The sequence below is a fragment of the Ziziphus jujuba genome, chromosome 2 (genome assembly GCF_031755915.1).
Source record: "Ziziphus jujuba cultivar Dongzao chromosome 2, ASM3175591v1".
Classification (NCBI taxonomy): domain Eukaryota; kingdom Viridiplantae; phylum Streptophyta; class Magnoliopsida; order Rosales; family Rhamnaceae; genus Ziziphus; species Ziziphus jujuba.
In genome coordinates this window covers 28,605,775-28,677,863 of record NC_083380.1, presented here as the reverse complement: position 1 = coordinate 28,677,863, position 72,089 = coordinate 28,605,775, and the positions used below count along the sequence as shown (strand labels likewise).

General features: G+C 34.4%; 2 protein-coding genes across 3 annotated transcripts; both read right to left on the bottom strand.

Annotated features, from left to right (window-relative positions):
- Positions 1-50,143: 50,143 nt before the first annotated feature.
- Positions 50,144-53,990, bottom strand: LOC132800508 (putative disease resistance RPP13-like protein 1). Of its 2 annotated transcripts, XM_060814400.1 has the most exons (2): positions 50,936-53,990; positions 50,657-50,846 (listed from the first exon to the last, which is right to left on the bottom strand). In XM_060814400.1, exons 1-2 carry the CDS (start codon positions 53,736-53,738, stop codon positions 50,797-50,799), a joined length of 2,853 nt encoding a protein of 950 aa, XP_060670383.1. In that variant the 5' UTR covers positions 53,739-53,990; the 3' UTR covers positions 50,657-50,796. The 2 variants fall into 2 exon arrangements, with proteins under 2 accessions (XP_060670382.1, XP_060670383.1); XM_060814399.1 differs by having other exon boundaries at positions 50,144-53,989.
- A 3,151-nt stretch (positions 53,991-57,141) lies between these two features.
- Positions 57,142-62,993, bottom strand: LOC132799061 (nuclear pore complex protein NUP98B-like). Its single transcript, XM_060815048.1, has 2 exons — positions 60,852-62,993; positions 57,142-57,260 (listed from the first exon to the last, which is right to left on the bottom strand). Exons 1-2 carry the CDS (start codon positions 62,929-62,931, stop codon positions 57,142-57,144), a joined length of 2,199 nt encoding a protein of 732 aa, XP_060671031.1. The 5' UTR covers positions 62,932-62,993.
- Positions 62,994-72,089: the final 9,096 nt, after the last annotated feature.

The following is a 72,089-nucleotide window of genomic DNA, read 5'->3' as shown; positions in this document are numbered from 1 at the left end:
TTTTTGGGGCATAAAATATTCGGTTTTTTGAAAATGTTTTAAAAGGGAAACTTTTCCAACGGAGTGAATGGTGAGGGTTTTGAGAGAAAATATTATTTTCAATTAATTATTTATTTATTCTTAATTAATAAAGTGTACTATAATTATTATTACTATTATAATTGTATATTGGATTGGGTTACTCACTGAGATGATTAGCATCTCATATTTCTTAAATTCCGTTCCCGTAGGTACAAGGATTGGGAGACGTTGATCATCCGGGGTGAGCCCAACGTCTCAGTTTATTGCAGAAAGTCCAAGCAGCATTTCCTCCCTTTTTCCTCTTCATCTTGTATTGCTTCTTTATCTGACATTGTATTAATTTCATATTTATTTGTTTAATGCTCTGTATACTATATTGGATACATTTTATTAAATACTACATTAATTCCCTGTTATTATTTTGGAGTGCTGTAAATTTGTAGAAACAAATTATAGTAAGATGGGAGGAATAAGGTGGTGTTTATAGAAGTGTATTTTCAGTGCAGGAAATTTGTGGTAAGTCCAACCCTTAGGGGAGGTTCTGCTGGACTTTACATTGGAAGGTCCGATAGGGTTTCCCTAGGATCAGGGCTTGTTTAGGGTTCCAGTGAGGGATCCTGGACGGATCCTGACAATAAGCCAGTCCCATTAATGGTATAAATAGGCCCAGTAAGTGAGTAATTGATTATACTAAGTCCACAATTATTAATTTATTTAACATGGTAGCAATTATGGCCGTTTGGGTGACAGCAATTGGTACTTTCTTGACATTGATCAACAGAACACATTTAGGGTCCTTCAAGCATTACAAATTGATAGATTAATTGGAAAACAATTTGATTTCTCACCAGGTTGGATGAATATCACATCCATGCTTACTCTTTCTGTATGGATCTACATCTATGAGCGTGTTTACATCCCTCAGATGAAAAAAATGACCGAAGAAGGTAAAAGATTGTCGACGAAAGTATGAATCCTAATTGGCGTTGTGATGTCAATCCTGTGCATGTTGGTAGCTGGAATTGTTGAAGAACATCGCCGGAACTTAGCTTTGAAACATGGATCATTCATTTCACTAGCAAGTTTCGTGTTGCTATCACCGCAGTTTTGCTTATCCAATTTGAATGAAGCTTTTGCTACAGTTGCCATAATGGAGTTATTTACTATGCAACTTCCAGATAGTATGAGGACTATGGCAGGGGTGATCTTCTTTCTTTCCTTATCAATTTCGAGCCACTTAGGCACATTCATTGTCAATATCATCCACAAAGTAACATCGAACAAGAGCAACCAATTGCCATGGTTGGGAGGTCATGATGTTAACAAGATTAGGCTTGATTATTACTAATACTTCATTGCTGCTCTGGGAGCTTTGAATTTTGCATATTTCAATTTCTATGCAAGCAGATATGTGCTAAGGAGCAATTTTTCAGGTAGTGAGGGAAAAGAGGTGGTATTAGAAAGCTCAGTTGCTTGCAATTCAAGTAATAACATGTCTGATGAATGCAATATTACAATAGATAAGGAAAAAGGATTGGAGAGTCATATTGGCAGTAATGTGTAATTAGCAGCTTATATAAACTCGGTGAATTCATGGAAATCAAAATTTGTCATTATTTCTAAATAAGGTGCTGATCAGTTTTCCTATTCCAATGTGAATATTTAACATTTGTTTATAATTGTAATTAGTTAAGCTTTGCTTAATTTCATAGATGAACATAAACTTCTATAGACCTCGGTGAGTTTGCAAGACAAACAAAATCTTGGCTTTTTCCAATTACTAGTTAATCAATTCTTGTTTGGGACTGAAACCCCATTAAATATTTGCCTCTGTATTTTGCCTTGAACAGTGAGGATCCTCAAATACTGCCCATTTCTTATTGTGTCTATCTACAAAATACACTATACCACATGAGTATCTTTGAATTCTTTTTGGTACAGGGAGATTAATAGATTTTAGGAATTGCTGGTGTTGAGATGCAACCAATAAAGCTTTCCAGTTCTCTTCTTTAACTAGCGCAACAATGTCCCTGTTACTATTACTTTTCTTATAAACATTGAAACTCCTAACAAATCCTAAAGCTTCATTTGGCACTTCAAAAGAAAGTTAGGGAAAGGAAAAAAAAAATTTTTTTTTTCATCTTTGGTTACATAAGAAAATGTACTCATTTATTGTCAGCATCAATCTTCAAAGTAGGTCCAAGTAGAGTAACCAATTGCCATGATTGAATAGTCATGATCTTGACAAGATCATACTTGAAAATAAGTACTTTTGATTGTGCAAATTGCTTTGTGACTTTGAATTAAATATTTTCTTTTTTGATATTTAGTAAAACCTTTTTATAATCATATTGTTGGAAGTAAATTAATTTTATAAATATGAAGAGGTTATAATTTAAAAGAGGTGAATAATATTCCATACAATCCTCAATCAATTAAGTTATACATTTTCTTTATTAAGAAAGAATCTGCGAATAGATTTAATTTACTATTTAAATATAGTTTTAGAAGCTGGAAATATTTTGGCTTCAACAACAAATTGCTCATGTTGACAAGTTATTATATATAAATTATTGTTCCAAACGACTCCATATAAATATTTTATGCTATAATGTAACATACCGTAGATAATTATTATATGCCAAGGCAAATTTTTTTAAGATGGAATTTTAAAAATAACTTATTATAATGTAAAACTTATTTTTATTTATAATTGATTTAAATTGAAACTATAATATTTTATCAGTAAATGGAGATTAATCCATTACATGGTATTATTATGAAGATATTTTATTATAGTAATAATAGATAGATGCAGGTCCACCATATGATGGACATATAAGCCTACTATGACAGATCGCATATAATATTTATAGCATATTGTCACGGGCCTAGCTTTTCCAACACTCCCGTGCGGCACTTAGCACCTCCCTTGCTAAGTAAGCCTTGCTCACAAGCTATGAAAATGCGGAAGCTAAGAGTGAGAGAGTAGGAAGTAGGAGAGTTTGAGAGAATATGAAGAATACTTGTATTGCTAGAATGCTTGATGTGCTTGGATATGTTACAAATGAGAGACCAACCCCTTTATATAGAGGGCTTGGCATGTAGGAAAGTTCTAGATATGTACACATGTCACCTATCTAGTTATGGTTCTAGATTATTCTAGGGTTATGTACAAGATATTTACATGGAGTATTCTAGAGAGATTCCAATCTACATAAGTCTAGGTTGCTCTTGAATCTTCTAGAATCTTCCGGGTTCCTCTTGTATCTTCATGGAGAGTGTAGAGTCTTCCGGTTAAACCTCAAGGGTTTTACTCCTTTTGCGCGGGACGTGACACTCTCCCCCACCTAAACTCGCGACGCCCTCGTCGCGCCTTCTTCCTTGCCCGCCGAATGTGATCTTTGAGTTGCCGTTGCGTATCTTCGTGCTCCCCACTTATTTCACCATTCAGCAGGTTCTTCTCCTTCACCAAGTATTTGGTGTAATTAGGCACGCCTCTACGATGAACGACTCGATCCGCAGGAGTGACCTCCACATTCTTGTCGGGTGCAGCCGTTGTCACCACGGGTGCCTTTCTTGACTTACCTTCATTTGGGGCTTCCTTGCCCCTTTTCCCTACAATGGGAAGCGACCTCCGATGGGGTTCTATCACCCCCTCATGCACCTTGTGCGGTTGAGACAGTGGTTTGACTAAGGTCCCTCCCTTAGCCTCCACACGTTTCCTCTCGTTGTCTCCACAACTTGAGGCCAATGCACGCAAGCTCCCTTGGTGCAACTCCTTTGGCACATCTTGTACCTTAGGAGGTGTCTTGGCATGGCTTGGGACATCCTCACTAGGCTTTTGTGCAGCAACCAAGTTGATTTGCTCCTCCCTCTCAACTTGCAATGCCGACAAAACCTTGGCCTCCCGCTTGCTAGCTTGTTCCGTAGGCACCATGCACGTCGTTCCCCCATCCATGATGCATAACTTGTTAGCAAATGGGAGTGGGAAAGCCTTTACTTGGTTGAAGAAGTCCATACCAAGGACAACCTTGTAGTCATCCATGGACACCACTGTTAGGTTCAATTGGCCCTCCCAATCGCCAATGGTGGTTTTTACACCCCGAGCAACTCCTTGGAGTGGCTTCGCATCGGGATTCACCGCCTTTACGGAGCCCCTTTCTTTGGTTGCCTCGATCCCAAGCCTTTGTGCCTCCTCCACCGATAGGAAGTTATGTGAGGCACCCGTGTCCACCAACGCCTTGGTGGGCACTCCATGGAGTTTTGCCTCCACGAACATTAGGCCACTCTTCTTGGTCTCCTTAGGAGCAGCCTTGATAGCATTTAACAGCTGTAAGGAACCTATACTAGTTCCTTCCTCTTGCTTCTCCTCGTATTGGGCAGTCATGGCATTCAAAGCCTTCCTCTTCGGACAATCCCTAACCCAATGCGGTCCGTCACATAAGAAACAAGAGTTTTTAGGTTTGGAAGCATCCTTACCTTCTCTAGGCGGCTTCCACCTTGAGCTTTTTGGCTTATGTGCACTTTCCTCCCTTTCATCTTCTTTGGGCCTACTAGGTTCTCCCCCACCTTTTCCATGGTTGTCTTTCCATTCCTTTGGCTTTGGAGAGTCTCTTTGGTTGGAGTAGTCGATGAAGCCTTCGGCATACGCAATGGCACTAGCCAAATCTTGTACTCCACGCCTCTTCAACTCCGTCTTGGCCCAAGGTTGTAGACCATCCATGAAGTAGAAAAGGGAGTCTTTATCCGATAGGTCCGGGATCTCCAACACCAAGTTGGTGAACTCCTTGATGTATTCCCGGATATGGCCTACTTGTTTGAGTCGTCGAAGGCGACTCCTTGCCTCATCTTCGGCATTCTCCGGATAGAATTGCCTTTTGATATCCTTTTTAAAGTCATCAAAAGTATGGAAAGTGCACGTACCTCGCTCGATGTCACTATGCCTCCTTCTCCACCATAACATTGCCGTGTCGCTAAGGTAGAGAGTGGCAGTCCTTATCTTTGAAGCATCGTCCACAATGCCCATTGCTTCAAAGTATTGCTCCAAGCCCCAAAGGAAATTCTCGAGCTCCCTCGCATTCCTTGCCCCGGAGTAGGACTTGGGCTTTGGTACATCGATTCGTGGCCCCTCGCGGATGGTGGTTGTCCCCGACGCCACCGCCCTCTTGCAAAGAGCCCAATCACCCCGCATATCCTCCATTTGAGTGCGGATGGTATCCAATTCTCTCTCCAACATGGCACGAAGGTCTGCTACCTCCCCCATGCATTGGTCGCGTGTCGCGCGGAGCTCCCTCCTTAAGGCATCATCCAGCCCATTGAGTAACCCCCTCACGGCTTGATTGATGGCAATGTCCTCCGACTCTAGCCCATCTAGGCGACCCTCCAGCGCCTCAAACCGTTCTTGTACTCGAGATGCATGCTCCTCCAAGCGTAACTCTACGCCCATCATCACATCCTTGGACTTGGACTTATGCCTCTGCTTCCCCGCATTGGGGTTGCGTTGCTCTTCACGACCTCGCACTTCGGTAGCTCCCTCCACATTGATGGTAACATCCGAGCTAGCCATCTTGCCTACTTCCACGTTACACCAACGATATGCTTGAGCAGCAATTGGCTCTGATACCAACTGTCACGGGCCTAGCTTTTCCAACACTCCCGTGCGGCACTTAGCACCTCCCTTGCTAAGTAAGCCTTGCTCACAAGCTATGAAAATGCGGAAGCTAAGAGTGAGAGAGTAGGAAGTAGGAGAGTTTGAGAGAATATGAAGAATACTTGTATTGCTAGAATACTTGATGTGCTTGGATATGTTACAAATGAGAGACCAACCCCTTTATATAGAGGGCTTGGCATGTAGGAAAGTTCTAGATATGTACACATGTCACCTATCTAGTTATGGTTCTAGATTATTCTAGGGTTATGTACAAGATATTTACATGGAGTATTCTAGAGAGATTCCAATCTACATAAGTCTAGGTTGCTCTTGAATCTTCTAGAATCTTCCGGGTTCCTCTTGTATCTTCATGGAGAGTGTAGAGTCTTCCGGTTAAACCTCAAGGGTTTTACTCCTTTTGCGCGGGACGTGACAATATGCCATAGTTCTGTGATTAACGTGATATTGTCAATTTTCCCCCCTTTTAAAGATTTGCCCTTTTTTTTTTTTTTTTTTTTTTTAAATCTCAAATAATTCCACTGTTTGAATTAATCAAGTTTTTCAAGGCCACACGGAAAAGGGTTGGACATGCAAATCAACTTCATTGTATATGCAGAGAATGGAATACGGATGGCATGGCAAAATAATATTATTAGCGTATATAAAATTGAAATACTTAAGTTTAAAAGAAATATGATACACATTCATGGGTCAATAAGAAATCTAGAAGGTGTGTTTTAATTCTCGTACAAAATAAAGCAATGCTGGTAATTTCTTTCTTTTTTTTTTTGGGTTTTTTTTTTTTTTTTTTGCTGTCCCCTATGCCCACCCCACCCCATGACTCGAACCCAGCACGTCTTGGCTTGGGTAGCAGCGTTCAACCAAGTGAGCTGGGCTACTTCGTCTCGGTGTTTTTTTTATTTGAAAAAAAAAAAAAAAAAAAAAAAAAAAAAACTAACAACAACAAATGGCGGTTTGACCAGGATTATGTTGTGGACAATTACAATATTTATTGACACCAAATAAATTAAATTTGAATTATTTCTAATTCACAATATTTGTTATTACTATTTGGACGTAATAAGTAACTAGCATCCACGTTTCGCACTGATAAGAACAACGGAACATCCCATCATCAAAGAAAAGTTTACTGGGAAGCAAGGAATATGAATTAAATAATATTATGAAATCGTTATTTATGTATCTATTTCAGTTTATGGGATACTTTGAACCTAACACTTCCTAAACTTACATAATTCTCACCTATTAAAGAGTATATTAATATATATGTTTTGATCAAAAATATCAAGAATATATTTAAAATATCAAATTATACTATGCAAAAATAAATTTCAATTTAGCAAGATATGTCCCTGCAGAACAACCTACTAATGAAATTGTCAAACTTCTTCATTTGATGTGATTTTAAATTTGAATTATCTAAATGATTAAAAAAAAAAAAAGCAAAATATAAACCAATATATATATATAGATATATGAAAGTTCATCCTAATGTTTCAACCTAGATTATATGTATTAAAGTTCATCCTAATATTTCAATCTAAATTAATTTAAAAAAAAAAAAGAAAGTTACATATCCAAATACAATTTATGTTTCTTCCAATTTAAAAAAAAAAAAAAAGGAAAAGAAGAATAAAATCAAAAAGTGTCGAATTTTCGTTTTTAATGCACCAATTGCCTTTTTTTTTTTTTTTTTTCCTGATTAGCTAGAAAAATCTATTTAAAAACCTTATCTAACACATGATAAGATAATTCTAAGTCAAAATATAGGTTAAGGAATTCGTATAGATCGATGTTTACTTGGGTCCAACTATGGAATAATTTCCATATAAATAAGAGATCCATTAATTTTTCAACACATATTTTTAATTGCTTGGCATAAATATGAGCTATTTTATTTCTTTGAGCTCTATTTTTAATTTGTAACATTGATTTAATTTCTTTCGTAAAAATAAAATACAACATGAAAAAAGGACTGCATGTTTCAGCGTTCAATGAGCTTTAGATAATTAAGAAGCAATTATATGAACATTTGACTTGCGGATCTAGGCTGCCCCCATCCTCAATTTTTTATTTACTCTACATATATATATATATATATATATTTATTTATTTATTTATTTATTTATTGTTTCAGCAATTATAATATATATAAAAAAAAAGGCCAAAAATCAAAAACAAAAAGGAAAATGCAATTTGATGATATGCGGTATTAACAAAGTACAAAACAAAAATTGAAATTAAATAATTACATATAAATATATATATATATATATTATGTGGAATATACTCAAAATAATACAAAAACAAATTTTGGAAGCAAAATTTTGCCTAAAGAACTAAACTAACCTAGGTGCAGGTTTGATGGCTTTAATGAATAATAATAATAATAATAATAATAATAAGTGACCTTTTCAAAATTTGAAAAAGTGTCTCTTTTTTTATTGGAAAGCTATATTAAAAAAAATAAAAATAAACAGCTGTTATTATTTTCTTCCTGACATCTATCTGCTCTTCCTAACCCTGTTTCACCAATAAAAAATGAATACCTCATTGAACACCTAATCACAAAACACCTTATTCACAAGCAAATATGCAGCAAAAAAGTATATAATAAGAATAATAACAATAATATAGTGACCCTTTCAAAAGTTGAGAAAGTGTCTCTCTTTTTTTTCTTTTTTTATATTCGAAAACTATATATTATATTCTACATATATTTGCAAAGAATTATTCTAAAATCTGTTATTATTATTCAAAAAAATAAAAATAGAAAAGCTATTATTATTTTCTTCCTAACATGGATTTTCTGTCCCCATGTCTATGTTCCTAACCCTTTTTCACCGATAAAAAATAAACAATAATCACTTCATTTAAAATTTTGACTCTTTTAATCCGTTTCTCTCTCTTTTTTAGTACAACTTATAAAAATGTAAGAATTTTACTTACCTTAAATTTTAATCCTTTTTATATTATAATTTAGAAACGTAGAAATTTAACTCATTAGACTAAAATATGAACCTTAGACATGAACGTGTATTTAACCACTATCCCCAAACTACAAATATTTTTTCACTCTCTTTTACTTACATCATTTTCCGTTTTTTAAAAAAGCAAAGGCTTGCCATCTCATTGCAAAACAACAGCTTCTTCTCAATTTTTTATGGGCCCCTAGAAAACCAGTCTGATTAAATGTGAGATTTAGTTCAATTTTTGATGAGCCCCCACCTTAATTAATGTTAGAGAAATTCAGTCAGATCAAATGTGAGATTTCACCTTAATTAAATGTTATTTAATTAGAGAAACCCAGTCAAATTAAATATGAGATTTTGTTCAATTTTTTTATGGGCCCCAACCTTAATTAAGTGTTAGAAAAACTTAGTCAGACCAAATGTAAGATTTTGTTCATTAGAAAATGAAATGATTTTTTTGTTTTTTTTTTGGTGAACACATTGCCCTTTTATTGCCAAAGAAAAGTATTAAGAATATGACATGAATTATTTTTTTAAAAAAATATATAATAATTTCTCCTAATACCAGTATTTTGAATTTGTGACTTCGTAAACATAAATATAAGCATAAATATAAGCAGTTTATCAATTGAGTCAACCTTATTGGACAAACTAATTATTTATTTAATAGAGTGAAGTGCATTATTTTATTGTTGCATGCATTATGTGATAAATTTATTGATGAGGTATTATTTACTTAGCTTGAAAAATATTAGACCATCTACAAAGAAAAAGCATTTATTTTATAATGATATGGACAAGCATTTTCTTATTGAAAAATTGAGAATGGTGAAAATGAAAGAGAGAGAGAAGAATAAAAGATAGCTAGAAAATTTAAATGAGATGTCTATTTTTTATTAGTGGGACAATGAAAAGAACTCCGAAGTTAAGCATGCTCATTGGTGTGATAATAATTATTCTCATAATATTGAGACATTTTCAGTGCGGTTGGATTTAGAGTTCGAAGGAACTCTGAAGTTAAGCATGCTCAATGTGCGAGCAATCTTAGGATGAGTGACTTTCTGAGAATCTCAAAATAAAAAAAATCCCATACTGAGTGCGGTAGCTAAACTAGGAATAATACTAGCAGAGAGTGATAAGTATGACAGTGGAGGCAGGATGTTATAATTTGTATCACAGCCTGTACCCAGCTGGAAATGTGTAGTGAGGATGCTAGGCCATAAAGGGGATGGATTGTGATGACTAGTGTGGGCGAGTGTGGGGCATTGGTAGGCCATCTGATGTCCAATTCCACATTATCCAAGTGTAAATTAGGGAATTATTCAAATGTAAATAGTCACTTTCATCATGCCGATGCTTTTTCAAAGCAGTTGGCTTCAGAGTTCAAAAGAAATTTGAAATTAAGCATACTCAGATAAGAGCAATTCTTGTATGAGTAACATCCTAGGAAGCTCTGAATAAAAGATTTTATATCGAGTGAGGTGACTAAATTGGGGATAATATCGACAGAGAATGACATATCTGCTAGTGGAAGCGCTGTGTTAAATTACTGAACAACTGGTTCACTACTCCAACATACAAAACAAGTGTTTAGTGGAAATATGTAAGTTTAATTCACTGTTTAAACTATATTTGTCAGGACCCATCGAAAATTCCTCACCAGAACCTTAGATAAGTTCTGATCCCAAGGAAATACCACCAAATCTCCCAACGGAAAATTCAATAGTATCTCCCCTAAGGGTAGAACTTACCACAATTTTCCTGCACTGAAAACACACTTCTATATGCACCACCTTATTCTTCCCACTTTACTACAAAATATTACCATAATTTTCAGCACTTCAAAAATTAACAGGGAACTAGTGCACAATTAAATAAATAATCATCCAAATAGTATACAGAGTGTTATCAACTACAATTGAATATGAAATTTAATGCAATATAAGATAAAAAGAATCATACAAGATGAAAAGGAAAGGAAAAGCCTCTTGGACTTTCGGCAACGAACCAAGATGTCGAGTTTGCCCCCGGACAATCAACGTCGACAAATCTGGGCCTAAGGGAACGGAATTTAAAAACGTGAGGTGCTAATCATCTCAGTGAATGATCCAATCTACTATACAATAATAATAATAATAAAAAGATAAATAACTTAGTTAATTGATTAATAAGAAATAAGTAAATAAATAATAGGTAGTTGAAAATAACATTTTCCCTTAAAACCCTCACAATTCACTCAGTTGGAAAAGTTCCCTTTTTAAAACATTTTTGCAAAACCCAACATTTTATGCCTCAAAAATCCAGAAACTATTTAATTAATAATTTGTAAATAAAAGACAATAAATTAATAATCCAAAAATTTTAGTGAGAAATAATTATAAAAAAATAAGACTAATGACAAATATTAAATTGGGAATAAAGTATTGTAAACAATTAATACGAAAACACAATAAAATTTACATTAAGAAAAATGATCCAAGAAATATTTAAATAAATAAAATAGAACCAAATAATTAATAACAGAACTCAATTTAGATTACCAAAACAATTTAATTTATAAAACACTATTAAAAACATTTCAATTTAAATAAAATTCTAAAATATTGTGTGATTAAAATCATGTCGTGAAAACCACTTGATGCACCCACTATATACCAGTGGCACCAACGGTATCCAGCGTCCTAAGCACCGCCAGACAGGAGGTTAAAGAGAGAAACCAGCATACGGACGCGTGGCATCCCACCACGCCACTGCAAACAGGCATCCCGGCCATGGAGGGGTGGCCTACCTTCATCCGATGGCAACCACAGGACAACCCCATAATCGCCTGTGCACTACTCACACCCACCTACGCACTCACCATATCCACCTACGCGCTAATCATATCCATGTATAAAGAACACTAGTATGTGTATGGTGCATATCAAAATCATAAAATCAATATATTTATTTTCAAATCTCAAAATCTCATAAATATTACCGGGTTTATTCCATCCAATTAAACCCGTAAATTTTCCACAATTCCTTTATAAATCATCGTCATAAATCCATCGCATAAATTCCATCAATTTCAAATCCATCAATGAAATCAAAAATTTTAAAATCATAAGTTCCTTAAAAATCAAATTTCCATAAAATCTAAATTTTCATAATTTGTCAAAAAATCATATACTTCAAACTATTCAAATATTGGCATCAAAATTTAATTCACATTTTATCACATAATCAACATAGAATAAAAACATTCAAATATTAGAATATCCCAAAATATAATTAATTTAACACTCGAAAATAATTTTGAAGGTGGGTCACTCACCTCGAGCACGCAATCCAACCAAGATATTCCATAGGATAAATTCTACGGCTCACACATGCTCCTAGAACAACAATATTACATAGGATCAAATAAATTAATATTTTATTTGGGTAAATAATACTCGATACCCGAGGGCTAACACAAATGGTATCCAAATTTCACAAATAAGGTATCAACGGAAAGCTAAGAGGACAAGGATCACATTACCGACCTCTGTTGGACTCAACTCGATCGGAGGTGGATGGAAAGTGGATGAAAGGTTTCGGCCGAATTTCCCCCTCTTCTATCCCACAAACGGCTCGGAATTTGGGCAAATGGAGATTATTTTCAGAACTAGGGAGTTGAAATCTAAGGGAAAGGACCGATCTCACGATCAGAAATGGCCAAAAAAAGGGTCAGCCGGAGGACCTCCGGTCGTAAGTTTTGGACGACCGATCCCGGTGCGTCCGCCAGCCAAATGGCCTGAAAATTAGCCGCCGACGTCGCCTGACCATGGGCTCTCAAGCCCACTGGCACGTGTTGCCTTCTAGCCATTGAAACCCGGCCAAAATGATTGATCAAAGAGAGAGGGGGAGAGAGTTAAAAGAGAGAGAGAGAGAGAGAGAGAGAGTGAGAGAGAGAGAGAGAAAGAGAGAGAAGTGTAATACCCCGTCCCAAATCACATCGGAATTCGTGCACGTTGACCGAGGTTGACCGTTGACCGAGTGGGTCAAAATTTGACTTTTTGTTTCAGTTGAAATTTCTAGTTGACCAGGGTACCGTGGCGAAGTGCATGATGCTCTGAGTTCGTAGACTGGTAGCACGTCGAAAACGGAGCTACGGTTTGGAAGTTATGGGCAAAACAAGTCGAGGTGCAAACTGTCCAAAAGGTGCCAGGAGTTGACTTTTTCTTGTTGTGTAATTTTGTTTTGACTCTTGTATGGTTGTAAAGTACTCGTCGATACGAGTTCATAGACTAGTAGCACGCTTAAATTGGACATCTGGTTAAAAAGTTATGGACGTTTGAAGTTCGCCGGATACCGTAATATTTTATTATATCTGGCTTAAGTGCACAGTAACGCCACGTGTCATCATCTGATTGGTCCACGTGGATAAACAGTGTCACCCACGGTGACTTTTATTTGGCAAAAAAGCCACGGAAGAGAGAGAAAGAGAGAGAGGAGAGAGAGAGAGAGAGAGAGAGAGAAAACCGACCGGCCGCCGGAATCGTCAAATTTTCCGGCCGACCCTTGCTACATGCGCCGGCCAGATGGGAGCGCCTTCCCATTTCTGGGCCAAACCCTGAAATTTCACGGCCGTTGGTCGCCGGACGCGCCCGGATCTAGACGGCGAAGCTCGGCAGTGATTTTTCCCTCCACCGCCGTTTGCCCAGTTTCTGGCCATTTTTAGGCCACATGCGCCAGCCACCCCTCACTACCTCCTCAATTCTGGCCTACCCACCAAATTTCACGGCCACCGGACCTCCGACGAGCCGGGATCGGAGCGTTTTCTGGCAAGGCGCCAAAAATCTTCAAACCCCGATCTCTCCGCCGTCCAACCTCCGTTTGCCTCACCGTGGGTCCCGTTGGAATCCTTTCCCCTCAATCTACAAAACTGCCAAAAATCTCAGCCAACGGCCATCGCACGCGTCGCCGCTGGCAACGGTTGCCGGTGACCGCGGCGGCTCGCCGGAAGTCACTGTTCCGGCGAGTACCTAGGTACACCGCCGGTCCCTGTCCACTAATTCCGACCTCCTGAATCCAAATCCGGCATCCTTTTCCGCCAATTCACGATGGTTTAGGAGAATTGAGGAGTCGAATTCCGAAAGCTTTCCGGCAAGATTCCGGCCACCTCGGGTCCGATCTCCGGAAAATAAGACCGAATCCGTGATCCTCATCACTCAAGCTTCAATTTGGTATATCACTCGTAATTTTTAGTTGTCGTTTGTGTTCGTTCCCCGGGTACCCATTTGGGAATTACCCGAGTAAAATATTAATATATTTGGTTGGTGTACTGTGGATGTTTTAGGTGTGCGTACGAGTAGTGGAGTTGATCCTACGGAGGATCTTAGCTGATTTACGCACTTAAGGTGAGTGACCCACCTTTAAAAATATTTTGGGCAATTAATTATATTTAATTGGTGTTTAATTGGTATTTGAATTATGCTCATGTGGTGCGATTTAATTATGAATTTTATTGTGATTTAATTTATTTATTATGCATGAGCAAAGTATATTTCAGTAATAATCGTACGTGGTTTTAAGTATTATTTTTCGGGCATAATTGGGTTAAATATTTTATGAAAATATTTATTTAAATTGGTGGTTTAATTTTATAAATTATGCCCACGGTATTTTATTTGTTGAATCTCGTATTACGAGAAAATTATTGTTTTATTGGTTATCGATGTTTTCGTATCGGGTTTGTTAAATGAAAATATGTGGGATGGTAAATGTGACAATTGGTATATTTCCCACGGTAATTTTGGAAAGAACGGTACGGTTGATTTAATAATTATTTTAGACGCATTCATATAGTATTGGTGTTCTGGTGTATGTGTATATGGTTAGCGCGCAAGTATTATCTCTCCCGTGGTTGCCATTGGACCGTGGGCAGGCAAGTTTGATATTGGCCACAGCCGCCCCCCTCCTTGGCCGGGATGACGGTTTCAGCAGCGGTACTGTCGGGACGTCGAAGTGCCGTTTGCAAGTTTTTCTCTTTAATCTCCCTGCCAGTCGGTGCTCAGGACGCTGGGTATCGTAGGGCATCACCGGTATATGGTGTGGTGCGTCAAGTGAAATTTTCAGATAAAGTTTCAAATGCCAAAAGTGTTCAAAAATAATTTATTATGATATATTACATTTTAATTATATTTGGGGTATTTATTTATTGTTTATTAAGTGGTTTGATCCCTTGGTTTTCGGGAAATACGAATATCGGGTTTTGTGAAAATGTTTTAAAAAGGAAACATTTCTAACGGAGTGACTAGTGAGAATTTTGAGGGAAAATTATTATTTCCAACTGTTATTGTTATTTACCTATCTATTGCCGGTATTACTTAATTTCCCTTATTTGTTATATTATTATTGTTAATATTAAAGGTGTTCAGTAGTTAGGGTTACTCACTGAGATGATTAGTATCTCACGTTTTTAAGTTCCATTCCCTTAGGTGCAAGAGGTGGTAGACGTTCTTCCGGGGCGAACAAATTCTCCGCTGCTATCGTGTTTTGAGAATTACTTTTGTATTCATTCATTTCAATTGTATTATTTCTTTCATCTCTGTTGTATTTTTCTATTGAATAGCACTTCATGAAGCTCTGTATACTATTTGGACACCTATGTTTTATTTGTGCACTGGGTTGCTATTATTGTTGTGAAGTACTGTAAATTTGTGGAATCAATTTGTAGTTTTGTGGGAGGTATAAGGGGATGAATATAGAAGTGTGTTTTCAGTGTAGGTAATTTTTTGGTAACTCCTACCCTTAGGGGAGGTGCTGCCGGATTTTCCGTTGGAAGGTTCGGTGGTATTTCCTTGGGATCAGGGCTTGTCTAGGGTTCCGGGGAGGAATTCTGAACGAGTCCTGACAGAAGTCACTGTGTGTGTTTTGCTGGTGTTTGTCGGGCTCAGGAAGAAGAAGGAGAAGGGAAAGAAAGGAAAAGAAAAGAAAAGAAAAATGTTTTTTCCCACGTGGGGGAAAGGGAAGGAAAGGAAGGAAAAAGACAAAAAAAAAAAAGAATAAATAATAAAATAATAATATATAAAATAAAGATAAAATAATATAATATAGTATTTTTTTATTGCTGACATGTGTCACTTCTAAAATATTACACATGGTGCATCCCAGTTGGTGACACGTGGCACAATTATTCATACTTTTAAAAATAATATTAAAATAATATTATATTTGAAAAACTTTGTAGGTCCATAACCTTTTAACGAAATGTCCAAACCAGGCATGCTACTAGTCAATGAACTCGTGACAATGCGTACTTTGGTCAACGTGAAATTGCACGGGGAGCAAAAAGTCAACATTTGATCCCTTCTCGGTCAACAATGGTCAAACCCGGTCAACCTCGATCAAATTTGAGAAATTTTTGGTGTATTTCGAGATGGGATGTTACAATATTTCCCATGAAAATATTGCAATACTCATATTACACATTCAATATAATGGTAAAAATTCTTCCAAATGATATTACAACATTAAGAAAGACAAAATGACCAATCAACATAAATATATAAAAAATATATATATACATATAATTAAAAGATAGTTTCCTTACCACCAAACTAAAATAGGAGACAGCTTATTCATATGTTGATAGTTTCCTTAACATCAAACTCAAATAAAAGATAGCTTACTTATGTGTCATAATCAGACGTTATAATAGATCTTGTATCTAAAAGAAGAAAAGAAAATAAAGTATTGCAAAACTTAAACTTTCATTTAAATATGTTAATAAATATAAATATTAAAATAAAATGTTGGATTAACAAGTTAAAAAATTACCTATATCAAGATGTTGACAAACATCAAATTCATCATAAGCACAATCATGGATATCTAATGTGAGTAGGATTGCACTAAGCCAATTTTGAGAGCAAATTAAAGCTTTTTCACGATTTTTGTAGTAAGTGAGCTTTGATATGGATTTAAAATGCATTCCTTAATGGTAAAAGCTGAGTCAGAATCTACTGTAGTTAATGGGGTAGCAAAGTTATCTTGAGCCATAGATGATAGAACCTTGAGTTTTATGAAATTTAATTTCCACTAATCTAACAAATCAAGCATTGTTGCAATCTTCTGTACATTCCATTAGATATCTATTAACCTTATTTTTTATTTTTGAAGTGCTGTCCACACTCCTTTTCTTGTACTTCTATAATAAATCATCTTCATCTCCATTATCTTTCTCATAAGCCTCAAAATTGGTTTCTTTGACATTCTTTGAAGATTAACTATATTGTTGTTGTTGATGTATCACTTGCAGCATAAACACCAAACATCTGACCTAAAGCTTCTTTCACTCTTTTTATCGTTGTTCCACATACATCACTTGTATAAAGTTTACCAAAGTTAAAAATAATGTAATCTAATTTGTGTCAGGGTCAAGAAGAGCAATAACAAACAATAAATTATTAATCTTATCAATTATTTCCTAATACTTATCACATTTCAGCTTTATATTTTCAATCATGATACTCAAAGTTCCATTTTTTTTTTTCCAAAATACACCTGTTCAATTGTTGTTGAATTTTACAAAATTCTATCAAAAATAAGTAAGATGTCACATGCAAAAAACCATTGAATTCCAAAGTAATATTGCAAAAAAAAAAAAAAAACTGTTCAAAAATTTTAGAAACAATTGAGCATCATTCCAATATTTTTATGCCGGTGGTTCATTATTAAAATAACTAAGATAGTACCCATCCTCTTCCTCTATGGTCTCAAAAGCTTTTTGAAACTTAATTGCCCTTTCTAATACTAAATATGTGGAATTCTACCTAGTTGGCACATCCGAAGATAGGAGTTTGCTAGACTCTATCTTTTGTTTCTCAACACATGCTTTAAACTTAGCTAACCTTAATGGTAAAAATCTAACATATCTCACAGCATAACGAATGAGATCAATTGAAGTAAAATGATCCTTCAATCCATCACTTACATTCAAGTTAGTGACGTGAGTACAACAACAAATGTGGACAAAACCATTCCAATTATTAATCCTTTTTTAATATACAATGGCAGCATCATTTACTGATGCATTATCCATGGTGAAAGTAAAGACCTTTATGATCTGCCACTCAATCAAACAACTTTTAACTAGTTTACCAATTGTCTCAGTTTTATGATTAGCTACTTGATAGAAATACAATATCTTCTTTTGTAATTTCCATCACTATTAATAAAGTGAGCTGTAACAACTATATAAATAATATTTATGATGAAAGTCCATGTATCTATGGTTAGGCTAACCATTGCTGAGATATTCATAAATAAACTTTTCAATTTTTTCTTCTCTTCCATATAAAGTTGCTGCACATCTCTAGTAATTGTAACTCGAGGTGATAGATCAAACTTTGGATATGCTACACTACAAAAATCTCTAAATCCCTTTCCCTCTGCAAATGTAAATGGCAACTCATCTCTAATAATTATCCTAGCACATGCAGCCTTACAATCCGTTTTATTAAATCCCACAGCAATAAAAATTACTAAACTACCACATTCAACTTCTTTTTTACTTCTAAAGTGAATATCTTCTAACTTATATCTTCTTTTCTATGTGGATTGTTCTTATATTAACTAAAATGGTTCCATAAAGTATTGGTCCCACATTTTTTAGTATTACATGCATAATCCTTATCACAATAACTACATTTACACCTATCACTTCCTTCAATTTTACGAAAAAGAGCCCAAATCTTTGAAACTTTTACCGGTTTCCTCTTGCTCAAAGTGAATGGTAAAGATACTTGAGAATAAAAAAGTGGTGGCATTTGTATATCACAAATCGCTAGTATATAATATGATTTAGTTGGTGTAGAAAATGTTGTTGTTATTGTTGGAGGAGTTTTAGAAACACTAAATTGAACTTCATCCATCTAAAAATTAAAAATTAAAATTACAATTATAAGATACATCAATCATATTAGGAAGAAAAATATATTATATATCAAATTCTAACATAAAAAAGATAAACAATAGAAAAATAAGTAAGCAAATATGTACAAATATTCCATTATTACTTTAATTAATCTCATAATAATATATATATTTGGAGATGAAAAGTTGCCCAACAAAGATATAAAAAGCTGCTTCAATCACCTCATGTTGTATCTATGGATCCATACATTAACATTTCTTTACCAATAAAAAGAATAGTTGGGAATGAGAATACATCGCTAAGAGTGGAGACTAGAGTTTGGAGGCTTAGAGAAGAATAGCAAAACCAATTTAGGGCAAAATGGAGTGAGACACGTTATTTTATTTTGTTTGGTACTAATGGATATATGGAAAATCATATACATATGCATATTTTAATTAGTAATAATATACATGGTTGGGTTGGGTTATACTGGATTTTTTAATATATAATCTGACACACAACTTGATGAACTCGGTTTGAAAAAAAGCCAACTCGCAACTATCCCAAATGACTTAGTTTCACCTATTAGTGGATTGGATCAGTTTGGGTTAGTCGAGTTTGGTAGGTTGGTGGGTTTAATGTACAGCTAAATAATTTTTGTCCCATGAGACACCTAAATAACTACGTCATACAATGATTGGAAGCTTGAATCTTTATCAAATGAGGCCAACCCTAAATTAATATATATATATATATGTAGTATTAATATTTTATCAGCATTTATTAATATGATACCTATATATATAATGAAAAGTTCTACTTGTATTATCAAACGAATTCTATATAGTCCCATTATAAATTTGTATTTTTACCCTATTTAAAATTACTATTAAAGATATTTACTAATTAAATATATTTGTATTTAGAAATATGTGATTGAACATCTTAAGTATATTTAGAATTATGTGATCGAATATTTTTAATGTGGTTATGACTGAATATCTTAAATGTATTTAAAAGTATGCGAATGAATATCTTCAGATTCGAACATCTCAAGTATGTTTAGAAGTATATCACTGAACATCTTAAATGTATTTATAAATATACGACTGAACATTTTTGGAGATGTTCATAATTTTGAGGCCAAACACTCCTACAAATACATTTTTCCATTGTCAAAAAAAATTTTAATTAAAAATAAAATTTTATGGAATTTTCATGATTAGCAGTATTGTCTAAACGTGGTAAAAACATTTTATAGAGTGATATTTGATTTGTAAGTGATTTGTTTGGGGGGGGGGGGGGGGGGGGGAGAGAATTGGCTAAGTTTAGACTCAATGAATTATGATTATTTTAGGTATTAAAAATATTGTATAAAGTTATTTGTATTTTCTACATATTTAAATTGTAGTTTATAATAAAGATATTGTAAGAGTTTTCTTAGAATTGTTAAAAGAATTTCTTATATATATAAATAAGTTGATTCTTGATCTTGCCAATTGCAAAGTTGTTTTCAATGATGAACATAATGCTGTTATTCTGTTAAATTCATTGCCTGAGACTTACAGAGAGGTTAGAAATGTCATTAAGTATGGTGGAGATTCTTTGTCATTAGATGTTGTAGTAAGTGCTTTGAAGTCCAGAGACTTGGAATTAAGATCTGAGTCTAAAGGGGAAGGACTTGCTGTGAGAGGAAGAAGTACTACCAGGAATTGGGTACAAAATGATCATAGGAGCAAGTCTAGAGAAACTTCAAGGTCTAAGTCTAGAATTAGAGGCAAGAAGTGTTTTTACTGTAAGAAAGAGGGACATTTTATCAAGTATTGCTTCAAGAAAAAGAAAGATGAGAAAGCAAAGAACCAGGAAAGTGGCGATTTGGCTATAGCCTCTACAGATTCAGACCCTGCTGAGGTGTTAGTTGTAACACCTGACCAAAATAACTCTGAGTGGGTTTTAGATTCAGGGTGTTCCTTTCATATGTGCCCAAACTTAGAGTATTTTCAGTCCTATACTAAATATGATGGTGGTCATGTTTTGTTGGGTAATAATGTCTCATGCCAAGTGGTAGGAATAGGTAATATTCAATTACAAATGTTTGATGGAACTGTGAAGATTTTATCTTCTGTTAGACATGTGCCTGATTTAAAACGAAATTTAATATCACTTGGTGTGCTTGATGAATCTGGTTACTCTTGTAAGACTGAAAATGGAAGTATGAAAATTTCTAGAGGTTCTTTTGTTGCAATGAAAGGTACTAAGAAAAATGGCTTGTATGTTTTGTGTGGTAAAGCTGTTTTGAATGCTAGCAATGCATCTGTAGCATCATCAATTGATAAAACTGATCTGTGGCATAAGAGATTAGGCCATATTAGTGAGAAAGGTTTGTTTTATTTGAATAAAATGAATGTTTTTGGTAAGGACATGGTCAGCAAGCTTGATTTTTGTGAAAATTGTGTTCTTGGAAAACAACATAGGTTGAGTTTCAACTTGAGTACAAGTAAAGCTAAATCTATGTTAGATTATGTGCACGCTGACTAATGGGGCCCTGCCAAAGTACAAACACAATCTGGAAATAAATATTTTCTTTCTATAATTGATGATTACTCTAGAAAAGTTTGGATTTATTTGTTAAAATCAAAAGATGAGGCTTTTACAAAGTTTAAAGAGTGGAAATTGCTAGTAGAAAACCAAACCAGCAAGCTTGTTAAAGCTTTGAGGACTGATAATGGTTTGGAATTTTGCAACAAAGAATTTGATGATTTCTGTAAAAATCATGGCATCTTGAGGCATAGGACTGTAAAGCACACACCACAACAAAATGGTGTAGCTGAAAGAATGAATAGGATACTTCTTAATAAAGTTAAATGCATGTTAGTGTCTTCTGGTTTGCCTAAAATGTTCTGGGGTGAAGCTGTTATGACAGCCATGAATTTAGTGAATTTATCACCCTCAACAGCACTTGATTTTAAGACACCAGAACAGGTTTGGACAGGTAAGCAACCAGATTATTCAAATCTGAGAATTTTTGGGTGTGCTGCCTATGCTCATCAATCTGAGGGAAAATTAGAACCTAGGAGTGTTAAATGTGTTTTCTTAGGCTATCCACAAGGTGTCAAGGGGTATAGGTTATGGGTTAGAGAAAGTCAAGGATTTAAGGTGATTATTAGTAGGGATGTGATATTTGATGAAAATACCATGCCTTGCAAAGCTACTAACCATGCAGGTATTGAAGCCAATGAACAATTAGAAACAAGGCAGCTTGATTTATTCTCTGAGGTGGAGACTGAAGGAGCTGTTAAAGGAGATGATGGCTCTCAAATGGAGACAATTATGGAACCTACTGAACCTGTTATGTCTGGACAGCAAGCATCTGATCAATTGGATGAAGAATCAGATGAAGAACAACCTGTCCAACCTTCACCAAGATCAAATCAAAGGAGATCTGCTTCACCAAGCTATTTGCTCACTCGAGATAGAGCAAGGAGGCAAATCAAGCCTACTAGGAGATATGGTTATGCAGATTATTTAGCTTATGCCCTCTTTTCAAGATTTAACCGAAAGTGAGCCTAAGACTTATGCTGAAGCAATTAAGTCAAAGCAAGCAGCTCAATGGAAGGAGGCAATGGTTGAGGAGATGGAATCATTGCACATGAATAAAACGTGGATTTTGGTCCCATCCCCAACAGATCAGCGAGTTGTAGATTGTAAATGGATTTACAAGGTCAAAGAGGGTTTAACTAGTTCTGAACCAATGAGATTCAAGGCAAGACTTGTGGCCAAGGGGTTCACACAAGTCGAAGGTATTGATTACAATGAGATCTTCTCACCTGTAGTTAAGTACACAACAATCAGAACTATGTTAGCTTTAGTGACACAATTTGATTGGGAGCTGGAGCAACTTGATGTAAAAACTGCTTTTTTACATGGAGAGTTGGAGGAAACTATATATATGAGACAGCCTGAGGGTTTCGAAGTCAAGAAGAAGGGTGGAGAGCTTGTGTGCTTATTGAAGAAGTCATTGTATGGGCTTAAACAGTCACCAAGACAATGGTATAAAAGATTCGACTCTTTTGTGGTGAAAATTGGTTTCACAAGGAGCAGTTTTGATAGTTGTTTCTACTTTAAGGATTCCATGAGTGATGAAGCAGTATATCTATTGCTTTATGTGGATGATATGCTGGTTACAGGTCCAAAGATGAAGATCATACAATCAGTGAAGGAGCTACTCAAGTCTGAATTTGATATGAAGGATCTTGGTCCAGCTAAGAAGATTTTGGGAATCACAATTCTAAGGAATAGGAAGAAGTCTGAAATGAAGTTGTTACAGTCATCATACATACAGAAGATTGTTTCAAAGTTTTCAATGGAGAATGCTAAAGTGGCAAATGTGCCACTTGGGGGACATTTTAAATTGTCTATTGATCAATGTCCAACCACAGATCAAGAAAGAGAAGAAATGTTAAGAATTCCTTATTCGAATGCTGTTGGTTCTGTGATGTACCTCATGATATGCACTAGACCAGATTTGGCTTTTGGAATTAGTGTATTGAGCAGGTATATGGCTAATCCGGGAAGAGGTCATTGGGAAGCGATGAAGTGGCTGTTGAGATATCTTAAGCAAACAGCAAATGAAGGACTAATTTTCAAAGGAAATCAAGATGAAATTGAGTTAAATGGTTACTTAGACTCGGACTATGCAGGAGATAGGGACAAGAGGAGGTCTATTTCTTCATATGTTTTTACCCTATGTGGTAATTGTGTGAGCTGGAAATCACATCTACAACCTGTTGTAGCTTTATCAACAACCGAGGCGGAATATATAGCTGCAACAGAGGCTGCTAAGGAGGCAATATGGCTTAAAGGTCTACTAATGGAGCTGAAAATACTTAATCAAGATGTGGTGTTGTTTTCGGACAGCCAAAGTGCAATACATTTGTGCAAAAATCCTGTTTTTCATGAGAGGTCTAAACATATCCAAGTAAAGTATCATTTTATTCGGGATATGGTTTCACAACAAGTGTTTAAGTTGGAGAAAATTCCAACTGAGTTCAACCCATCAGATATGGGAACAAAGGTCCTGCCTGTGAGCAAGTTTAATGCTTGCAAAAGCTTGCTCAGGATTGGGGCAGGTTAGACTTGAAGAGAGATGAGATTGCTGGGAAGGTGTTTGAGTTTCTGCACGTTTTGTGTTTTGAGGATTAGGTGGAGATATGTGAGAATTAATCCTCAAAACTTTTGTAAAATGTGTTTACTGGTTTGATGTTATGACAGAACAAAGAAGAGGAGAGAAGCTGCAGTTTTTTGGTTGCTGGTTTTCTGATAGAACGGCATCGTTTATGAAGCTGAAAATATATCTCTTATATTGCCACATCAGCAAAGCTATTGGGCTCACTTAAACAATGCTATGTCGTTTTGTTTCATATAAGTTATATCAGTTTTTGATGCCACATCACAGCAAAACGAGGTGTTTTAAGAGAGGCAGTTCACAAAGAAATACAGGGTCTTTTTCAAGCTTAAAAAGAAAAAGGAAGAAAACAGAGAGAGCAGCTGGTGTGTCTTCTTCGTGGTTCTAGAGAGAGAAAGTTCCAGATCAGGTTTTAGAGAGAGAAATTCCAAAGTTCTTTGTATGGGTTTTTCTACACCTTGTTTTTCTATGCGAAAGAGAGTGATTTCTTTGTGAAACACAAGAGTGAGGGTGTAATTGGGACTTTGGGATTGGTTTTGGGTTTCTTGTGTGAAATCACCATTGTTGATCTGGTTTTGAGCTTGTAAACACAGATTTTCTCATAGTGCAGAAGCTTCACACTGGAGCACGGGGACGTAGGTCAATTTTGACCGAACCTCGATAAAATTTCTGGGTTGATTTGTAGTTTAGATTCTTGGATTTTATTCTTAGAATACATAACACAATCAATTACCTAAAGTCTAAAATGGTCATGTATAGCTAGAACTTAATTTTGAAACAGAAAAAAGGCTTTTCATTATTGGATCAGCTATTGCAAATGGGAAAACTCTAACGAAAATATAACAGCAGTTGAGAGAGCTTAGAAATGATATCTTAAAACAAGTCAGATAAAATAGGGAAGAAACGAGATTGTAACATACCAGAAGCAGATGAATAAGAAATTCACGTCATTTTCTTTTTCTCTATCCAAGTTAACCAAGACTATATGGCAGAAAACAATGGATATATCAGATGAGATGGACTTGCATTTGAATGGGTATTGACATTACATCGAGTATAATTACATTTACATAAAGCAAAAGAGAAAATTTGAGCCACCTGCAGTAAGAATGAGAGCATGTATATACATATATAAGACCTTTTTTTTTTTTACTAAAGCAATACATTGTATGAAAAATAGGAAAACATGTAGCATGATGATGGTCATCATGGAACCAAAAAAAAAAGAGAGAGAAAAGAAAGAAAAAGAAAAAAAGAAGAAGCGTTATATGTAAAAGATTGTAGAAAAGAAATGCCTGGATTTTTTTTTCTAGAGAAGACGGACCTGATGATCAATCACATGCCTTCGCCATCTATGGTTGTGCAAGGGATATGTTCCTCTATCCCTCTGTTGCACCGTGGCTTTCTCCATGTACTACAATTGATGTTCAACTCCAAAAGAGACACCGACAAGCTTTCTTGTGGCAAGAACTGGAGCATGTGGCAATAAGAAATGGTCAATATATCAGGCCACATGTTGAATACCATATGGGAGGATTGCAAGACATGAAGTTTCATAGTTTCTTGGATAAGGATTCAAATCCCAGAAGCACTTTTCAAACAATGAAAGAATCTGTGCTATCAGGTATCAAGTCCCTGAAGTCTGAAATGGTCTAAAACAGCTACAACTTTATTTCAAAAACGGAAAGCTTCTGTTATTGACTAAGCTACTTCAAATGACATAAATGTGCATTCAAAAATATGACTGCAACCAAGAAAACTTTGCTATCTTCCTCAGGGGTTTTTCAATGAGAAAATTTGAGCCACCTTGACTATGAGAGCATATATATATAATACAGTAAGAGTTCCATAAGCAAGTCTCCAGTTGAAAATCATTTGAAAGGCAAAAAGCAAGTAGGAGACTTTTCTTACTAAAGAAATACTTTTTTTGACTGCCTTTGTTACGTGCAACACAAGTTTTGTCTTACATTCTTCTTTTTTTCATTCATTAGCAAACAAGGATATATTTGAATTTTTTACAAAATTCTTTACAAATTTTCTTTTTCTGCTTTTCATCATTTTTATGTTATTCGTCTTTCATATTTTCCTTATCCCTATCAACATCGAACGCGAGAGTTAAATTTCGAGGCAGAGACCAAGTTGGCTTCCCACCTAGGAGGTGGAATTTGAGGTGTGGGGTTCTATTAATTTACAGCAGCTACGGGGAATGGGGAATTGGTCTAAACTGGTTGAGAATTGACAAATAAATAAATAAATTCTTATTTTGCCCTTCAATTCCTTATATATACATATATATATATATATATATATATTGTTTTTTCTTTAAAAAAATAACAATACGCTTTTTATTTTAAAAAAAAGTACAGTAAATGCTGATATTACCTATGAAATATTAGAGAGAGAATGTATCTAGTTGTAGTTAATCCTACAACTTTTTTTGTTCGTTTACGTATTTTTAATTTAATTTTTACATATGATTATTTTGGATGAGTAATGAAATTATAAAAGACATGGAGTTATGGAATAACACCATTGTGTGTTTTCTTATATTTTGGATGAGTATCAGTAAACAGCTCAAAAGTTTCTACGTAAATTTGGGACCAAGGCCATGATAAACTAATAAATATCATAAACAAAAGTCTAATTATAATTCAGAAAAATATGTATTTCTTTCTCAGTTTTTTTTCATTTTTCACTTGTTGCATGAATGTATTCTGAGTGGATGATTGGATCTTATACAACTACTCTTTTCCTGCATAACTTTTGATTAGGCCGTGTAATCAGCTAAAAGGTCATCATATATTTAGAAAATATTACAATATTATATATATATATATATATATATATATGTGTGTGTGTGTGTTATGTAAAACTATCAAAACCTAATGGAATATTACCAGACGAGAGAAAAATTGAGTGAAAAAAGAAAACAAGAGAAAATGGAGATAAGTTTCTTTTGTGGCTAGCGATGGAGGTGATCGCATGAAGAATTGGTAAGCAGCCATGGTTAGTTTTGGTACTCATAAATGAGAAGCTTTATTTGATTTGCAAAAACAGAGAGATTAGTTATGTTATATGGAAATTCAAGGAGATGTGTTAAAAGGTTTGTGTTAGATTGTGTTAAAAGCTGTTTCAATGAGTAAAGTCATTTCTTCACACTCAAGTAAAATAATTTCTTTGCATCGAGAAGACCAAATAACCCCTTATATTCTTTTCTTCTTTTGAGTTTTGTTACAGAAACGAGAAGTTTTTACCCCAAAAAAAATGAAACCAAATTTACAAGTAAAAGAGCGAGACTTACCAACACTTGGAAAGATTTTATCAAGTAGGATCTTGGTGGATATATTTAGAGACTTACCAGACATAATGATGAAAAAAAGGGTTTGTCAAATTCTTGTTGGATCATACATGGTGGTCGTTAGACAACTGGCTAGCAATATAATTCAGAATTCCCAATAGCCAACAAACCAAAAGATGACCAAAAATTTAATAATAATAAGCAAAAAGAAAAGTATGAAAGAAGGAAAACAATAATTTTCATTCGACCGTTACTCCTTTCACTTTTTTGCATTCCTCTCTTTCATTGCTATCAATTAATGGGAAAAAATCAAAAGGAACAGCAATCAGTACAATTATTCAAAGATGCGCACACAGATTATGCATACACAATGGATTCTTTCAATTACAGACAAAAAAATTATGACATATTTATCTTAGATTGTAAATAACAATTCTAGAGATAGATTTAGAATGAGGATCAGGAGCAACAGCTGGATTTGATAAAAGGAATGAGGCACCAGACAAAGATGAAGTAAATAATTAATTCTATAAGGATATGCGAGTTGCAGCCAAATTGTAATATGAGAAAGGCAGACTGCAACAAACAGAGAGCACGATCTTACAAATAGGTTTAGCTATATAACAATTTGCAGTTCCTAGCTTGCTGTCATAGCTTCAAAGAACCTGTAAATTCCTGCATCAAAACCCACTGTCTTCGATTGGAGGTGCCATCAATATAAGGATTTTATTACTCGGATGGATTAAGAAAGTCCATTTAAGATTTGAACATCTCACACTGAATGTGTTATGTAGAGAATGCTGAAAGCAATATACCAGTGAAAAGCAGGGATGTGTTGAGACTGCTGATAAATATCAATGCCGACTCTAGCTCTTTTCTTTTTTTTATTTTTTATCATTATTTTTTATTTTTAAAGAATAATTACTCTCTAGAATAATCTAAAGCTATATTGAATAGTCTTTAGTTAAGTGGGGCAGCAAGAAGAATCTAGAAATTGGTGAAAACATCTGTTGTAAAAAATTAATAGTAATCCCTTTCTAGAACCATGTAAGTTAGTGAAGTAAACCAACTCCTATTTGGTATAAATAGGTGATAAGTGCTAGTCATTTGCATGTACAATCTAAGGGAGTGAATGATTATGTGGGCGTGCTGTCTCCTATTTAGTGAGAAGAGTGTTAGTGAGTGTGTGTCAGTGAATGAATCGTATCCTCGTGTGAGCCATTAAAAGTCAAGTGAGTATGTGTTAGTGTGAGTTGCTCACTTTGTGTGTGTGAGAGTGTACTAATTATCTATGAATTAATAGAAATCAGTTTTTTATTTACTCTTTAGTCCTCTGTCTCCAACAACCATGTAGTGTGATTGCAAGATATGAAGTTTGATTGTCTCTTGGAATAAGGATTCAAATCCCAAAACAACTTTTAAACAACCAAAGAGTCTACGGTAGTAGGGATTGGAAACCTGAAGATTGAAATGGTCAAGTACAGCTGGAACTTTGTTTCAAACCATGAAGGCTTGCTGAGATGAGATGGATTTTGTTGAATCTGCTATCGAGAATCTCGAAACTTTGCTTTTATCGATCGATGGGGAAGAAAAGAGATTGTCACATACCAAAAACAGAATAATAGAAATTCACTGCATTTTGTTTTTCTCTATCCTCCAGGACTATATGACAGAGAACAAAAGATTTATATAAATTAGCAGAATTAAACTCCATTTGAAATGAGTATATATAATTACTTTTACTTAAAGTAAAAGAGAAAGAGAATCTTACTAAAGGAATAGATTTTACACCTAAAATGTCAATCAAAGCATGTATATAAGACCAATCTTTGGATCAGAAAATTTGAGCCAACTATAATGACAATGACAATTACAGCATGTATATAATTAGACAATCAGTGGTTTTTGGATAAGGAAATTTGAGCCACCTACAATGACAATCAGAGCATGCATGTATATAAGACCAATTTTTACTAAAGCATTACATAGTATGCAATGCAGGGAAACATCTTGCTTGATGATCATCATCACGGAAATTAAATAAATAAATAAAACCATAATATGCAAAAAAGAAATACCTGATTTTATTTTATTATTTCTTTCTTCTTTTTTTTTTTTTTTTTTTTGAAGGGCGGACATGATCCATCAAATTTATTGGTAATCTACGATTATGCAAGGGATATGAAGGATGTAAGACCAATCTTCCCCTATCACTCGCTGGCACCGTGGCTTTAGCAAAGTACAACAATTTATGTTCAATATTGAAACTACGTTTGTTCATGAACGGCTTTTAAATGGTTATTAAGTCTTTTTGTTCATATCATGCTACAAATCGTATCATCAAATTCAAGAATTACGATTTGTTTTTGAAAGCTAGAAATAATTCTTCAGATCTAATATTTGATTGCAATTGCAATTATTAGTGCCCTTTAGTTTGGGAAAATTACACTTTAAGCTCTCAAGTTTGCATTTAGAACTTTAGGTTTCAGTTTGTTACATTTTGATGCTGTTTGATTTGTTTCTAACTTCACTAGTTATAAGCGAATTGGTCCAAGCCTCTAGTTTCATAAATTTGCATTTTGATATCCTCTAAATTTACAGTTTGCATTAATTGCCAATAGACAAAATTAATAATTAGATTGTAATCCAACAAATTGAAATTGAATGACATAAATTACAGCATTTTAAAAATAAGAGTCCAAAATGCAACTCCCAAAATATATTTTTTTTCTTCAAACAAAAAGATAAATATAGAGAAAAAAGAAAATTTCAATCACTGAACTGCCCAAATTTGTCCATCCTATCTTTTCCTATTCCATTATCCAGAGCAAGTTGACACCAAAGAAAATTTAACCAAATGCAAATTAACAAAAAAGGAAATAGTATCAGAATTCCAGAACGCAAAACTCAACGATTACCCAGTAATATACACTGCCAAAAAACTAAAACAAATCCCCTAAATTCTATACAAATAAAAAAAAATAAAGAAAACAAAATAAAAAAAAAAACAAATCCAGTTTGACAGATTTTACCCATCAGCATTAATTGTACTCGCTAAAAGTGGTTGACCCTGAACTTCCATTCTCCTTTGATGGGGTTATAGCAGACAAATTCAGCATCTTGTTCCTCAGCTTTCCTCTTCAGCATCTGCATGTATTTCTCAATTTTTGGTCCTTGTGTATGCTGATGCCCCGTTTTTTTATCAAAGCATTTAATATTAAGAAGTGTTACCTCAGCAGGCTTATTATGGCCTTGCCCAACAGGAGGTTTCTTGCGATCGTCCATGGATTTGTTGCAACTGGCGTTGGGTTTGGCTGTATAACAGCAGAGCTTTTAGTGGCAGACAATTGTTCAAAGTTATTCTCACCGAAAATTAGAGATTGTGCGGGTGAAGAAGCACTTAGTGATGGAGTGCCCGAGAACATCTTTACCAATCCAGTAGACGGATAGTCATTGTGGAATATTTTTTATGGGACAAGGGAAGACATTGTAGTTGGCCCAAAAGCAGAGGTAGTTTGTCCAATTGAAGTTGTAGAGGGATTGAAGATACTAGTTGTAGTTGGTCCAATTGATTGCACAATCAACGAGGGTGGGCTTGATGAAACAAATGTTGATGTTGAAACAGATGTTGATGGAGATGAACAGTATGGAAATTCTACTGAAGTTGTAAAACTACCATTTGTAAAACTACCATGTTGAGTTTTTGGAGCATATAGATTGAGAACAGAGCTGAAGATGTTTGACGAGCTAATGTTGGTGAAGAAGCCGAAAGGAAGTTTGACTGTGTAGTTGATGAAGACGACTGAGCAGCATTGAGTGGGAAGGAGCGTGGTCCAATTGAAGTTGTAGAGGAGGGGTTGAAGATGCTAGAATTAAATTTAAATGAAGGGATTGATCCTTGAACTGAAGTAGGAGTAGGAGTAATCACTGATTGCTCAAATGATGATGATGATGATGATGGAGATGCAGTGGAGGGAGGAAATTATAGTGAAGTTGTGGAACTACCTGGAGGCTGCTGCTTTGTAGCATTTAAATTGGGAAACAGAGATGGAGTTGATGTTTGACCCAATGTTAATGCTGTTGAAGGAAAGTTTATCCGAGAAGACGAAGTATCAGCACCTTTATCTCGTGACTGATAGTTATCCCATCTCAGCTCCTCATGGCTTTTATCTTTATGAAAAGGCATGGCTGAGATTGACTCCAACTTTTCTGCTGCTGGTACTGCTCCACCTTTATCTCCCAACTGATAGTCGTCCCATCTCAGCTCCTCATGGCTTTTATGTTTATGAACAGGCATGGCTGATATTGACACTAACATTCCTAGTGCTACTGCTCCAACATTATCTGGTTCAGGTGTTGTTGGTGCATAACATGTCATTCGGCTTCCCCCACCACGTTGCCGACCACCAGAACAACCAAATGTTGTTGTTGTTGGTGTTGTGGACTTATGGGCTCCAAAAGCTGGTGAAGAAGATGAAGATGAAGATGGGGCTACACCAAAAACACCAGTTGATGAATTACCACCGAATATGGTGGAACTGCCCGTTTGACCACCAAAACCATTATTGGCTGTAGCATTGCTAGAGTGGGACCCAAATGGACTACTAGATGATCTTTTGAGAGAATGAGAGTAGTAGAAGAAGGAAGAGGAGTCGCTTCCTTTTATACAGTCTGGGGCTGTGTCACACCCGCGTTGCGTTTAACTTAAGCCCCTCGCAGCGCCATACATACATGTCTTCTGTTGCAAGTAATTTTAAAAAGGAAAAAAATAAATAAAAAAAACTTTCAAACTAATATAGAAATCACAGTTCAACAATAAAATATCCAATACTATTTTATTTTTATTATGTCAAACAATAATATAATATTTCTCAAAAAATTATAATATAAAATACCCATTCATTATAGTAAATATTTTACATTTTAAAAGTCCATAGTTTATTCTTGCAAACAACCAAAAAAAAAAAAAAAAAGGAAAAATCCAAAATTTACTGGGTTGAGATATTATTGTATGAGAGCCGCGTTGCGTTAAGGTTAAGCCCCGCAGTAATGAATCGTCTTCTTGAACATGGTGTTATTGGATTTGTTTATTTATTTATTTTTTATTTCTGTATAATTTTTTAATATTTAATTTTTATATTAAATATTTTATTCGAACATGGCTATATATATATTATTATTATTATTACAAATTTGGAGCCCAAATCGAGATTTAAACCGTAGACCATGAGGTATACTAATTTCAATTGTACCACTGAACGAAGCCTACCAATACATATATATTACTTGCACAAATTATATGATTTTGAAAGAGGAAATTTCACGTTACCCATTTTGTGGAAAAAAATAAAAAATGCAAAACATAAGAGGGCTAAAAGAAAAATCAATAGTTATTAGAAAAATATAATTTCAAGTATTTTTTAGAGAATCCCCGTTTACAATTCTATATCTTAGAATCTATATATCCATTCCACCTTGTCTATTTTACTTTATCTACCAGATACAAAATCTTAAAAGAAGATTAAAATAAAACATATGTATTTTAATAATATACTAAAATCACTATGAAAAATAAAATATCAACCATAACAAAAATAGTGATTAAAAATTAACATTTTGCGGCTAAATGATTTTAGCCATAATAAAAGCTGTTATTAAGGTTCTGCCTAATAATTCCATGGCTAAGAATTTTTAATCACAATTTGTTGTGGTAAAAGGTTTTTACCATACTTTAAGCAGAGGAAATCTTTATAGTTAAAATTAGTTACTGTGTTTAAAAACTATTTATTATTGCCAAAAGTTCTTACAACACAATGATACCCTTTTGATTTTTTTTATTTTATTGAAGTTGAAAGAGTGGAATGGTGGGCTAAGAGAGTTGACAGGGTAAGGATTCTAGGAAAGAGAGGTTGGGGGTAAATTCAGAATTTTGATTTGGAGTTCATTTATTTCCTCGAACTATCTAGAAGCGTTAGACCTTCTTTTTTTATTTTTTTATTTTTTTATTTTTTTTTTACCACGAACTCTCTCCCGAAACAAATAGAGTCAGTGGATGGATATAACACGTTTCTTAGTGGCCATAATTTAAGAAAATAAAAATAGATATTCTTTAACTTATGTGGGTTGAATTTCATTTTCAAACCCTCAACTATGGTACATTTTACACTTTTCCCTCTCCAACTTTGGAAAAATATCTCATATGAATAGTTTAGAGATTATTTAAAAAGCAAAAAATAGTAAAGTGTTTTTATTTATTTATTTATTTATTATTATTATTATTATTATTCAAATTTGGAAATCAAAATACAAAATACTTTTAAATTCAATGAGCTAAAATTAAGTTGCCTCTTAAAAAGAATGTTCCATGGATTTTAAAATTTAATAAGTTATTTTGGCAAATTATTTTAGTGCATATGAAATATTACTACAACAATCATATATAAACAAACAACTGACTATTGCTTCTTTTTTCTTTTTTTTTTTTTTTAATCATTGACTATTGTTTATGTTAATTCATAGGGGAAAAAAATGAAAGCAAATAATTAATACTGCGTGACTATATATATACACACACTACAATTCAAGTAGCTAGGCTAAGAATTATGGAAGCAACCAGAAACTGTCAATCAATATATAAATAAATAAAAATTATTAAAAAAAAAAAGAAAAAAACAAATCTATACACACACAAACATTGTAATTCAAGTAGCTAGGCTAAGAATTATACAAGCAACTATAAACTGTCAATCAATATAAAAAACAATCATTAAAGAAAGGTTATAAAACTAAAAAAGAGATGTTTAGATTTTACTGAACTCAACCTTAACCCCATCTACTGGTTTTTGATGTGAAAGGTAAATTGTAACACCCCGTCCCGAAATACACCAGAAATTTTTCAAATTTTATCAAGGTTGACCGGGTTTGACTGTCGTTGACCGAGAAGGGGTCAAATATTGACTTTTTGTTTATGTTGGAATTTTACATTGAGCGAAATACCGTTACGAAGTACACGTTGTCACAAGTTTATAGACTAGTAGCACGTCGAAAACGGAGCTACGGTTTGAAAGTTATGAGCAAAAAAAGTTGAGGTCCAAATTGTTCAAGGGGTGCCGGAGTTGACTTTTTGTTCATGCAAAGTTGAGCTTCGACTCATGCATGGTTGTGAAGTCCTCGTCGATAAGAGTTCATAGACTAGCGGCACGCTTAAATTGGACATCTGATTAAAAAGTTATGGACATGTGAAGTTTTTCAAATACCGTAATATTTAAATATATTTGGCTTGGGTGAACAGTATGTGCCACGTGTCGCAATTTCAGCCAATTCCATAAGTGAACAGTGTCACCCATGGGTGGTTTTTATTTTGGCAAAACACGGGAGTCGGAGAGAGGAGAGAGAAAGAAGGGAAGAGAGAGAGAGAAAGAGAGAGCTAGAGAGAGAAACCAACCGGCCACCACTGTTCACCCATTTTCGGCCATTGGAACAGTACACATGTCACCCCACCTTGAAGACCACCTGAAAATCAGCTGGCCAGCCAAAAACCACGGCCAACCGACGGCCGACGTGCCCAGATCGAGGCTTTTTTCGGCGGTCATGCTGATTCCTTCAAACCCCGATTTCTCCCTATTCCGGCCACTGTTTGCCTCACCACCAGTCCCATTGAGTTACCCATCACCAGATCTACCTTCCCACCAAAAATCACGACCAGTGGCCACCGGGTGAGCCGTTGGCGGTGACGGGTTCCGGTGACCACGGTAGGTCGCTTGGAAAATTGACTTTTCGGCGAGTTTCCAGCTGCACCACCCTCCTTTCCCACTAATTCCGACCCTTTGAACCCAAATCCAGTGTCCACTTTCCTCAATTTTCGACGGATTGAGAGAATCGAGGAGTTGAATTCTGAAAGCTTTCCGGCGAGATTCCAGCCACCTGGGGTCCGATCTACAGGAAGTAAGACCGGATTCGTAATCCTTGTTCCACAAGCTTCGATTCGGTATATTACTCGTCAATTTTGATTAACGTTTGTGTTAGTCCCCCCGAGTACCGGGTATTATTTATCCGAATAAAATATTAATTTATTTAAGATGTGTAATATTGTTGTTCCAGGAGCACGTGTACATCGTGGAATTGATCCCATGGACAATCTTAGATTAATTGCGTGCTCGAGGTGAGTGACCCACCTTTAAAACTATTTTGGGGTGATTAATTATATTTATTTTGTGTTAATTTGATATCTACAATTATGCTCATGTGGTGGAATTTAAATATAATTGTGGAAAAAATATTATTTTATATATATATATACCCATTGATGATAAATGAAAGTTTGGGTTATTAAGAAATTCTCGATTATTATTATTGTGATTTAATTGTATTTATTACGCATGATCAAGATGTTTTCATTAATTAATTGTATTTGGATTTTAATATTATTTTTGGGCATGATTTGATTTTAAATATTTCAAGGAAAATATTGATTTAAATTGATGGTTTCAAATTTTATAATTATGCCTGTGGAACATTATTTGATTGATTTTATGATTTGGGAAGAAAATTATTTGTATATTATTATCGGTGGATTCATGCTGAAAATGTTAAAGAAAAATGTGGGAGGAAAATTGTGTATTTTAATAATAATATGGTTATTTATTTTAGATGCACTCATACAGTACTGGTGTTCTGTACTGTATATGTGGATGAGCACGCAAGTTATAATATCTCCCGTGAGTTGCCATTGGACCGAGGGCAGACAAATTTTATATAGTGCACATAAGCCGTCCCCCCTCCATGGCCGAGATGACGGTTTAAGTAGTTTTTCTGTCGAGACACCAAAGCAACCGTATGCAAGTTTTTCTCTTTAACCTCCCGCCAGACGGTGCTCGGGACGCTGGGTATGGGAGGGCATTACTGTTATATAGTGTGGTGCGTCAAGTATAAATTTGCAGATAGAAATTTCAAACCCTAAAGGTTTTAAAATCGTATTTAAATTAAATGCATTTAATTTGTTTTATCATCTATTTATAATTATTTAAATTATATTTTTTGATGCTGTTTATCTTAATTTATTTAATCAAATTATATGAATTATATATATTGAATTCTTCTTTTATGTTATATTTCTTTCATGCAAGTATTCTAAATTTATTTTATTATATTTCATTATATTTTATTGGTATTTGGATTGTTTAATTATTTATTAATTAATGATTCCTTGATTTTTGAGGCATAAAATATTGGATTTTGCGAAAATGTTTTAAAAGGGGAACTTTTCCAACGGAGTGAATAGTGAGAGTTTTGAGAGAAATATTATTTTCAATTAATTATTATTTAATTACTTATTTATTCCTAATTAATCAAATGTGCCATAATTATTGTTGCTTTGTACTTGTACAGTAGATAGGGTCACTCACTGAGATGATTAGCATCTCATATTTTTAAATTTCGTTTCCCTAGGTACAAGGATCGGTAGTCGTTCTTCCAGAGCGAACCTAATCTCCGTCGTTGTTGTAATTCGAGAAGTTATCTTTGTCTTCATTTATTTCAATTGTAATATTTCTTTCATCCTTGTTGTATAATTTCTATACTTAATAGTACTTCATGAAACTCTGTATACTGTCTTGGACATTTATGTATTAATTATGCACTGATTCTTATTATTCATTTGGAGTGCTGCAAATATGTAGAATTAAATTGTAGTAATGTGGGAGGAATAAGGTGTTGTTTATAGAAGTGTGTTTTCAGTGCAAGAAATTTGTGTTAAGTCCAACCTTTAGGGAAGGTTCTGCCGGATTTTCCATTGGAAGATCCGATAGGATTTTCCTGGGATCAGTGCTTGTCTAGGGTCCCGGTGAGGAATTTTGGACGGATCCTGACATAAATCATCCTTGCATCTGGGTTAAGCACTTTCCACCTGAAATTTCCATTTCAATATTAGGTCATATCTTTTAAAAATGCAAATTCAAAAGTACATGATGAAGCAAGTTTTTATTTTAACACTATCATTTAATTGCTAACTGAAATTCACTGTATATACAATATATTTTTACCAAATATATATATATATATATATATATATATATATATTTGTATATACGTATATTTTGTGTATATACTATTTTATATATGTTAATAACATAATACGAAAGTTTTCTTACGCGTATTCTATAGACAAATGATGCAAAAATAGTATTAGTTGAAGTCTAGCAAGCATGTTGCCTGCACACATTCTTGATCCACTACCAAACACTTGGTAAGTTCCAGATTTAGCAGGTTCCTATGGAAGTCAAACCACCTTCATCACTACAACACACACACACACACACCCCTAATTACCTGGCCAATGTAAATATATATAGTATTGCTGTGTAAAATGTGTGCATCCATATGGTATCAAATGGATACACATAGGATTACATGCAAAATGTAGTGAATTACATATAATCACGCATTCAAGCATTTGATATATATGTGTACATGTATTTTATAGCAAAATTTTAGGATTAGCTGCATTTTGCCTTAATTTTCAGAATTTTGCTATTAAAGTTTTCTACTTTCAAAAATCAACGATTTAGGTCTTTAATTTTCAATTTGTTAAAGATTAATTCAATCTCCAATTGGCTAAACAAATTGATAGTAATTCCATCCACAAAGTTGCTTTCTTTTATCTGATTAACGTCGTAATCTTTTTTCCTTATAAACTTTGCTTCAAGTTTTTGGACAAAATTATAATCAATTTGTTTGTCTTAAAAAAAATGGATAAATCTGCAACGAATTGAAAAATTAAAGACCTAAATTTTTACTTTTGAAAGTTAAGAGTTCAAATCATAAAATTTTATAAGTTAATAGTACCAAAGTGCAATTAACCTAAAATTATATATATATATATATATATACAATCATTATTCTATCGTGACTTTTAACATTAGTCCTTAAATTGCTCTTAAAGCTAAAATTTAAAAGTGTTTTTTTGAGTTTATATAAGTATAATAAAATGCTAAAACTTTAAAAGGAAAAAATGAAACTTGATGTAAATATCAGCTTTGAAGTAATATAAAAATTGATAATGAAGGTCTTAATGATTTTCTATGTTCTACATGAGAAGTCCTATATATGTTTGATATTGCAAAGAACATAAGTCCCACTTTATATTAGATATATTAGATATATTTCATATCAATATGACAGGTTGTCATTTACTCTATTAATATTTTGATTTTGAATCATTAATTAAGATTACATCCTTAATTAATACTCGACTTGTCAATATTTTTCCATTTTATGTTGAAAATATGTTTTCCTATATCCCATAACACTTCAAAAAAAAACATCGATATAAAATAATTGGACTCACATTCCATCTATCTGGGTTAAAGCACATAGAATCCTTGAAATTTTCAGGGTTTATATAGAGGTATCGAACCCATAGAATCACACTTCAATTTTTTGATATTTTATAACCTGTAGAAATTTCAAAGTCAATTTCTGCACTTAACAAATTAATTTAATCAGATTAATTAACTAATCTGAATAGTCTTAAAATATTATTAACAAATAATTAGATTAATAACCTTTATACTCAACATCTTTTATAGCAAAACGGAAAATAATTGATGCAATATTATTGGCCATCCTTATAGTTCCCTCCACCACCTGCATGGTGCACATATATATATATATATATATATATATTTATATATAATCATAATATATACACAGGAGTGTTAGTGTGGTGAAATCGTCCACCATTTGGTGGGTAATAGCCCATTTATCACTACCAGATTAACATGGTCACGCACATTGAATGGCGATCAATGGGTTATTGCTAGTATTCTAAAAGGCGTAAAGCATTGCAAGGCAGCAAGGTCAAGCTTTAAGCTTTAGGAGCCTAGGCTTCACTTAGGTTTGAAAAAGTATTTCACAATTATATTATTATTTTAATTATGATAAGGCTTTTAAATAAACAAAATAATTTATATTTTAAATGTCAATATATATATATATATATATATATTATCTTTATATGTGCAATAAATATGAATTAGCATATAATTAATCATAATAGATTTATAGAAATTCATGTTTTCCAAGTCTCTAACAACGGATTAGTTTCAAAACATATATATTACAAACCTACAAGTACCTAATAATTCCTAGATTAATATATATTTTAGCTATTACCATAATCTAACTCTTGTTTAATTCTTTATCGGACTTCAATTCAATATCTACATTTTCATCAAACTCATCTTCCGTGCCATCTGATATAAAATCATTTTTTCTGGGCTTCTTAATTTCAGTTTGAGCATTTCTTTGTTTTATTTCATTTTTTCCTTTTTTTTAGGTTAAATTTTCTCTCTAATTCCTTAATCCTATTACATTATGTTTTAATTTTTTTTTTGTTTAAGAAAAAAAACTTAATCTTAAAAAAGTTTCCATTTTTTAACGATATTTTTTATTTTTTTATTTTAATTTTTTAATTTCTTATGAATTGTTTTTTAACATTGTTTAAAAAATAATCTTAGGGGAAAAAAAATTTGAACAAAAGGACTCGTGTCTTTTAGCGTCTAAGCGTGCATTAGGCGATCAACACAGCGTTGACTGCTTTTTTATAAGCCTTGCTATTATGCAAGACGTTATCTAAAAGCATCATGTCTAGGTACGCCTAAACGGCACATTTTCCCACCTTTTAAAACACTGGTTGTTGCCACTAAGTGGTTGACAACTTCATCTATAATAGCAATTTCATATATATATATATATATATATATATTTATATATATATATATTTATAGACACATGGATTTAATCTTCTTTAAACTATATTTTAGCTTAGATATATAAGAGATATGGTGATATGATAAGTGTTTAGGGGTTATCGCTTTTTCAACTAGATTTTTAGTTTAAATCACTTATTGAAGTGTACAATTGTCATGCTTTGTCAATGTGGCTCTGTCTCATTATTATTAAGCTAAGAGATAAGTGTGAAGGGGATTATAGAGCAAGATATCAATGCAATTATGCAATATTACCATAAAAAAAGACCAGTCCATACCATAACATTATTTCCATGCTAGTTTCCATATCAAACACTTTACATGTAAACTTTAAAACTATATATATGTATGTATGTATATGTATAGAGAGAGAAAGATGATCATAGGTTATGGCGGAAGTAAATTTGTGGTTTGATTGTTCTTATGAGGCTTGGTGAGCAAGTAGACAAGACCATGCATCCACAGACACAACCACGGATGGATCTACATTAAGACTAGGGAATGGCCCCCAAACCTTTTAATTTGTTTTTTGGATAAAACTAATAATTTCTATATATATATATATATATATACAAATCAAATAATATTAAGCATAACATTCAAATCAAATAAATAAATAAATAAAATTAAAGCTAATAGTTTTTATCCAAAAAATAATAGTAATAATTATAACACTGACTATCAATGAAATTTGTTTACCTTAAGACTTTATAAATCAATTTATTTTGCCTTAGTAGGGTTTATAAATTCTTTAATATCTAATACAAGTTATAACTAGTTATTAATTTATAAGTTTTGCCTTATGAGTTATAAATTCCTATACATCACTTTTTTTTTTCTTTTTGTATAAATTGGAGAAGGGTATTTCATCTCTGATGTGTTAAACCTAAAAATGAGAGTTATCATCAATGATAATTGCCAACTGAACTATTCCAAAAGGGACCACACCTTATTTATTTCATCTAACCTAATCAATCTAAACTTTGCAAATTGCCAACTCAGATATCCCAATTAATCTAACCTAATCAATCTGTCCATGCAAAAATTGGAACCTCTTTTCCCTCTATAACGCTACTCTACAAGGTCAATAACAAGAAACATAAACAAATTGAAGTTTTTTAGTTATTTATATATAAGGAGACCAAGTAAGTTTTATTTTGCTTTTATTAATTTATGATTCATAAGCCTAATTATAATATGTTTAGTTTATATTTTAAAGTTTGTAGAATTTGATATAGAGATCAATGTAATTATTTACATAATGACAAATATCAAAAAAATGTCTTTAGATGTGGGTATATAATACAACAAATTTAGTGTTGATTCAATTATAGTGCTTTTTGTGATTTGGAAAAATGTAGAATTATATTTTGATTTATGAACAGTTTTTTAATAATTGAATTGGAACATTATGAGAGGTATTAATATAACTTTTTGTTATAAAAATATGTTATTGTTAATAATTATTTAATTCTAAATATATATGATTTTTTATATGAAAAGTTTAGGCAAATTTTGGCCCCCACCTATACAATATTAATACCGTCCCTCATGACATCCATCTGGATAAAACACACAAAAATTAGTGTAGAGAACCATTGATGGTGGGTGAAAAATGCCAAATTTGGCCTGAAAATTAGTTAAGTATATTACTGTTAGAGATATTTTATTTATTTTACTAATTTTGGATGACTCCAATTCCATCATGTTTTTTCGAATGTCAGGTACTCTTAATTAGGTTGAAACAAGTCGTTGGAAAAATTTCTTAACAAACAATAATGGATGATCAAATTGTATATATGACTGTGGACGATTAACTTATATATAAATGATGTAATATCATATTTTACTCATAATTGAATATATAACATTTCTTATGTCCGACTTGCATACTTTATTTTATTATCATATCATGTTGTGAATGATTATAAATTGATGAGGTTATATTGTATGTGATAATTACAAGGATATGGATAACATGGTACCACTGCTTACATTAATTGGACATTTTTCATTTGTTAATTAAAGACTTAAATGTTGACAACACACCCGAAAAAAAACAAAGATTTAACTCTTGATAGTACTTGGGATGCCTCTAGTATTACTAGACAATACAAAACACACCCCAAAAAAAAAAAATAATAAAAAATAAAAAAAAGATTTAAATCTTGTTTGTACTTGGGATGCCTCTAGTATTACTCCACAATAAAATAATGGGATACCTCTGTTTTCACATTAAATTTTTATTTATTTATTTCTTATCTACAAATAGATTTAAATTTAAAATTATTGTCTAAAAGAGATGATGATTTTTTTACAATAAATTTCATTTAAATCCTTTCAGTTTTACCATAATTTTGTTTATCAATTTTTATCAATTAATTTTAATAGTTAAATACTATATTTGTATTTGGACAATATTATTAAATTATATAAAATACTAATTTTTAAGTTTCATTTGCCTTTCTAACTGGAAAAAAAAAATAATAATAATAAAAACTTATATATGAAATTACACAATTGGTTCAATAGAAGATCATGAAGTAAACCAATCTGCCGGTGAAAACGAAATTTATTAATATAATAAGTCAAGTTGTATCATTTATTTTCTATGTTAGATAATAATTTAACAACAAAAACTAATATTTAATGTTAAAAAACAACACACCTTGGGCCTCCCCTAGGCCCTAGTTAAGGTAAAAAACATTGACGGGTATAAAATAAAGCACTTCAGTGAAATGGCTCAATAAGCAATGCATGAATTACGAGGCATTTGCTTTTAATTCTCTGCTTTATTCTAAAAAAACAACTTCGTCTGCTTGAAAAGAAAAAGAAAAAGAAAAGCTTGGCGTAAGTTTTTACTCATGGTCACCAGAGCATGATGTATCTTTATTATTTTTATTTTGAGAAAGCGTGTGTCAAAGATTTGTGCTAGTAATCTCGAATTTCATAAACAATCAAGAAAGTGCTACACGAATGAGGAAAAGCCATATTGAGAAGCTTGTCATTGTTGATATCAACTATACTGAAATCTGGTAGACGACACACCGCTTGAATCCAAGCAAACACCTACAATTCCCCTGCATCTAGCTACTCAACTACTCTGCAACTTAAATATGACGAAAGTAAGATAATCCTTTGAAATGCAGCTTAGTTTGATTTCTTCATCCCAACACACTTCTCTGATTCTCAGTGCGGACACAATAATCATCCAGCAAGCCATCAGAGATGAACTCAAAGTGGAGATTTGGGAAGTTTTCTGCTGGGAAGGTTTGCCAAGCGCTTGCAAGTGTTTTGAGTGTCATGCCAAAGGTGATGTAGAACTATCTAGGCTGGAAGAAACAACCTTCATTGAGCTTTCAAGACCGTGGCAATGAAAAAGGGAGAAAGAGGGGATGGAAAGAAAGGTCAATTTGCATTTATATTTTTAACTTTATTCATTTAATCCCATTAAGTAAAATGTCTAATTTGTAAGCGTTAATAACGAGAAAAAGAATAATCTAGTGATAAATAAAAAAACAAAGTAACTCATGGTTACTGTTAATTTTTCTCTTATACAGATATATCAGCACAAAGTGGTGCCTGAATTCCAATTTTCTTTTGTCTTGAAGATACTAAATAACCCTTTAGAAGTTTTTACCCAGAAAAAAAAGATAATACTTGTTGATAATTATAGAATAAAGCAGACTTTACTTCTAAAATGGATACTCAAAAAATTTAAAAAAATTAAAAAATCTGAAACTGTATTACAGGAAAAAAGCAGTGAATATGTGTATACATCCATTGTCTGTCCATAAAAAAGAAGAAAAACAAATAAAGAAAAAAAAGAATACAAGTTTTGCAGTTTAAGTTCTATGTTGGTATGCTGCAGATACTCCAATAGTCAAATTTAATAAACAATCAAGAAAGTACTAGACTTGATGAGAAACTGCCATTGGTTGGAAATTTGTAATTGTTGAGATCAGCAATAGCGGAATGAGGTAAATGACACCATTCAATCCAGACAAAGTGTGAAGCACAAACAATAACCCTGTCACGAATTTCATTAAGTAATTAGAAAAAAACTAAGATATATTAATGTTTAGATTGCAAATAAAAAATCTAGAAGTAGATTTATAAAGGGATCAGTAAGCAACAGCGAGATTTGATAAAAGGAAAGAGGCACCAGATAAACAGGACTATCATATGGCAGATTAAAACTTCATCAAAGGGTGAGTAAATAATTAATTTTTTGAGGAAATGATAATTGCAATCAAAGTGTAATAAGAGAAACAAAGGGTGCAAGATACTGAGAAACATATCTTACAAATAGCTGCAGTAATATTACAAGTTGCAGTACCTTTACCACAAAGGCTTGCTGTCATATGCTTTACATATCCCTTAAATTCCTAAAGAAAAATCCAGTCTTAGATTGGAGGAGCTGTATATGTACTGCTATAAACCCTCCAGACTACTAAACATGAAAAACACGTACACATTATAAACCAGAAAATGTGGCCAAAAACAGAGCAATAACTATAAAAAATAGAGAGAGATAGAAGGGTGGAAAAAAAATAGTGGTTCAGGCAGATTGTAGCCTACATCCACTGTCCAAGAAGAATGCTGGTTCCATTGACCAGGAAACACCTCTACAAACTCACGCTTACAGCTCATACACTCAAACTCAAGATATATTAACACTCAGAAGTGTTTCCCAAGAAAATCCCATGATTTTATCTTTGACTCCCTCTGTTTACTTCAGATTTTCTCACTGAAACTGAAAAGGATTACATCTCTTATACTTGCTAAGTTGACGATACAGCCAGAAAGCAAAACCATATCTAATATATAAAGGAACTAACTTCACACCCATCAAAAGACAGCACCAACTCATTTATAGTATAAACCCAATAGCCAATATTTTAATAGCTACAACATTAGCTGTCTCCAAACCAGTAAGTGATATAAGTCCCACTTGCTAGAAAGGCTGAGTTCTGTAAACCCAATAATAAAACACAAGCTAACAATTTTCCACCTTCTTTTGCTAATTTCCAACATTGATCAACTTCAAAGAAGAAGAAAAAAAAAAAGGAAAAAGAAAGAAAAAAACAGAATTCTCACACTAATTTTCAGGCTTTATTTATCTTTAGCAAATTTAAGCAGTGCTTGAACTAATTAACTGGGAGTGACTGGGTAGCACGCCAGGTGCAGTCCTCCAATAAAAACTCCTCAAGCACAACTGTTCCTTTATCAACTTCACCACTAGAAAAGTGCAAACCTTAGGTCTATATATTTCGTCCTCTCATGGTGAGCTTGGTTTTTTGTGAGGATTAAGAAAGCCCTTTCAAAATTTAAACATGCCATACAAAATGGGTTATGTAGAGGATGCTGAAAGCAATATATCATAGCCACATGTTGAATATCAGTGAAAAGCAGGGATCCGATGAGACTGCAACAACCATGTGGTGGGAATGCAAGGAATGAAGTTTGTTAGACAACTTCTCAAACAATCAGAGAGTCTGTGGTAGTAGGGATGAAATACCTGAAGTGAAATGGTCAAGTGCAGCTGGAACTTTGTTTCAAAACCAAGAAGGCTTGCCGATATGAAATGGATCTTGTTGAATCAGCTACTGGGAATCACGAAACTATGCTTTTATCAGTGGAGACAAGTTGGAAATGAAAGCTTATGACAGGTGAGTTAAAATAGGGAAGAAAAGGGATTGTAACATACCAAAAACAGAGTTACTGCAATTTCTTTTTCTCTACTGTCCAGGACTGTATGACAGAGAACAAAAGATACATAAATTAGAGGAAATGGACCTCCATTTTAATGGGTATTGAACATTATGTCTGAGTATATATAATTACATTTACTTAAAGCAAATGAGAACAAGAATCCTACTTCTTGTGTTTTTTGGATTAGAAAATTTGAGCCACCTACAATGACAAACAAAGCATGCATATAAGACCAATCTTTAGTAAAGGAACACAACGTAAGGAAAACAGGGAAACATCTTGCTTGATGATTATCATCATAGAGAAAATAAATAAATAAATAAAACCATAACATGTAAAAGATCGTAGAAAACAAATAATAACCCTATCCCTCTCTGGCACCGCTGCTTAAGCAGATGACATTCATTGATGCTCAATTTTTTATGGGAGGCTAGATGTCAAAATGTGTCTCCGTTTATGGATTTCAGGTTTGGAAGAGACCATAGACGAAGAGAAGTGAGAGTGGTGGGCAGCCCTCTTGTTGTGGCAAGCACTGGATCTGATTGCATCCTATAACAAACAAAGATTGAAGGGAGGTGAGGTATTGAAGGGCACTGCCATTCAGGGATTTCAGGTTTTTAAGACAAGATCACACGTCTAAGACTCATTTTTCCGTCTCATTGTTGGAAGGACCTTAAACTGAGGGGGAGTCTTACTTGTATTTAAGTATCTTTTGTACCAGCTTCATGTACATGGTTGGGTCCACTTCCCATTAGCTTAAATTATTGGCATTGATATAGTACCACGTCAATCTTTAGTACTGCATGGAATTAAACGTGAAAACTGCAAAAGGGAAAAATATATCAAAATATATTTGATCAAAAAATTACCTTAACAACGGTGAGAAGAAAGCCAGAAAGAAGACTGGAGCCTTCTTCATTAACAGCTATGTAGTTCTTAGAAGAATTAATGAATAAGGTCTCATTGCTTTCCCCTGCAGCAATAAGTAGAATAATCTAATTAGAAATTCAATGTTTACCACCATACCAGATTTGAAAGCAATAACAATATTCCCTGCCAATTATCCTATCACTTACCTTGGTAGTCTGCAACTAAAGCCAAAGCCATTTCAGCAGCATTGCCAGAGCCATCAGAGTGATTACAAGGGTTCTCATTATTGGATGCATCAGATGAATTTTAAAGCAAATAAAGAGCTTGAAATCAAGACCATAAATTATCAAACTGCAACCAGATTTTGAATAAAAACATGAATCATTAGGCATTAGCTGCCTGAGAGGATCTTTATGGCATTTAAGTTTCTTGAAGATACAATGCTTGTTTCCTTTCATTCCAAGCAAATGACTCTGTTACAACTGTTTCCCTTGCATTTAAGTTTGCGTTCAAGGCCAGAAAGCAAAAATATGTTTTACACATTAACATGATAGAGGAAGAAGCCAAAATAATCTTATCAACATCGGAAAGACAGAAAGGAGCGAACCCATGTCGAAATTCAATATACCTAACTATCTTTACTTAAGAAATTGGCATTTTCCATGATGTTCAAGCATTTCAAAGGCAGAGTCAAGCGCCGCATATCCTTGTCAACTTTTGTATCCCTGGTAAGAGGCAAGCTACTTTCCATGGACCATGCAACCCTGTAAATAGGTGCATTAAAAGAGACATCTTCATTAAACAACAACCAAGTACTTCAAATCAAAAATATAATTCGAAACCAGATGGAGGACATATAGCAAATGCTTTCAGAGGGAAAAAAGAATACGTGTGATATCACTTTAAAGTGTGTTAATTTACCATAAATCCCAAATAATTTAAATATATGACTGCATTTCTGAATAAATAATAATTAAGTAAACAACTGACAAATATATGGCCGAGGTGAAATTTTAATCCAAGGGACCGTTAAATTGCTTAGCCCAGTAGCACTGAAAAACCACTGCTGCATGCACAATTATTAATAACAAACTAATATCCATAGGTGTTGTTCTGTGTGTTTGCCATAATGTAAAAGAAAACAACAGCACCGTATGATGAATGCAAGTAGAGCACCATGTTATCATCATTGTTAACTTCCCACTATATGGGTTAAACCACAGATATTTATATTTTATACAATGAACAAGTGAAATGTAAATGATAAACTTTCACAAGTAGTTAATTAGTATTGATTGCTCAATATCCTTCCATTTATGTGCCTTCTTTTTAATATTAATGAAATGTACAATGAGATAAAAACAAATCTACAGGCTCACACTTCCATATCTGAATGACTGCTTATAGCAAACCTCAAAAACAGCATCAAGACCTCCAAGCTCTTGTAACTTTTCCCTAAAATTGCCCCCAATTTTCCTCACTGTACCAGTTGTTTCTGAAATGACACGATCCAGAAAGAAAGCCAAAGGGGAATCAGCATGGAAGAACGGAAAATAACATAAATATTTTGACTGCAAATATGGAAAAAAAGTATAGATATTCATGCCAACCCAAAATAAAAGAAAGTCGCTTGAAAATTCGTCATCAAAAAGATGAAAGATAAAAGAATTAAGGAACTTGCAACTTATGTCCATAACTTACAACATCAGAAACTATTTTCTCTAAAATGTATCAGACTGAGCAAGATGATTTAGAAAACTGAAAAGCAGTACAGGGAATTCTATAATGACATGCAATATGCAAAATCTTTAAGTTTGACAAGCACTTAATGAACAACAGTACCATGTTGAAATCATATGGACAATAATACTGATTATGAATCTCCACGCTATTACACCTACATAATGAGTATTCCACATGTGATGAATTATTCATTCGCATAAATATGATAAATGTTTGTAGTCCATGGTGAATGGAAGAATATGGTGATATGCAATAGAACAAGAAAATAATCAGCTGCAATACTGCACAAACCTTCAAGAGAAATAGTGGTTAAGCAAGCTTTCTCCACAGTCAGCAGAGCAATCCATTTTAGGCATAAATCTGGCTTTACTGCTCTACTTTCATCCCCACAGCTTGGTTTTATTTCCTTGCAATGTACAATAATCTCATGAACCTTAGAAGGTGTGAGCAACCATGTGCAGCGATAGACCTAGAAGATATTTTGGTACTTTGTCTGCAATGGCGGTAGAGATGATTGGTTTCAACAACCTAATTAGAAACTGAATGCAATTGGGCGATTCCAAAAGGTGATCATCTTGGCCCTGAAAGAAAGCAGACTTTTATGCTTATCTTCTATATAGACAAGTACCCATTTACACAAATACATACATATATAGTGAAATTAATTGCAAACGAAAAATTCATATACTCATGAAACAGGCATGATGTGTATCAGAGCCCCTGCATTTTAAAAGTCTAAACAGACCATTGAAACTCGCTTTACAGGAAAGAATTGCATCTTATTATGTTTCCACAAGCTGAAATTACTCATCATTTTGTTGAAGATTCATTAAACATATGAGCTTTGCAACTTACATCATTTGTCAAGACATAGAAAAGAGCAGCAGCAGCCAAACTGCTGGTGAATCATCAAGGCTAAGTCTCAAAGTAGCATCAATAATTGTCTTTGCCATCCTGAAAAGAAGGTAATTTATAAATCAACACAAGCACAACCTCACCTAACTATTTGATTCACAGGAAGCACACAACAACTTAATATAGAAGGACAAAAATAAAGGATTCAGTTAGTCAGGCCAAGACTGTGCATGAGCGCTATTCAAGCCTTTATACAAGGCATTGCCTCAGACAGATAGAAAGAAGAGGCTATCAAAAAGGTTATGAATCAACAAATTAATTTAATGAATATGATCAATGAAGGTTGTACAAAAGGGGAAAAAAAAATGGTGATAACCCTGTCAAAGAAAGAGGCACCAAGAAGGACTATATATCATATGGCAGATTAAAACTCTAATAAAGATGGAGTAAACAATTAATTCAATGAGGAGATGCTAGTTGCTACAAAAGTTTAATATGGGAAAGGAAGAGTGCAACAGACAGAGAAACAGAGCTGTGGATATATTCGAATTCCTAGTGCACAGGTTCTTGTGATATGATTTAAAACTCCTTTAAATGATCCGAAATGGGTTATGCAGGGGGTGCTAAAAGCAATATATATCATGGCCACATGTTGAATATCAGTGAAAAGCATGGATCTGATGAGACTGCAACAACCATATGGGTGAAACTGCAAGAAATGAAGTGTGATGCTTTGTTGGAATAAGGATTCAAATCCCAAAATCACTTTTCAAGCATAAAAAAGTCTCCGGTAGTAGGGATCAAATAGCTGAAGACTGAAATGCTCAAGTAAAGGTAGACAAAATAAACTCCATATTAAATGAGTAGATATAATATAAAGCAAAAGAGAAAGAGAATCTTACTCAGTTGTGGTTTTTAGATGAGAAAATTTGAGCCACCTACAATGACAATGAGACCAATCTTTACTAAAGGAAGACATCGTATATATATAACACCAATCGTAACTAGAACTTAAAACAGAGCATGTATATAAGACCAATACATCGTATGAAAAGCAGGGAAACATCTTGCTTGATGATCATCATCATGAAAAAATAAATTAAATAGATAAATAAAACCATAATATGAACCTGATTGTAAAAAAGAAATACCTGCTATTTCCTTTTTTTTTTTTTTTTTTTTCTTTGAAAGAGCGGACATTATTAATCAAATGTCGTTCCCATCTATGACTATGCGAGTGATGTGACGGATGTAAGGCCAATCTTCCCCTATCCCCCTCTCGCACCGTGGCTTTAGCAATGGACATTCGCGAATCCGCAACTCCGAAAGAGACTCGGGCAGCCTTTCTTGTGGCAAGCACTGAAGCTGTCCGCAACATTCAATGGTCAATTTTTGAGGGGAGGTGAGATGTCGAAATGTGTCTCCGTTTAGGGATTTCAGGTTTGGAAGATGAGATAGGTGAAGAGAAGTGAGAGTGGTGGGCAGCCCTTGTTGTGGCAAGCACTGGATCTCATCGCAACCATTAATGGACAAATATTGAAGGGAGGTCAGGTGGTGAAGGGCGCTGCCATTCAGGGATTTCAGTTTTTCGAGACCATCAAGCGAAAGATAAGTAAGAGTGGTGGGAAGTTGCCCTTCCTCCTTTGGATATGCATCCATTTCTTCATTTATGGACTTGATAGTTAAGGCTGTAAGGGAGGTGAGCATTCCAAGATTCCACTGCATGCTGTGCCGACAATCCCTAATTTCAAGTGATTTTAAATTTGATGGCCATCCCTCTTCTGAAAGTGACACCAGTTCAGGGCATTCCCTAATTATAATCTTTTGTATAGTGGATGGCAACGTACCTCCTGGAAATGTCTTCATTTTGCGACAACGTTCAATTGTCAATAAACTAAGCGATGGATATCGACAGTTTGAGAGTGAAGCCACCAGGTGGTCACTTGTACCTGCTATTCGAAGAGTTTCCAAGGATGGAAGATAATCAGGCAAGCATGATGCCCCTTTTAGCTTCGGACGTTCTTCCAACCGAAGCACCTTCAAGTTTGTGAAAACTCCGCCATCCTCCGCTTCTACGAATGCCCACTCCTTCCACTCTTCCATTCCTGAAAAGTATAAAAATTTCAAAGACTTGAATGGCTTAGTGATAACAGAGCCGTCACTATAAAATTCATCCCCTATCCTCACCACCTTATCCAATCCCCAAATATCAAGCCTTTCCAGAGAAGGTAGCTGTCCCAGTGGAGGCAACATGAAACAGTTTTTACAATCGATAAGACGCACCCGTTTCATACAGCAAAATGAAGGACTTCCAACCCAATGCGAGAACGTTGTACCTCCATAATTGTGAATATGTAGTTTCTCAAGATCTAAATGAGGTTGGAGTCCATCAAGAACCTCCCGGGCTTCAACTGAACCGCCAATATCACCATTCCATTCTAATTCCAATGCTGTAATATGCCTTTTATCTATCAAATTTGCCTCCCAAGCATCTTCAACATTTACAACATTCTCAAGTCCTTCAATACCAAAATCACCATGTAGATCATTAAGCTTGCCCAACTCTTTAATATTGGATCCGCTATCTTTGCCTACAACAAACTTTGGTAACTTTTGCAGATTTTCCAATTTGGACATTTGACGTGGCAGCTCTCGTACACCTGTCCCACGAATGTCGAGACAACGCAGATTGATAAGATCAGTTGCATTGTTGATTGATAACTGAGTAAGTTTCCAACATCTGTTCAATATCAGCGTATGCAACTCGTGCAATTGGCATATTGTGTCAGGTAACTTTTCAATTGAACTATAACTTAAGTCCAAATACCTTAGATGCTTCAAATTGCCAATTGAATCCGGCAACGAAGTAAGCTGATAACAAAACCTCAACAATAATGTCTGCAAATTATATAGAGTACCAATTTTATCAGGTATTTCTTCAAGGTAAGAATAAGATAAATCCAAATATCTCAAGAGCTTCAAATTGCAGATTGAATTTAATAACTCCATCGAATTTAATGACTTCACTGAAAGCACTCTTAAAAATTGCATCGATTGCAAATGTTCAACATTATACATCTTCAAATTCAGTAGAGTGCGCAATACTTTGTGTTCACATAAATCCTTTATTTTCTTGTCATCATCGGTACGGAATTTCAAGGATGAGACATGACGAGCGTTCCTTATAGAATCATCCGAGTATTTTTCTTCTAACCTGAAACAACATCCTGATACAAACAATGCCAAATCATTCATAAGATCATGCATGATAATATCATTGTTATTCCGGTCGAGATATTGAAAAAATGATCTTGATACAAGATCATTAATATATTCTTCTCCAACCTCTTCTGGTATTTTTGTTTTGTGGGGTTGCAAAAGATCCTGTGCCATCCACAATAAAATCAACTCTTTTTTTTCAATTTTATAATCTTTGGGGAAAATGGAGCAGTAAGCAAAGCATCGCTTCAAATGAGAAGGCAAATAATAATAGCTCAACCATAGAGCTGGAAGAATATCTTCGCACTTAGGCAAATCCCATATATCATCGTCTAGTACATTTTCCCAATATTTGATCTCTTGTTTAGAGTGCAGAAGACAACTAAGTGATTTGATCGCTAAAGGAAGACCCTTGCATTTTCGAACAATTTTTCTAGCGATTGCTTCCAAATCTGGAGAAACATCTTGCTCTACATCATTGAAAGCACGCTTTTTAACTAATTGCCAACCATCTTCCTCTGATAGTATTTGCAGATCACGGCTGGGGACAGTACCTAGATCGGATGCAACATCAGCACTGCGTGTTGTCACAATGATCTTACTTCCGTGAGCAGTAGATTCAAATGGACTCCTCAACTCACACCACCGCTTATAATCCACGTTCCACACATCGTCCAGAACCAAGAGGAATTTTTTGCCTCTTAAAAAGTCCCTCAATTTTTGTTGAAGTTTAAATGTTTCCTTGATGGTGGACTCTGATGATTTAGTGACCTCCTTGTAAATTGCTTCTGTTAACGCGAATACATCAGATTCTACGGACACCGTAATCCATGCTTTGATTTCAAAAGGTTTCTGCATGACCTTATCACCAATTTCGTTGAAAACAAGCTGGGCAAGGGTGGTCTTGCCAATCCCAGCCATGCCTACAATGGGAAGTACAGATAAATGATGGCCATCATCAGATAACAAAAAGTCAAGGATGGCTTGCTTATCAGCATCCCTCCCAAAGGTATCAGATTCTCCCACCCAAGCAGTTGCACACGATCTTCGAAAAGATGTAATAGGTTGAACACCAACTTCACTCAAACCAAGATGTTGCTTTTGGTCCACAATATATTTCAGTGTGTTAAGGATGTCGTTTATCCTCTGTTCTACATCCTTAACATTTAGTCTAGACGAGATGAAGTTGCGTACCTGCTGAAACAACCATGCACCGGTTCTAGAAGACTGAGACTGACCACCTTCAATCTCGCATCGCAAAGCTTCAGTGTTAATCCCATCCACCAAGTCTTCGGCGTTGTGGACTGCATCGTTAAGCTTTCGAATCCACTCTCTGACTTTTGAGTCACTGACTTGCTTCTTCTCGGCATCATTCAGGACTCCTTTAGCAGAGAGTAACGTGGTGTCCAACTTTTCGAGCAGCCCAGCATCAACTTTGTTCCGACGAACAAAGTCCATGATCGAACCGATCCTAAAAGAAAGCACTTCCAGCGAAACCGTGAGAAAAGCTCCACCAACAACTTCACCAGCCATGGTTGATTAGTTTTTGGTAGTCAGGAATAAGGAAACAAGCTGTATATTTGAATTGCAAAAGCAAAGAAGTTGTGAGAGTAACAGCTTTATGATCTGTTAACCCCTAATAAAATGATAGCAAATTTAAAATCTGAAAATGAGAGATCTGGAATTGATATACAGTGGATGTGTAAACTCAGCCCCGAAACTCTGATCAAGCTTGGAAATATGTCTTACCAAATGGTAGGGAGAGAGGGCAATAATTGGACATGAAGAAAGATGTGGTTTTGTTAAATTACTATATTAGGTCTGAGTATCATATTCTTAGTGGGTCACCCATGATAATGGCCAAACAACCGGGCTTGAAAGATGGAAAACAAAGGTTCACTGGATTTGGACCGTTAGATTTCACTTTTTTTTTTTTTTTTTTACTTTTCTCTCTTAGTGGGGAAAAAAGTCAAAAAGTAATGAATAGCACTCGTACCTGTGGAGACAGCTTTTTTGGTGAATTACCCGAGGAGACAGCGTATGACTAAAGCGTAATAATGCACTGGCAGTCAATACAATTATTGCACATTAGGATTCCTTTCTATCACATCTTATTTTGCTTTTTATGGGAAAAAAATCTTATTGGCTAATACATTAAAAGAAAAAAATAAATAAATAAATGATGATGAAAGAAATACTGCAATCAGCAGTCAATACAATTATCGCATTGGATTCTTTCACATTTCCCTCACTGGGCATGTTGTTTTATTAATTTTTTATTATATATAAAATAAACGATATGGTATATTTAATAAAAATTTATTAGGTTAATTTATATTGTCGATCTAAATTTATATATCAATTTTAAAAATAATTTATTTAAAACAAAAAATAATATATGGAATTAAAATAACTATGTATAAGTCTATGTACGTATTTATATTATTAGTACTTTTGGTTGATAAATTTTAAATACTTAGAATAGGATAGAACAATTTTGATCCTTTTTTTTTTAAAGATTAACGAGACACTTGATATTTGATTGACTCGAACGTTTGTTTGGCCTCTATTCCCTCTGTTTATAAAATATCATTGCTTGGAATCGCACAGCATCCTGCCAAAAAACTATATTTGTCATTAATATTAGAAAGTTGATTATTTGATAAAAAATGACGTAGACAAATAAGCTGTAAATAAGTAGACAATGACTTATTTATGTATAGAAAATTGTTATTTTACATTACAATTGAATAATGAATCACTTCTCGTCCTATTAGGCTTCTGATACGCGTAGTTGAGCATAAAGGAGTGAATATTAAAAAATTTCCTAATTATTTTTGGAGGAAAATGATTTTCTCTTAAAAAATGAATTACTTTTGTTGTGTATTTTCTTTTTTCTTTTTTTTTCTTTATACTTTTTTTTTGCATCTCAATTGAATCTAACATCCAAAAATAGAGAACCATTTATTCTTAAATTTCAAAATCCAATTTTTTATTTTATTTTTCTTTAAAAGAAAAAACTTATTCTAACTTTTAGAACAAAGAAAATACTATATATTATCTAAAATTAGTTGAAATTTTCTATGTCAGTCACAACTTTGCCAATTTCTATAACCAGCAAAGCGAAAAAGCAAAAAAGGATTAGGAGGTTGTAGAGAGATGAACAAAATTAAAAGAAAAAAGCATTGCACTAAAAAGGAAAAAAAAAAATCTACATATCTACAACCCGAGTGAAGTGAATTAAATCTCATATCCATATCCATACTAATACAAGTCATATCTATAACCATGTCTAAAGACATTAAATTTTCAAAAATCATGCCAAAATAGTGACGTTGAAAGAAAGTAAAAATGTATTAGGGAAACTTAGTAAAAATGTAAGACTTCCATAAAATTTGAAATTGCAACGGGAAGGCAGAGGTAGGAAGGGTAGGGCAAATACCCATTATATATGTAAAGGTAGTGTAAAAAAAAAAATATATATATATATATATATATTGTTTTTGAAAACAGTAAAACACTTATAGGTTAGGAAATATGTAATTTCACTAAAATTATTGTAATCTCCAGCTTGGTCATTTATACAGCTTGCAATTTACTGTTAAAACAATGTGACTTTTTTTTTTTTTTTTTAGGGTAAATGTTAAAACAATGCGACTTGAGTAGTGAGAAAAAATGGATATTTATACTTTCAGGGGTCCAAAAATTGAAATATTATTGGACGCGTTTATATATAGCTATAGTGGATTAGGTGGTAGGAAGTCAACGGATCTATCATATTTGCTTGTAGGTGTTACGGATTCGATTTCTAACAAGCTCCATTTAAGCTTTGATGTAGATTTTACATGTTAAATATTGTGAAAATGGACGATAAGAACAGTTGGATGGTAGTAGACTGGGCAATCTGTAGACTTCTACACGATTGTAAAGATATAACTACTAATGACTTATAGTTTCTCAAAACCTAACCGAAGATACTCACCAAGAAATTCTTTTTTTTCAAGCAAAAAAAAAATAGACAAATTATTTTTTTCTTAAAAAAAAATATTATTGGCTAAGTACTTTTAATATGATGGCTAAGTACCTTTAGTATGTGATTCAAAGGAAAAAAAAATGGTAAATAAATGAGCAAATTATACAATTCCGGTCCATAAGACAGCTAAAGAACTGTCTTTTTGGTAAATAGAGCTAAGTAACTATGTCATACAATAGTCTCCACCAAAACAGTCCAAGTAAAAGCTATTATATCAAATCTGAATTCAAATCGCCATCTTCAATATTAAATTATAATGAAAAAATATGACATATATGGCATACAATAATTACAAGTTCGAATTTTTATATCGCATAAAATATTAAATATGTATCCAATTTCATTCCAAAATTTATTTTATATATCTCATTTATGAAAGTACTGTAGAAACAATGTTAAGATGTAATAAAGAAAATATGATCAGAATAATCAAACATCACCCATATTTGACAAATATTAAATTATTTACAAAATAATGAGTACATTTGTCCGGGGGATAGTCTTCCATGTGAAAGGTTTTAGGATGAAATCAATATTCGATGATAAAATAAAATAAACTAAAAAGATTTGGGGCCAGAGTGAGTAGAGAGGACCGAGAGGTTTGCTAAGCAAGTATGATCCATGATGAAAAAGGTGATGTAAAGGCCAGCTTTGCTCATCTATAGGAAATTTTATGAAGAAAATTGAAGTAGGCCATGTTTCAATAATCCACGGTTATTGAGCTTTCAAAAATGGTGGAAAATGGATTAGGGAGGAAGAGAAAGAAAGGATTGCACTTTCTATCTTTATTCAACCAATTCAATTGAAGTAAAATATTAATCTGCAAGCATTACAAAAGAGAAAAGAATATATATTAATTTAGAAATATTTTTTAAAAAGAATCTTTTATTCCCGCTTTTATCTTCAATCCCAAGCAAGAAAGATAATCACCACACGGTCTCTTATAGCAAAAATAATTTTCAACAAAACTTGTGCTAACAGAAGTCCATATGGTATTTGGGGATTGAAAAGCCCACTACGCCCTGTAAATATAGGAGCATGTCATGTATATTGTCTTTGTTACTTGCAACACAAGTTTTGTCCTATAACATTGTTCTTTTGTTTATATTCATAGCAAACAACAAGGACATGTCATGCAATTTCATCATTTTTATCATATTCATCTTCTCTAATCTATATTGTCTTTATTTTCCTATTAAACATGGAAAGAGAGGCAGACCAAGCTCTATTCTTACTTTAATGATTTGACTTGCATGTGGTTATGTAAATTTACAGCAGCTATGGGGAATAAGGAATTCATCTAAACGAGTTAAGAATTGAAAATTGTAAAAAATAATAAATAATAGTAATAATGATAGATAAATAAATAAATTCTCATTTTGCTCTTTATTCTTCCTTCTTCTACTTTTTTATTAAAAAAAAAAGAAAAAGGAAAAAAAATTAATACATTTTTCGTTTATTCTTTAATTAAAAAATATACATGCATGTATGTGTTGATATTATCCTTAAAAATACCCAAAAAAGAAATGTATCTAGTTGTAATTAACCTTAATAATCAAGGGTTTTTTCTTTAATTTTTTTTTTTAGTATGACTTTGGAAAATTAATGAAATTATGAAAAGATATGGAGTTAAGGAATAAAACAAATGTTGTTTTCTTTTTCTTTTTTTTTTTTTATAAGAATTTTTGTCAAAAAATATGTATATATATATATATATATATTAGATGAGAATGCCATGGACAGCTCAAAAGTTTCTACATAAATTTAGGATCAAGGCCATGAAAAACTAGTAAATATCACAACCAAAGCTCTAACCATAATTCAAAAAAATATGCATTTCTTTCTCTGTCTTTTCGTTTTTCACATGTTGCATGAAAGTATTCTGAGTGTATAAGTGGACCTTATACAACTTCTCTCCTACATAAGTTTTGCTTAGTCCGGGTAACCAGCTAAAAGATCATCATATATTTAGAAAATTTCTACAATATATATATATGTGTGTGTGTGTGTGTGTGTGTGTGTGTGTGTGTGTGTGTGTGTGTGTGTGTGTGTGTGTGTGTCCGCGTGTGTGTAATGTATATAAGTATGTATAAACTATCTAAACCAGATTAATGGAATATTGCAACTCAAGAGAGAAAAAGTGAGGAAAAAAGAGAGAGCAATAGAAAATGGGGAATGTAAACCATTCTTCTTCTTCTTCTTCAGCAGATGATCATGATCATCATCAAAACCCTCCAATTCTATGAGGAGATGTTTTAACGAAATTTATGAGGAGATGCTTGTTGCAACAAAAGTGTAATATGAGAAAGGAAGAGTGCAACATGTAGAGAAACAAAGCTGCTGATATATTTCAACTCTATGTAGCTAATTATCATATGCTTTAAACATCCAGTAAATTGTTGGATCCAGTGTCTTAGATTGGAGTTCTATATATGTGTGTATATATATATAATTTCATTAACGTGAAAAATATGGTTTTATTACACAGATGAATTAACAAAGTCCATTATTCAAAATTTAAAGATTTGACATGATTAAATCCGTTATGAATGGGATGGAATGAATGCAATATATCAGAGCCACATGTTGAATAGCAGAGCAGCAACATTGGGGTAAAATTGAAATAAGAAAGCAGCTTTGTTAATTCATCCGTCTAATAAAAAACGAAGACTGATCGAATGAACAAGTTGGCTAGAACTTTATTTCAAAAACAAAAAAGTTTCAAAAAATATAGTTGTGATCTGAGAAAACTTGGGAATGAAAGCTTATCACAAGTCACAACTCTAGATGCAATGTATAATCATCTGGTGAGCCGTAGAAGATGAACTCTAAGTGGGAAGGGGGCGGAGAGGGCGGGGTGGTTTGCTAAGCGCTCACAAGTGTGGTGAATAATGACAAAGGTGATGTAAAGGACAGATACGCTGGTTTGTATAAATTTTGGAAGGAAAAATAGCTCATGGTTAGTTTAAAATAATTTATTAGCAATTAAGAAAAACAAAGTAACTCGTGGTTAGTGTTAAAATGCATTTTGCTCTTCTATAAGATATCACCTCAAAATGGATAACCAAAAAAATTTGAAACTCTGTTCATAAAATCTCTCAGTTTTGACAAAGAAGAAGAAGAAACAAAGAATGAAAAAGACAGAATTAGAAGTTTTGGGTATGGTGCAGATACTTCAATACTCAAATTTAATAAATAATCAAGAAAGCTCCATTTGAATGGGGATGTCGAATTTCCGTTTAATTAAAGCAAAAGAGAAAGAGAATCTTGCAGTTTTGTTTTTTTGGATCAAAAAATTTGAGCCACCTACAATGACAATAGGAGCATGCATATCAGAACAATCCTTACTAAAGGAAAATATATTGTATGAAAAACAGGGAAATATCCTGCTTGATGATAAATACATAAATTAATTAAACCATAATATGCAAAAAGATTGTAGAAAAGAAATACCTTATTTTTAACTTTTCTTATATTAATCCTTTCTTTTCTTTCTTTTTTTTTTTTTTTTTTTTTTTGTGGTTTGTGGGGGGGGTAGTGATTAGCTAAAAATGTGACTTGGAATTATTATGATTAACAAAGTAATAGAGGCCACTAATTGGACATGCAGAAATAATTAAGATGTTTAATTTCAATTTACACAAAGTATACACTTCGTCAAAAAAATAAAAAAAAATAAATAGCAATAATATAATAATAATAATATTCACAAAGTATACCATGCGATTAATTTCTTATCAATAGCTTACTATGTGTACTTACTTCGCAAAAGAATAATAATGTTAAGTATGTGATACATAGGAAAAAAAAATAATAAAAATTAAAAATAAAAATAAATTAATCTATTATGAACTTTGTTAAGTTAATCTCCTATCTGTGAAATTCTTTCAACTACTTTTAACAGAAAGGTTTGAAATTCCATTCTAAGATTTTCTTCTACGTATGTAAGTTCTAAAGAACTCAACTATTGAGTTATACAAAATATGGAATTATGATTTGTTTTTGATAGCTCGAAATGATTTCAGACCTCATATTACATTGTGTTAGATTGCAATTTTTAGTGCCCTTTAGTTTGAAAAAATTGCACTTTGATACAATTTGTTGCATTTTTTATACAGTTTTATTTGTTTCTCACTTCACCAATATTAAAGTGAATTGGTCCAATTTGTTGTATTTAAAGCCTCCAGTTTCATAAATTTGCATTTTAATATCCTTTAATTTAAAATTTTGCATTGGATCATAATCCAAAAAGACATAAATTACAACATTTTAAATTTAAGAATCTAAAAGCCAACTCGCCAAATTTGTTTTTGTTCAAATAAAAAGATGAATATAGACAAAAGAGACAATTTCAATCATTAAACTGCCCAAATTTGTCCATCCAATCTATTTCCTATTCCATTATCCAAAGCAAGTAGACACCCAACCAAGAGCAAATTAAGAAAAGCCAACCAAGACCAAACTAACGGAAAAGGAAATCTGATCAGAAATATTCTATAACCCAAAACTCATCAATTACTCAGTGATGTAAAGTGCCAAAACAAAAAAACAAAAAACAAAAAAAAAAAAAAAAAACAAAACAAAACAAAAAATCCCATAAATTCTATACAAACACAAAAACGAATCGTCCATGTAAACAATCACCTCCCGGTTGTTGAACCGAACTAGCGACTCCATATCAAGCCTTCTCACATCTGTCTCACCCAAGAATTTGATGCTACCATAACCATGTCGTCCGATCACAAAATCCTTGACGTGACAGCAGAATCCTCTGCCGCTGGTTTCCTTGGTTGCCAATTCTTGGATTCCTGGCTCTGTATAGTAGTCAGAGCCTGGTCGCAGCTTTGGCATTAATGCATCAATATCTGCAGCACCATGCTCATACACCACAATAGCAGAAGCAGCTTCAAAACTATTTCCATTCTCCTCCATTGGTGTACAAGTAGCATCCTTTATCGGGGATGCCTTGTCAAAAGTCGAATTCAACTGACAAGTGATAAATGCTCTTGGGTTATCCCTCGGACAAATGACAAGTTCTTTTGGTATGTAGTCTGTTTCTTCATCAACAATAACACTGAAAAATGGAAACTTTGGACGACCATCATTCTTAGGATGATATTTGGTTGCAGGCATCCACCTGGTCCGCCTTTGTGATAAGTGTAGTTGAGAAGTTAATGATGATGATATTCTAGCAGGAGCTGCAACAGCAGGTTTGTCTAATACAGGCATGCTAGATATTCCATATTGAACTCCATGATCATTAATTGACATTTGAGGCATTGCTGGTAGTGTGCCAAATGGATTTGTTGCAACTGGTGTTGGGTTTGGCTGTATAACAGCAGAGCTTTTAGTGGCAGACAATTGTTCAAAGTTATTCTCACCAAAAATTAGAGATTGGGAGGGTGAAGAAGCACTTAGTGATGGAGTGCTTGAAAACATGTTAGTACTTACTGATGGAGTGCCCCAGAACATGTTTACCAATCCAGTAGAAGGATAGTCACTGTGGAATATTTTTGATGGGACAAAGGAAGAAGTTGTAGTTGGCCTAAAAGAAGAGGTAGTTTTTCCAAATGAAGTTGTAGAGGGATTGAAGATACTAGTTGTAGTTGGTCCAATTGATTGCACAATCAACGACGTTGGGCTTGATGAAACAAATGTCGATGGTGAAACAGATGTTGATGGAGACGAACTGTATGGAAATTCTACTGAAGTTGTAAAACTATGATTTGTAAAACTACCATGTTGAGTTTTTGGAGAATATAGATTAGAGAACAGAGTTGAAGATGTTTGACCAGCTAATGTTGGTGAAGAAGCCGAAAGGAAGTTTGACTGTGTAGTCGATGAAGACGACTGAGCAGCATTGAGTGGGAGGGGACGTGGTCCAATTGAAGTTGTAGAGGAGGGGTTGAAGATGCTAGAATTGAATTCAAATGAAGGGATTGATCCTTGAACTGGAGTAGGAGTAGGAGTAATCACTGATTGCTCAAATGATGATGATGATGATGGAGATGCAGTGGAGGGAGGAAATTGTAGTGAAGTTGTAAAACTACCTGGAGACTGCTGCTTTGGAGCATTTAAATTGGGAAACAGAGATGGAGTTGATGTTTGACCCAATGTTAATGTTGGTGAAGGAAAGTTTATCCGAGAAGACGAAGTATCAGCACCTTTATCTCGCGACTGATAGTTATCCCATCGCAGCTCCTCGTGGCTTTTATCTTTATGAAAAGGCATGGCTGGTATTGACTCTAACTTTTCTACTACTGGTACTGCTCCACCTTTATCTCCCAACTGATAGTCGTCCCATCTCAGCTCCTCATGGCTTTTATGTTTATAAACAGGCATGGCTGATATTGACACTAACATTCCTAGTGCTACTGCTCCACCATTATCTGGTTCAGGTGTTGTTGGTGCATAACATGTCATTCGGCTTCCCCCACCACGTTGGCCACCACCAGAACAACCAAATGTTGTTGTTGTTGGTGTTGTGGACTCATGGGCTCCAAAAGCTGGTGAAGAAGAAGAAGATGAAGATTGGGCTACACCAAAAACACCAGTTGATGAATTACCACCGAATATGGTGGAACTGCCTGTTTGACCACCAAAACCATTATTGGCTGTAGCATTGCTCGAGTGGGACCCAAATGGACTACTAGATGACTGCCCAAAAAAAGGGTTATTCGTAAAACCAAACATCTTTCTTTCCTTATACTAATTATGAGGCTGCAAACCAGTAATTAAGAGGTTGTGAATATCCCAAGCCTTGATCTTTTGAGAGAATATTGAGAGAATGAGAAAGTAGTAGAAAAAGGAAGAGGAGTCGCTTCTTTTTATAGAGTCTAGGTAAAGAGAAACAGAGAACCAAAGAAATAATTACTTTATTATGAAACAGTCTGGGTAAACAGAAACAGAGAACCAAAGAAATAATTACTTTATTATGAACAGTACAACACACATATATACAGTGTACAAAGAGACGTGCATGGAGTGATCTTAATCATGATAAGGATTACTATAAGGAAACGTAAACAATAACCAACAGATAAGATACGTGCTGTTTACTGGGGCTGTGTCACAGTCGCGTTGCGTTTAACTTAAGTCCCCTGCACCGCCATACGTACATGTCTTCCGTTGCAAGTAATTTTAAAAATAAATAAATAAAAACTTTCAAACTAATATGGAAATCATAGTTCGACATAAAATATGCAATACTATTTTATCTTTTATTATGTCAAACAATGATATAAAATTTCTCAAAAAATTATAATATAAAATATCCATTCATTATACTAAATATTTTGCATTTTAAAAGGCCAAAGTTTATTCTTGCAAAATTTCCAAAAACAGAAAAAAAAAATCCAAAATTTACACGGTTGAGATATTATTGTATGAGAGCCGCGTTGCCTTAAAGTTAAGCCCCGCAGCAATGTCATCCATATAACAACTTTCAAATTAAAAATTCACCAAACTAAATAAATAAATAAAAATCCAAATTAAAAGGTACTAAATTCCAATTAACCTTATTATACGTTGTTAACACATCGAAATTGAATTCTTTTTTCATCGAGTTTCTCACTATTTATACCAACTTGAGCTATTTTATTTACGATTCAGCTCTCCTCCAATTTACAAGTGTAGAAACACATGACAGGTGTATAACAGATGGCATGCTTGGGTTGAATTCAAGTGGCATCTGTTGAAAGCCCTTTTTACTTGTAGCTTTTTCTGAAGGTCCCAACCTGGCTAGAAGGATGGAATTTCCCACTATGAATCGTATTCCTGATGGGTCTCGCGGGAGTAGCTTTTGTATTTTTAGAATGGTATATGTCAGGACCCATCCAGAATTCCTTTCCGGAACCCTAGACAAGCCCTGATCCTAGGGAAATACCACCGAACCCTCCAACGAAAAATCCGGCAGCACCTCCCCTAAGGGTAGAACTTACCACAAATTTCCTGCACCGAAAACACACTTCTATAAATATCCCCTTATTCCTCCCACATTACTATAATTTGTTTCCACAATTTACAGCACTTCAAAAAAATAACAACAACTCAGTGCATAAATAATAACTACACGTCCAATACAGTATACAGAGCATTATACAATAAATGTGGAATTAATACAGTGACAGATGAAGTATTACAAAATGGAAAGGAAAAAGGGAAGAAAATACTTCTTGGACTTTCGGCAACGAACTGAGACGTTGGGCTCGCCCCGGACAATCAAGGTCTCCCAACCTGGACCTAGGGGAACGGAATTGAAAAATATGAGATGCTAATCATCTCAGTGAGTGACCCTAACTACTGTACACTTTTAATATTAATAATATAACAAATATTGGAATTTAATTAATACCAATAATTAGATAGATAATAAATAATAAACAATTCAAGTAATATTTTCTCTCAAAATCCTCACTATTCACTCCGTTGGAAATGTTCCCCTTTTAAAATATTTTCACAAAACCCGGTATTCGTACCTCCCGAAAACCAAGGGATCAATTAATTTAGTAAACAATAAATAAATAACTACCCCAAATATAAATAAAACGTAATAAATTATAATAAATAATTTTTGTACTCTTTGGGGTTTGAAATTTTATTTGAAAATTTACACTTGACGTACCACACCATATACCAGTGATGCCCTCCGATACCCAGCGTCCCGAGCACCAACTGGCGGGGAGATTAAAGAGAGAAACTTGCAAACGGCACTTCGGAGTCCCGACAATACCGCTGCTCAAACCGTCATCCTGGCCAAGGAGAGGGGCGGCTATGTGCACTATATCAAATTTGCCTGCCCACGGTCCAATGGCAACTTACAGGAGACATAATACTTGCGCGCTAAACCACATATATATACCAGAACATCAATATTGTATGAGTACGTCTAAAATAATTATTAAATCAATTATAACCGTACCGTTCTTTCCAAAATTACCGTGGGAAATATACCAAATTTTCACACTTACCATCCCACATATTTTCATTTAACAAACCGGTACGAAACATCGATAACCAATAAAACCATAATACGAGGTTCGACAAATAAAATACTAAGGGCATAATTATAAAAATCAAACCACCACTTTAAACAAATATTTTCACAAAATATTCAAACCAATTATGCCCAAAAATAATATAAAATCCAGACACAATTAATTGCTAAAAATACTTGCTCATGTGTAATAAATACCATTTAATCACAATAAAATAATAATCGGGAATTTCTTAGTGACCCTAAAATTCCATTTAGCACCAACGGGTAAATATATATAAAATAATATTTTTCCCGATTATATTTAAAGTACACCACATGAGCATAACTGCAGATATCAAACTAACACGACATAAATATAATTAATTACCCCAAAAATATTTTCAAAGGTGGGTCACTCACCTGGAGCACGCAATTAACCTAAGATCCACCATGGGATCAATTCCACGACTCACCGGCACTCCTAGAACACAATTCACACATAGTCAAATAAATTAATATTTTATTCCGATAAATAATACCCGATACCCAGGGGTTAAACACAAACGTTAACCAAAATTGTCTAATAATATACCGAATCAAAGCTTGTGGAACGAGGATCGCATTACCGGTCTCCATTGACCCCAATTCAGCCGGTGGTGGCCGGAATTTGGCCAGAAAGTTTTGGCCAAATTTAAACTTGAGGGATCTCTCAAACAGTGGGGATTTTGGGCAATCTAACCCCGGAAATGGACTCAGAGGGGTCGAAAATGGTGAAATAGAGGTATGGGTCGAGCTGGGTTCGCCGGAAAAACTTAACCGGCCGCCGCCGACTTCACCGGCCCGATCTGGGCGCGTCCGACAGCGACTGGCCGGGAAAATTGGAGGTTGAGGTCGCGGGGAGTTGGGATTCATCGGTGGCCGGCGCGTGTGGCCGTCCGGCGACTGAAATCCAGCCAAACGGTTGGTCAAAGAGAGAGGGGGAGAGAGTCAAAGGAGAGAGAGAGAGAGAGAGAGAGAATTCCTCGCTGGTTTTTTTTTTTACGTGCTCGGGGAAGAAGGAGAAGAAAAGAAAAGGAAAAGAAAAGAGAAGAAGATGTTTTCCCACGTGGGGAAAAGAAAAAAAAGAAAAAAGAAAAAAGAAAAGAAAAAGAAATAAAAGGAAATAATTTAAAATTAATTAAACAATATTAAAAATAATATTATTACATAAAGCAACAATAATAAAATAATTTGATATTAAACATGGTTGACATGTGGCATCTCAACATAGTGACACATTGTTACATTTATTAAGTCACACGTGGCACATCGTTACACGTTTAAAATAATATTAAAATAATACAGTATTTGAAAAACTCTACAGGTCCATAACTTTCAAACCACATGTCCAAATTAAGCGTGCCGCTAGTCTATGAACTCGTATCGACTAGCACTTTACAACCATGCATGAGTCAAAGCTCAACTTTGCATGAATAAAAAGTTAACTCTGGCACCCTTGGACAGTTTGGATCTCAATTTGTTTTGCTCATAACTTTCAAACCGTAGCTCCGTTTTCAATGTGCTACTAGTCTACGAACTCGTGCCAACGTGTACTTTGTAACGGTACCTTAGTCAACCTAGAATTCCAACCGGAACAAAAAGTCAACTTTTGACCCCTCGGGTCAACGGTCAATGATCAAAGTCAACAGTCAATGGTCAACCTCGATCAAAGTTGGATAATTTTCGGTGTACTTCGGGATGGGGTGTTACAATCTTCCCCCCTTACAAAAATTCGTTCTCGAAATTTTTTACGTCGCTGAAACGCATAAAAATATTGATTGCGGATTTGTGTCTCGAGCTTCCACATCGCTTTCTCGACTAGATTAATTCACCACGAGACTTTTGATCTGAGAAAATAGTCTTACTGATCCATCAGCATTCTTCATGATTTAAAATCTGCACTGGTCGCTCCTTACACGACCGGTCTTCGATATCCTTTCGTAGCAACAATACGTGAGTTACGCTGCATACCCATGTCTGCTTTCCATAAAGTACTAACTTGCATGCCACAAAACCAATTCTTCCAATGACCCTGTAGAACCAATGTAACAAGAACTTGGCCCTCTGTCAACCAAAGCGTACGATTCTCTTCTACGGAGATAATTTCAAAAACTTAATCTCGGACTTCGAATTCAACATCTTTTCCATGCATGTTGGCTTAACTCATGTGTTGATTCCTGAGCGGTCTTCAACTCCTTGGATGACTTTCGCCTTATTCATAGTCATTCGTAGGTGTTTGCATCCAATTCAGGTTGGTCGTCGTACGGTGCTCCTCCTTACCTACTTCACTCCAATATAGTGGGGTTCGACGCTGTCTTCCATATAGAATCTCATACGAAGACACCTCGATGCTCGCTTGGTGGCTAATATCATAACGAATTCTATCGATGCCAATTGCTCAAACCAGCTTCTTTCGACATTGCATAATGCATGGTCTCAACATAACTTCCAAGTGTGAATTCTGCACTTTGCTTGTCCATTGGCCTGTGGTGGAAGGCGATGCAGTCGTTAAGTCTTGCTCCAAGTGTATCTGTATACACACAACTGTATAGCTCTTCTCCCGAACCTGAGCAGCTTAACTTAGCAAGTATAATAGAGTCCTCATCCACCATCACTGCACTACCATCACACCTAATGGTGAATTTTAACTTTGCTCTTGTGCAACCTTCCTCCTCATGCCCACTAATTAAGGGTATTCAAACTAGGCCATGAGAACACGATCTACAAGTCTTGGTCATAGTCGAAAGCTAACCATAAAGTGCTTCTGAAGTATGCATCCCTAAATCAACAGCCAAGTAAAACTTTAATCGCTATCTGGATCTTGCTTGATTCTCTGAACGCTGTCGTATCTTCTCTTTGTGAACGTAATTTAAGCACGAAATCCATGTTTACATCTCCCCACTGGACACGGAATTGGGCAAGGATTGAAACTACCTCAACGTTTCTACTCCCCACTTTTACTTGTCGGTGACTTAAGTACCTTTATTCGAATCCTGCAACTTCTTTTATCGTGCCAAACCATAATGTCATCTAGTGAGCATTCCATACATCTTTGTACCCTTGGGGTGTATCACATACATTGAAGCACGTGCTTCCTTTAGGATCTCCTTGTTGAACTCAACGATATCCTACTCTTGGATTCTCAATTGGCGATACTTAAACCTTAAGTCGCTCTTGGAAAAACCATAACATAGAACAAATAATAAAATATATTTTTTTTAAATATACCACCAACATAAAATATACACAATTTATCAACCCAAATTAAATTTCCAAACTTCTTCAAAATCAAAATATAATTTATGAAATTTACTAATTAAATCAATGAAATAATAAATAATATGAAAATTATTTTAAAATACCTTAACTTGCATAGGCAATTGTTAAAACTCCACATCGGAACAATAATAAAAGCATGAATAAATGCATAAAATCATATCTTAAAATCCATAGCATAAAATGAAATATGCACACTCGTAATGGAGGTACGTACGATACCTTCTACATACTACGTGATCCATGATTCCAACTGTCGCCGACACTCTGCTACCAATACAAACCAGGGTGGTTGCCTATATTGGCCATCCGATCCCCTGGACTCGTAGGCAACATGATTATGGGGCTAGCTCTACATGGACCACATTGGTTCGCCGCCTTCGTATGGTGCAGTATAATATCAAACAATATAACATACAAATACATGTATGAACATAAACAAAAATACTTGAATAAAACACCCTTAATTTCAAATATCACTTTGAAAAGTATTTAATTTTTGATAATCGATCGGAAAAATATTTTGATGCCTTGAAATTGATCGACACACATTCATACTCAGCAACAAGTATCAATTATGGGTGGTGACCTTGCTAACTCGTTGATAGCCGATACACACCCTTAGGCAATCATCTTTCTTCTCCATGAACGGAACATATGTCATTCACGATGATAAACTTGACCTAGTAAAACCTTTATTAACCAAATCTTACGGTTAAGCCTTTCAGTCCTTTAACTTTACTGGAGTCGCATGGCATGGCGGTACTGAAATAGATCGATGTCCAAAACCAAATCAATAATGATTCGATATCCCTTTTACGGTCGTAATCCAGATAACTTGCTGGGAAAATACTTTCGAATTGCTTCCCACTATTAGCGGTTCCAACGCTCACCATCTTCTTTGGCATCAACCACCTGGGCCATAGGCCCTTAACAACCATTCTCCGGTAGCTCCTTACAATGACAGCAGAAATTAACCTCCGTAAAGACTTCCTAACTCCTCCACAAAGCACCACTTCAGGTAAGCTGAATCACTTTAACTTTACTCTTTTATGCCAGTGGTCCATAACATAAGAACTACTCAATCCATATCTAGGACCACTTCGGATCCCAAAAAGATTCAAAGATTTTGATCTGCCCCATTACTTGACCTTCGAAAAGAAAGGCAATCTTCGACCATCGACTAGGCCATAGGAATTCCCCGTTAGGATAGGTGATTCTAATTGACACCCTCGAAGATTAGAGTTATTCAAACTCGGACAACGAATTTGCCTCGAGACAAAGGGAAAGAACGTTTTAAGATGAGTAAAATGAGAGATTAGACACGGATGGGATGCACAACAATGCACAGTCCCTTAGGAATGCTAGAACCTAGAGCTCTGATACCAACTGTCAGGACCCGTCCAGAATTCCTTCCTGGAACCCTAGACAAGCCCTGATCCCAGGGAAATACCACCGAACCTTCCAACGGAAAATCCGGCAGCACCTCCCCTAAGGATAAGACTTACCACAAATTTCCTGCACCGAAAATACACTTCTATAAACATTCCCTTATTCCTCCCACGTTAATACAATTTGTTTCCACAATTTATAGCACTTCAAAGAAATAACAACAACTCAGTGCATAAATAATAACTACACGTCCAATACAGTATACAGAGCATTATACAATAAATGTGGAATTAATACAGTGACAGATGAAGTATTACAAAATGGAGAGGAAAAAGGGAAGCAAATACTTCTTGGACTTTCGGCAACGAATTGAGATGTTGGGCTCGTCCCGGACAATCAAGGTCTCCCAACCTGGACCTAGGGGAACGGAATTAAAAAATATGAGATGTTAATCATCTCAGTGAGTGACCCTAACTACTGCACACATTTAATATTAATAATATAACAAATAACAGAATTTAATTAATACCAACAATTAGATAGATAATAATAATAAACAATTGAAGTAATATTTTCTCTCAAAACCCTCACTATTCACTCCATTGGAAATGTTCCCCTTTTAAAACATTTTCACAAAACCCGATATTCATACCTCCCGAAAACCAAGGGATCAATTAATTTAGTAAACAATAAATAAATAACTACCCCAAATATAAATAAAACGTAATAAATTATAATAAATAATTTTTGTACTCTTTGGGGTTTGAAATTTTATTTGAAAATTTACACTTGACGCATCACACCATATACTAGTGATGCCCTCCGATACCCAGCATCCCGAGCACCGACTGGCGGGGAGATTAAAGAGAGAAACTTGCAAACGGCACTTCGGCGTCCCGACAGTACCGCTACTGAAACCGTCATCCCGGCCAAGGAAGGGGGCGGCTATATGCACTATATCAAACCTGCCTGCCCACGGTCCAATGGCAACTCGCGGGAGACATAATACTTGCGCGCTAAACCACATATATATACCAGAACACCAATACTGTATGAGTGCGTCTAAAATAATTATTAAATCAATTATAACCGTACCGTTCTTTCCAAAATTACCGTGGGAAATATACCAAATTTTCACACTTACCATCCCACATATTTTCATTTAACAAACTGGTACGAAACATCGATAACCAATAAAACCACAATTTTTCTCATAATACGAGGTTCGACAAATAAAATACCAAGGGCATAATTATAAAAATCAAACCACCACTTTAAACAAATATTTTCACAAAATATCCAAACCAATTATGCCCAAAAATAATATAAAATCCAGACACAATTAATTGTTGAAAACACTTGCTCATGTGTAATAAATACCATTTAATCACAATAAAATAATAATCGAAAATTTCTTAGTGACCCCAAAATTCCATTTAGCACCAATGGGTAAATATATATAAAATAATATTTTTCCCGATTATTTAAAGTACACCACATGAGCATAACTGCAGATATCAAACTAACACGACATAAATATAATTAATTACCCCAAAAATATTTTCAAAGGTGGGTCACTCACCTGGAGCACGCAATTAACCTAAGATCCACCATGGGATCAATTCCACGACTCACCGGCGCTCCTAGAACACAATTCACACACAGTCAAATAAATTAATATTTTATTCGGATAAATAATATCTGGTACCCGGGGGGTTAAACACAAACGTTAACCAAAATTGTCGAATAATATACCGAATCGAAGCTTGTGGAACGAGGATCGCATTACCGGTCTCCATTGACCCCAATTCAGCCGGTGGTGGTCGAAATTTGGCTGAAAAGTTTCAGCCGAATTTAAACTTGAGGGATCTCTCAAACGGTGGGGATTTTGGGCAATCTAACCTCGGAAATGGACTCAGAGGGGTCGAAAATGGTGGAATAGAGGTATGGGTTGAGCTGGATTGGCCAGAAACGGCGAGAATCGCCGGAAAAACTTAACCGGCCGCCACCGACTCCACCGGCCCAATCTGGGAGCGTCCGGTGGCGACTGGTCGGGAAAATTGGAGGTTGAGGTCGCGGAGAGCTAGGCTTCACCGGTGGTCGGCACGTGTGGCCGTCTGGTGACTGAAATCCAGCCAAACGGTCGGTCAAAGAGAGAGGGGGAGAG

What these genes read in the sequence shown, in the direction of transcription:
- LOC132800508 (XM_060814399.1), bottom strand. Translation starts at nt 53,738, where the DNA reads ATGGCTGGTGAAGTTGTTGGTGGAGCTTTTCTCACGGTTTCGCTGGAA.
- LOC132799061 (XM_060815048.1), bottom strand. Translation starts at nt 62,931, where the DNA reads ATGTTTGGTTTTACGAATAACCCTTTTTTTGGGCAGTCATCTAGTAGT. An exon ending in CATGGACGATTCGTTTTTGT is followed by an intron (nt 57,261 to 60,851) that starts GTTTGTATAGAA and finishes CTATATTTACAG; the next exon opens with GGCGTAGTGGGCTTTTCAAT.